The 71,779-nt window shown below is 47.8% G+C and overlaps 1 protein-coding gene across 1 annotated transcript; it reads right to left on the bottom strand.

Annotated features, from left to right (window-relative positions):
• Nucleotides 1-20,422: 20,422 nt before the first annotated feature.
• Nucleotides 20,423-68,748, bottom strand: SAMSN1 (SAM domain, SH3 domain and nuclear localization signals 1). Its single transcript, XM_036242863.1, has 8 exons — nucleotides 68,593-68,748; nucleotides 49,182-49,253; nucleotides 46,255-46,404; nucleotides 42,236-42,365; nucleotides 39,967-40,118; nucleotides 36,090-36,296; nucleotides 32,504-32,654; nucleotides 20,423-20,852 (listed from the first exon to the last, which is right to left on the bottom strand). Exons 1-8 carry the CDS (start codon nucleotides 68,647-68,649, stop codon nucleotides 20,644-20,646), a joined length of 1,128 nt encoding a protein of 375 aa, XP_036098756.1. The 5' UTR covers nucleotides 68,650-68,748; the 3' UTR covers nucleotides 20,423-20,643.
• Nucleotides 68,749-71,779: the final 3,031 nt, after the last annotated feature.

Raw genomic sequence — 71,779 nt, 5'->3', positions numbered from 1 at the left:
GCCTCTTTGTCCTACACATTCTCTCACTCTGGGAGAAGCTCCCTCCCAAGGCTCCCACAAGCAAACGTTACGTCGCTGACATCCGTTGTTTTGCTGTCACTTGAGATCAGTGCTATCTAGACGAGGGATTCTAATGTTTTCCTGCTTGAGGACCCGATGCTATTGAGGAAAGACACACCTCAGAGCATTTCCATGGGCAGGAGGAGTTGCTTTTCCCCAGTGAGCCACACCTCCAGTCAACACCGTGATGGCCGATATCCGACGTGCCCGATGCCGCCTCCACCTGTGGTGGCCTGAGCCCAATTCCCCGCGGTCTCAGTGCAGATCGGGCTCCTCCTCTTTGTGAACAGGGGTGAACATGGAGACGTCTCTTCGTCCCCCGCACCGCACACCTCTTCTGCAACACGGTGGCGTCGGAACACACCCCTCTGAGGTCTCCTCCGTGTTTGACATCAAAGATGCCATGGTAACCGGAGTCCTCCTCCTGACCACTGAACTGTCAGCATCCAGGCATTTCGTATATGATTTTAGAAGAGGAGTTATGTCTGACGCGCAGGTGGTTGATATGTAGGAACTCGTTTGTCTCGGGATTGCCCCCGGGGTGCTATGGCAGAGGATGGACGTTTGGGGAATTTGAAATGAAAGGGTTGGTGGGCATCAGCATCATCCCCAAATTCACGAGCTCATGGTCAGAACGGGAATGGCTGGTGTTGGTTTGGAGACTGTTATAACCACGGGAACATCCATGTCCAGTAGTCCTATCCAGCCTTCAACCTCGGCCCAGTCCGTCTCATTGTGTTGCACGTACGTCTGGGGTTTCCGGCCAGATGATGAGTCGGTGGAGGTCTGGGGGTGTATCTGCAGGCTCTGTGTGTCCCTGCACCTGCCATCGATCCGTTAGCACTACAACGAATCACTCAGTATGACATGACTTACTTTTTAAGTCATGACATGACTTGCTTTTTAAGTAAAAGCTCACGGAAAAATTATACAGGCTAATGATTTCCTTTCAGTCTTTGAAATGTCAATAGTTCTCCATCAACGTCCAGGATAAGGAATGTAGCAATGCATGCGTTGGTCTACTGTGGCACACTGAAATGTACTACGGTGTAATTGGTGCTTATCCGATTTTTAATCGACGACACCTCTCATAGGCCATGTTGTACACAGCGAAGGATTTGCTGCGTCACAAATAGCTCGCCTAATAAATGATTGTATCCTAAGTCTCTATCTGGTTCCTCCTACCCCACCTCTTAAAACTGTAAATCAAGAAACAGCGTATCTCAGCTTCTCACAATATGTAGGGACGTCTTCATGTTCTGAATTCAACAGCTCTCCCTTCGTTCTGCGGGTCCGGCGCCGGGTCCCAGGGCTCTGGTGCTGTTACACCGCTGGTGTTTGTCCTGCCTCCCCGCAGAGAGAGGGGACATGCGCGTGGCTCTGCATCCAAGTTTCTCACCGAGTTTTGCTCTCGTAGGAAGCGCTCAGTCACCGTTTGTCGCGATTCCGTGTCGGTCAATAGACGCGTTGCCCATCGGGAGCTCACGGTCGAATCGGCAGACGTGAGTCCGATTCGTGAAACAACCTTAACTCAAAAATGGCTGTTTTCCACGGCAGATGACTCCGCATTTTTGGTTATTCTGTTTTTCTTATATCAAACGTCATAGTTAGGTCCTTTAGATCCTGCCGGAGAGTTTAGTCTAGGCACTCGTGTAGGTGCAGAATATTCCGAGATTTAAAATGCCTTTAATTAGCCCTGGCCAGGTTGGCTCAGCAGTTGGAGCATCAGCCTGCGGACCAGAGAGTCCCGGTTCAGTTCCCACTGGGGCTCGTACCAAAAGAAGCCTTTAATTAATCTAAAACAATAAATGTGCTGGGTAAATGATTTTTTTCTTTAGCAACATTGCAATGTGCATTAAAATGTGAGGAACCTTTCCAATTGTTAAAAAAAGGTTCATTTTTTAAATCCTCACCCAAGGACATTTTCCTATTTATTTGCAGATACAGGGAGAGAGAGAAACATTGACTCGTTGCCTCCCCCATGACCTGACCAGGGCTGGGGATGAACCACAACTGAGGTACATGCCCTTGGCTGGAATCGAACCCGCGACCCTTTGGTCCACGGACCGATGCTCTAACCATTGAGCCAAACTGGCCACGGCAAAAGTAGGTTTTATTAATAGAAATTTAAGTGATGTCGGATTCATGTCTCCTAAATGGACTTATAAATACCCCTTTAATTTATATCCTTTGCCTAAGTTTGGAAGAATTTGGGGGCTTTTTTTTTCAGGGGAAAACTGTCTTTACACTTCTTAAAGCAGAGTAAATAAAACATTCATAAAGGCATTAGAAAAGGGATAGCCTGGGAAAGCCAATATAAATCAGGGTCCCTGGAGTGCTTTTTAGGATTCAGCATAAGGAAATAATTTCATTAAACTCCCTTAGTGTGAATCTGCTAGTTCAATAACTCATCCATATTTAATAAATTATTATTTCCTACAACTTGTGCGTGTTTGGACAATGGATGCTGCGTTTGGAATGTTGCGAGGGCGTGTTTGGCTTTGTGGGGAAACGGATGATTATAAATGCTTGGCAGCGTCTGAGAACATCTGGGGAAAACAATTTCTAAGCTTTAGAAAGGGCAGGAGGGATGCTAAGTGCGTATAGATTTGAAAGTACCTGGTTGGAGTGCTTCTCGAATCTTAAATCTCAGAGTCCTAGTATTGTGATTATTTTTATTATTAACACAGATACTGCACCCGAAAGAGGGTGCAGAGATCGGGCCGAGCCCCCTGTTTCAGAAACAACTCTGCAGGAGGCCTTGACGCCTCTCTTACGATGAATAAACCGAAGCCTAGATGCTTAAGAAGTTGAAGCAGATGAAGGGTGGAAACTAAGTCTGATCCCAAATCTCTCACATTCCAAAAAAAACCAAAAAACCATGATTTTAAATCACAGTGTGTCGATTTCCTGAGCTGAGGAGGTTACTTTCCCTTTCCTTGTCCACAGCACAGGTGGCTCTTTGCACACTGGCCCTGGCACTGTTCATGCGGGAGCCTCCGAGAACGGCCGTCACACGGTGACCAGCTGTGCTCCATTAAGCAGATCCAGTAAGTACTTGATCGATGTTTTCCCATAAATGCCGACATTCCGCAGCCAAATTCTAAGCACTTGCCATTATTCTAAGCACCCCAGCCACCCCCCCTTGTCCCTCCCCGTAATACCAGGCCCTGAGATTCCTAAGAATAATGTCCCCAGATTCTTAGACTCGGCCTGTGCTCCACGGTTCATATCAAACACTCACTGGGGTAATTTGAATTTCTGAGGTCTGTAAGTCCTTCAGGCAGACAGTTGACAATCTTTGAGGTTTGAGAGGCTGCTGAGAAAGGTTGCTAGTGGTCGTTCTACTGGTCATTCTTTGCTAGTGGTTGTTCTATTGGTCATTCTTTGCTAGTGGCCATTCTATTGGTCATTCTTTGCTAGCGGTCGTTCTATTGGTCATTCTTTGCTAGTGGTTGTTCTATTGGTCATTCTTTGCTAGCGGTCATTCTATTGGTCATTCTTTGCTAGTGGTTGTTCTATTGGTCATTCTTTGCTAGCGGTCATTCTATTGGTCACTCTTTGCTAGTGGTCATTCTTTGCTAGTGGTTGTTCTATTGGTCATTCTTTGCTAGCGGTCATTCTATTGGTCACTCTTTGCTAGTGGTCATTCTTTGCTAGCGGTCATTCTATTGGTCATTCTTTGCTAGCGGTCGTTCTATTGGTCATTCTTTGCTAGGGGTCATTCTATTGGTCATTCTTTGCTAGCGGTCATTCTATTGGTCATTCTTTGCTAGTGGTCGTTCTATTGGTCATTCTTTGCTAGTGGCCATTCTATTGGTCATTCTTTGCTAGCGGTCGTTCTATTGGTCATTCTTTGCTAGTGGTCATTCTATTGTTTGCTAGTGGTCATTCTATTGGTCATTCTTTGCTAGCGGTCGTTCTATTGGTCATTCTTTGCTAGGGGTCATTCTATTGGTCATTCTTTGCTAGCGGTCGTTCTATTGGTCATTCTTTGCTAGGGGTCATTCTATTGGTCATTCTTTGCTAGTGGTCATTCTATTGGTCATTCTTTGCTAGGGGTCATTCTATTGGTCATTCTTTGCTAGTGGTCATTCTATTGTTTGCTAGTGGTCGTTCTATTGGTCATTCTTTGCTAGGGGTCATTCTATTGGTCATTCTTTGCTAGTGGTCGTTCTATTGGTCATTCTTTGCTAGGGGTCATTCTATTGTTCATTCTTTGCTAGTGGTCATTCTATTGTTTGCTAGTGGTCGTTCTATTGGTCATTCTTTGCTAGGGGTCATTCTATTGGTCATTCTTTGCTAGTGGTCATTCTATTGTTTGCTAGTGGTCGTTCTATTGGTCATTCTTTGCTAGCGGTCGTTCTATTGGTCATTCTTTGCTAGTGGTCATTCTATTGTTTGCTAGCGGTCGTTCTATTGGTCATTCTTTGCTAGCGGTCATTCTATTGTTTGCTAGTGGTCATTCTATTGGTCATTCTTTGCTAGTGGTCATTCTATTGTTTGCTAGCGGTCGTTCTATTGGTCATTCTTTGCTAGGGGTCATTCTATTGGTCATTCTTTGCTAGTGGTCATTCTATTGTTTGCTAGTGGTCGTTCTATTGGTCATTCTTTGCTAGCGGTCGTTCTATTGGTCATTCTTTGCTAGCGGTCATTCTATTGGTCATTCTTTGCTAGTGGCCATTCTATTGTTTGCTAGTGGTCGTTCTATTGGTCATTCTTTGCTAGCGGTCGTTCTATTGGTCATTCTTTGCTAGCGGTCATTCTATTGGTCATTCTTTGCTAGCGGCCGTTCTATTGGTCATTCTTTGCTAGTGGCCGTTCTATTGGTCATTCTTTGCTAGTGGTCGTTCTATTGGTCATTCTTTGCTAGCGGTCGTTCTATTGGTCATTCTTTGCTAGCGGTCATTCTATTGTTCATTCTTTGCTAGTGGTCATTCTATTGTTTGCTAGTGGTCGTTCTATTGGTCATTCTTTGCTAGCGGTCGTTCTATTGGTCATTCTTTGCTAGTGGTCATTCTATTGTTTGCTAGCGGTCGTTCTATTGGTCATTCTTTGCTAGCGGTCATTCTATTGTTTGCTAGTGGTCATTCTATTGGTCATTCTTTGCTAGTGGTCATTCTATTGTTTGCTAGCGGTCGTTCTATTGATCATTCTTTGCTAGCGGTCGTTCTATTGGTCATTCTTTGCTAGGGGTCATTCTATTGGTCATTCTTTGCTAGCGGTCATTCTATTGTTTGCTAGTGGTCATTCTATTGGTCATTCTTTGCTAGTGGTCATTCTATTGTTTGCTAGCGGTCGTTCTATTGATCATTCTTTGCTAGCGGTCGTTCTATTGGTCATTCTTTGCTAGTGGTCATTCTATTGTTTGCTAGCGGTCGTTCTATTGGTCATTCTTTGCTAGCGGTCATTCTATTGTTTGCTAGTGGTCATTCTATTGGTCATTCTTTGCTAGTGGTCATTCTATTGTTTGCTAGCGGTCGTTCTATTGATCATTCTTTGCTAGCGGTCGTTCTATTGGTCATTCTTTGCTAGGGGTCATTCTATTGGTCATTCTTTGCTAGTGGTCATTCTATTGTTTGCTAGTGGTCATTCTATTGGTCATTCTTTGCTAGTGGTCATTCTATTGTTTGCTAGCGGTCGTTCTATTGATCATTCTTTGCTAGCGGTCGTTCTATTGGTCATTCTTTGCTAGGGGTCATTCTATTGGTCATTCTTTGCTAGCGGTCATTCTATTGTTTGCTAGTGGTTGTTCTATTGATCATTCTTTGCTAGTGGTCGTTCTATTGGTCATTCTTTGCTAGGGGTCATTCTATTGGTCATTCTTTGCTAGTGGTCATTCTATTGTTTGCTAGTGGTCGTTCTATTGGTCATTCTTTGCTAGTGGCCGTTCTATTGGTCATTCTTTGCTAGTGGTCGTTCTATTGGTCATTCTTTGCTAGCGGTCGTTCTATTGGTCATTCTTTGCTAGCGGTCGTTCTATTGGTCATTCTTTGCTAGGGGTCATTCTATTGTTCATTCTTTGCTAGTGGTCATTCTATTGTTTGCTAGTGGCCGTTCTATTGGTCATTCTTTGCTAGGGGTCATTCTATTGGTCATTCTTTGCTAGTGGTCATTCTATTGTTTGCTAGTGGTCGTTCTATTGGTCATTCTTTGCTAGCGGTCGTTCTATTGGTCATTCTTTGCTAGTGGTCATTCTATTGTTTGCTAGTGGTCATTCTATTGGTCATTCTTTGCTAGCGGTCATTCTATTGTTTGCTAGTGGTCATTCTATTGGTCATTCTTTGCTAGTGGTCATTCTATTGTTTGCTAGCGGTCGTTCTATTGATCATTCTTTGCTAGCGGTCGTTCTATTGGTCATTCTTTGCTAGGGGTCATTCTATTGGTCATTCTTTGCTAGCGGTCATTCTATTGTTTGCTAGTGGTCGTTCTATTGATCATTCTTTGCTAGCGGTCGTTCTATTGGTCATTCTTTGCTAGGGGTCATTCTATTGGTCATTCTTTGCTAGCGGTCATTCTATTGTTTGCTAGTGGTCGTTCTATTGGTCATTCTTTGCTAGTGGTCGTTCTATTGGTCATTCTTTGCTAGTGGTCATTCTATTGGTCATTCTTTGCTAGTGGCCGTTCTATTGGTCATTCTTTGCTAGTGGTCATTCTATTGGTCATTCTTTGCTAGTGGTCGTTCTATTGGTCATTCTTTGCTAGTGGCCATTCTATTGGTCATTCTTTGCTAGTGGTCATTCTATTGGTCATTCTTTGCTAGTGGTCATTCTATTGGTCGTTCTTTGCTAGTGGTTGTTCTATTGGTCATTCTTTGCTAGCAGTCATTCTATTGGTCCTTCTTTGCTAGTGGTCGTTCTATTGGTCGTTCTTTGCTAGTGGTCATTCTATTGGTCATTCTTTGCTAGTGGCCGTTCTATTGGTCATTCTTTGCTAGTGGTCATTCTATTGGTCATTCTTTGCTAGTGGCCATTCTATTGGTCATTTTTTGCTAGTGGTTGTTCTATTGGTCATTCTTTGCTAGTGGTTGTTCTATTGGTCATTCTTTGCTAGCAGTCATTCTATTGGTCCTTCTTTGCTAGTGGTCATTCTATTGGTCATTCTTTGCTAGTGGCTATTCTATTGGTCATTTTTTGCTAGTGGTTGTTCTATTGGTCATTCTTTGCTAGTGGTTGTTCTATTGGTCATTCTTTGCTAGCAGTCATTCTATTGGTCCTTCTTTGCTAGTGGTCATTCTATTGGTCATTCTTTGCTAGTGGTTGTTCTATTGGTCATTCTTTGCTCCCTGCCTCAGACCACCACACCCTCAGACAGAGAGTACCGGGACCGTACATAAGACGAAGAGGGCTACTGTTGCGTGGCACTTGGATGTGGCCAGGCGTCCCCGGATGACTCTCCTCCTGGGAGGACTCAGGGATTCAGGCTTTTCCAACAGTGGGCTCCACAGTCAGAGGTCATTGCGTCCATCCACATGGGCAAAAAGGTGGGAAACACAGTGAAGAGGAAGGAAAACCTCGCGAGGGGAGGGCATGAACCTCAAAAGTGATCTTACTGGCCCGGCCCCAGCTGCGGACAGACCTGGTCACACAGACCCCACAGAGTGCGAGAGGCGCTGCTATGCCCAGGAGGCTGGTGGACACAGTTTGCTGAACACACAGTGTTTCCTCTGCCTCACAGGCTATGTGACCAGGACAAGACAGGGCCGAGAAGGGCAGCATGCACCCAGCGCCGATCCTAGAATTTCACGACCCCCCAACAACGCCTTTGCTAGCAGAGGCCCATCATGGAACTTTCAGGCAGGTGATTCTCATTTTCCTAATGTGCAGCACGGTTCTCGGGAACATCCAAATGCACTGTTGTAGGGGACGTCGGAAGCCGGGGCTGGCTCTCTGGGCTCCTAGGTTGCTGGACAAGACTCTGTTCTGGCAAAGGCTCCACGCTGGTGTCATGTCTGCTGTTGCTGTTTTCAATTCTTAGTACCTCTGGGCCCGGGCTCTGCGCTTTCCGTCGGCACTGGGCCAGTGTCTGAGCGCTCTGGCCTCTCCCTCCACGGCGCTGGGCCTGCCTGACACTCCTGCCTAGTTAGAGACTAAAACTGGGCTCCGAGATGAAATGAAAATGTGGTCTTTGAGGTGCAGTAATTCTGACTGACCTTCAGAAGAAGACAGGTTGCAATAGGAAAGCGGTGTGTGTGTGTGTGTGTGCGTGTGTGACCTGGTAACCACGTAGGGATACATTGTTTAGGACAGAGAGTATTGGGACCAATTTATTTTAACTGATATTTTTTTGAGCATCGTTACATTGTTTACTGTTAGCTACGCGTGTGAAGAGTTGGTTGATATTGAAGGCATCGACATTCACTTCTCATAAATGGGCGCTTTATTGGGTAACTTTTCTTTTTTTTAATCTATAAAAATTTATTTTTCTTTATTGATTTTATTTTATTTTATTTTATCCTCACCCGAGGACATTTTTCCATTTTTTGTGCAGACAGAGTGGGAGGGAGAGAGAGGAAGAGAGAGAGAGAGAAACATCGACGTGAAAGGGACACATCGAGTGGCTGCCACCCGCACGACCAACCAGGACCGGGGACAAACTGCAACCGAGGTACATGCCCTTAGCGGGAACCGAACCTGGGTCTCTCTGTACCGCAGGCTGACGCTCCAACCGCTGAGCCAAACCGGCCAGGGATCCTTTATTGATTTTAGAGAGGGAGGAAGGGAAAGGGAGAGAGAGATAGAAACATCGATGAGAGAGAACATGGACTGGCCGCCTCCTGCACGCCCCCCACTGGGGATCAGGCCCACAACCTGGGCATGTGCCCTGACTGGGGATCGAACCGGCGACCTCTTGGTGCAGGGTCAATGCTCAGCCACTGAGCCACACTGGCCGGGCTTTTTGGGTAAGTTTTAATTAAGCAACATTTATTATACAAGCAGTTGTTTTTGAAAGCATAAGGAAACTACTGTAGTTTGCTACTCCTGTTATCTAGAATTCGAAGATGTTGAATCTTGGCTACTGTAACTCTGACTGTAATCTTGGCTACGAATGTCCTAAATATTTGGCAACTAAAATAAGAAATAAGAAACGTTTCCAATGTAATGTGTCAGATTCTGTTTCTACGGCAGACACTGAAGCACAGTTCACTTCTAGACTCACTTACTTCTAAAATGAACACTTTATTTTTAAATGTTGCTTCGACACCACTTGCCTATGCCGGCAGATCACGTGTCAAGGGGTTTATTTACTGCCACGTTTGCTGAAGGGGCCCAGGATGTCCTAACTCCTTGAGAACAGGTGTCTTTTCCACTCATCCTCATATCCCCACAGCCCAGTCGAGTGTCCAGGCACCAAGCACGTGTTCAATAAATATTCGATGAAGGAACAAAGGAATAAATGTCGTAATAAAAATACCATTTTTTTTTCTTTCAGCAACATATGTATTTCCAAGCCTTCAAGGAAATATTGACTCTCAATAACACCACAGTCGGGATGTTTTTGTTTTGCAAGAACATTTTAAACATGTGTGATGTTCTTTAGTCCCTATCAGGTGTGTTCAAAGTGGGGATAGAAGAGAGCAGACTCTTATTACGTAAAAGTTAAAACAACGGAAGGATACAAGTAGTGTATACCTAACTATCCTGTTTAGAAATTCATTATTATTATTATTTTTTTAACTTTTAAAAATTATTTTATTTATTCATTTTTGTTACAGATGTTTCTCCTTTTCCCCCCTACTGATTCCCCCTGCACCCTCCCTCCCCACCCTGTCCCCAGCTTTGTTGTCCATGTCCATTGTTCATGCACACATGCATATAAGGTCTGTGGTTTATCTCCCCCACCCCCTCTTTTGGGGATTGTCAGTCTATACCCCACTTCCAAGTCTCTGGGACTACCCCATTCCTCAGACTGTTACGTTCATTATATTCCACAAATAAGTGAGATCATATGATACTTGTCTTTCTCTGTTTGGTTTGTTTCACTTAGGATGATACTTTCCAGGTCCCTCCATGTAGTCTCAAAGGATAAGAGATTTTCTTTCTTACAGCTGCATAGTACTCCATTGTGTACATGTACCACAGCTTTTCTATCCAGTTTTCTACTGATGGACATTTGGGCTGTTTTGAGATCTTAGCTATTGTAAATAGTGCTGCTACGAACATGGAGGTACATATATTCTTTCTGATTGGTGCTTCAGGCTTCTTAGGGTATATTCCTAGAAGTGGGATCACTGGGTCAAAAGGCAGTTCAAGTTTTAACTTTTTGAGGTAACACCATACTGTTTTCCATAGTGGCTGCACCAGTCTGCATTCCCACCAGCAGTGGACTAGGGTCCCCTTTTCTCCACACCCTCACCAACACTTGTTGTTTGATGATTTGTTGATGGTGGTCATTGTGACAGGTGTGAGGTGATACCTCATTATTGTTTTAATTTGCATCTCTCTGATGATTAGTGATGTGGAGCATTTCTTCATATGTCTCTTAGCCATTTGTATGTCCTGTTTGGAGAGGTGTCTAGTTTCTCTGCTATTTTTTAATTGGGTTCTTTGTCTTCCTTTTGTTGAGCTGTATGAGCACTCTGTATATTTTGGAAATTAACCCCTTATCTGATATATCATTGGCAAGGATGCTCTCCCATACAGTGGGTTGCCTTTCCATTTTGGTGGTTGTTTCTTTTGCTGTGCAGAAGTTTTTGAATTTGATGTAGTCCATGTGTTCATTTTCTCCTTTGTTTCTGTTGCCTTAGGTGATGTATCAGTAAAAATTCTGCTGCATATGATGTCTGAAATTTTGTTGCCTACATTTTCTTCTAAGATTTTTATGGTTTCATGAGTCACATTTAAGTCTTTTATCCTAACCAAAGAAGTAAAGGACCTATTTGCAGAAAACTACAGGACATTGAAAAAAGAAATGAGGAAGATATAAAAAATTGGAAGCACATACCGTGTTCATGGATTGGAAGAATTAACATCATTAAAATGTTCATACTACCTAAAGCAATCTATAGATTGAATGCAATCCCCATCAAAATACCAATTACATACTACACAGAACTGGAACAAATACTTCAAAAGTTCTTATGGAACCAAAAAAGACCCCAAATAGCCACAGCAATCTTGGAAAAGAAGAACAAAGTAGGCAGGATCACAATACCAGATTTCAGGTTATACTACAAAGCTACTGTAATCAAAACAGCCTGGTACTGGCACAAGAACAGGCAGATAGATCAATGGAATAGAACAGAGAACCCAGAAATGGACCCAAGGCAATATGCTCAATTAATATTTGACAAAGGTGGCAAGAGCATACAGTGCAGTAAAGACAGCTTCTTTAATCAATGGTGTTGGGAAAATTGGACAGCTACATGCAAAAATATGAAACTAGACCATCAACTTACACCATACACAAGAAATTCATTATTTTATTGAAAGAGTTTTTGTCTTGTTTTTTAAAAAAAGGAGTTCCTTGAACGGTCACGCAGCATGGATACAAGTAACGAGGACCATGTACAGAGATTTCAAAGGATATGTATGTTGCTGTGCTTTGTATTAAACTTGCTGCTAACGACATCATTTTCCCAGGGTCCGCGGCGAGTGGCCATGAGTGGTGGTCTTCTCCTTTTGTTTAAAGTAGGAAATGGTTTCTTCACTCTATTGGCTTCCTGGGGCGGTTATCACAGTATCACAAAATTGGTAGCTTGAAACCACAGGAAGTATCCTTTTCTAGCTCTGGAGGTCGGAAGTCCAGAACCAATCTCTCTGGGCCTGTCTGCAGGGCTTTCTCGAGAGGCTGAGTTCCAGATGCCAGCGGGGTTCCTTGGCGTATGGACTCGTCCCCCGTGTCATCAAAGCCAGGCGGCATCTTCAGGTCTCCTCTGATGCTCTGTGCTCATTGCTGTCTCTTCTCAGCATCCTTTCTCCCTCGCACACAAGGACACGTGTGAGTACCTCGAGGGCCCGCCCAGAGGGCCCGGGTCACTCCCTCCCAAAGATCCGTCACTGAATCACATTCGGAAAGACCCCTTTCCCGCGGAGGTGACATGACGGGGTTCCCCAGGTGAGGGTCGTCTGTCTTTGGGGGCGATTGCTCAGGCGGCTACATTTGCTGTGGCCGCGTCTGCAGTCACGACTGAGTCCCGTGACTACGTGAGGTCTAGAGGTGAGCTTTTGCCTCGGCGCTCCCTGACTCGGGAATGAGGGTGCCGTCCAGGGAGTGCCCGGTGCAGAACTGGAAACTGAATGACACCCCAAAACAAACCCTCTCTGCGGAGGCTTCAGCCAGTGGGGCTCCGAGAGGGAGCTCCTAACCGCACGGCGATCCCCGCCATAAATTAGAGGGACGTTAATTGTCTTCCCCAAAGCATGGCCATTAAGCAGCTGATTGCTCCAACCTTAATTTATTTCGGCATTGCTTGCGTTTCTACCTTTTCAATGGCATTTTACTTTTTCCCCGGTGGGGATATAGACACCTCCCTGACGGCCCTTTCTGGTGTATTTCATCTGTAAGTACAACAGCAGCAGAAAGTAAACGGCGAGTAGGTCCTGCTAAGCCCTGCAGGAAGGCTTTGGGAAGAACTCAGTCGGCGGAGTCTCACTGGGAAACACACTTCCTAAAATCGGAAAGAATAAGAGTATCGATTTCCTAGTTACAAGCCGCTGCATTGTCGGCGACCTTGTAACTGACCAGGAAGGAATTTTCTATGCTGCCGTGTCCACTGTGTTGAGGTGAGACCATCCGAACCACGGTTTTATTCCTGTAACACATTTTTATTCGCGTCCTGCTACGTGCCAGGGATGGTGTGCGGAGCCCTCCCGGGTACAATCGCTTTCTTTCTCCCTGTCAATAGCTTGCACGGGGTTTTCAAGTCCCTCAAACCTTTGCAAAGTCCTGTTCTTGGTCATTTACAACTGAACCAAGGTCACAAAAGGACAGCTCCATTGGAAGTGGAAGAAAAAAGAAGAGAAAAGAAAAGAAAAGAAAAGAAAAGAAAAGAAAAGAAAAAAGAAGGAAAAACACAAGAACGCTGAGAAGCTACATAAATGCCCTCAGCACATCCCCTGTTCTGAGGGCTAATGTACTATGCGATTCATCCATCACCCTAATCGTCCTCCAACTTCTGTCAGAAAGCCGACGAAACGCTAACATCTTAAATGTTTAATATCCTAAAACACATTTCCATTAATCACGCAAATGATCTGGGCATCCACATTTTACAGTCACCTCTTCTGAGATTCCGAGGCCGAAGGGGCTGTGCGTCAGAAATCCATGTTGGCGACGGATACGGTGGAGGGAATATAACCCGGCATGGAAGAATTTTAGAAAGAACATTTTGCCAAGGAATTCCCCGTGTCTATGTTCTATCACGTGTATAAAAAATGACCAGAGTGCTATTCATGCCAGATACTTCTGCTGAGGTGGAAAGTTGTGAGAACACGCACCTCTTCCCTTCTGTTTTCTTACATAGTTGGTGGGTGGCTATTCACACGTGGTTGACCGGCTGTTTTACGCAGAAGTTACCTCGTGTCGCCGGCTAGTTTTTCGGAATTGAGTATGAAAGCGAAACAATCTAAATAAACTCCAGTCTACTTTATTTATACATAAGGAATTTAAATGAAACGTTGTACGTATCTGCTACCTATTATATTTTCTACACACTATACAGTTTAATTTTTTTTTTCAGGTGGTATACTGTGTAGCAGTCACCCACGTGGGATTTGCAACATGTTTTGCAAATATATCTGGTTTTGCTGCGCTTTCATCTGGGAATAGCTCCTGATGAGGTGCACGCAAAGACTGAAATTTTGGAAGAAAGGGATCCAAAAGAGGCCTAATTTCATACAGTCTGTCTTCATTAGATGTATTTTGCGAATTATCACCAAGAAGGAACAATGTAAGAATTTGCTTGACCCTCATTCTAATCATACTTTTAGGAAATACTGAAGTTTCAACCAAAGGGTCCGTTGACCAGTAATCTCTCCAATGTGATTTTTTTTGTTTGTTTGTTTGTCCCATCAATCAACAAACCAAGAAACGTCTTTATGCGTTAACTCGTGAGCGGTCAACAATGTGTTTCGTGTGGGCAGACGGTGTATTGTCTCAGCGACCCTCTGTGGTTCAGCCGACTGTAGGGTTGGTTGTACTGCGAGATAGACCATGTGTTTCCTGCGGTTAGTTGGCCTCACCTGCACAGTGGGAACCTCCATTTATATGCAGACCGTCACCCCAGTCCAGGAAATCTTCATTGTTTGGAAAAATGAGAAATATGTGGGGGTGCGGGGGCATGAAATGCATAAGGAATTGAAAGGGGTTAAGGCATGGGGGCTGGTAGTTTTAGGGGCAACGCTTCACCCTGAAGCTATTTGATTCCCAGTGGGGACGGAGGCCGGTAGTGAAATCGATCCAAGTGACAGAGACCAGGTAAGTGCAGTTGAAGCGGAGTCGCGGAATGGTGCTCACCTGAGCCAGGTAACTGCTGCCACGCGTGGTGATGGGCCAGGGCACGAGTCCAGTTCCCAACGGGACACAGATGGGACGGCCACATCGGGAGCATCCAAGGCTGGCTGGTTTATAAAGGAACTGAATTAACAGGCATGGACGAGGGGGAGGGCGGGGAACCACGAGGGGCTGCCCGGGCAGTGAGCACTGAGGGCCACAGAGCTGTCACTGAATCCAGACCCGACAGCCGAGAGAAAGGAGCCGTGATCACCATCTGTAGGGAAGAGAAAGTGTACGAAAGCCACCTGCAGGGGACTAGTGACCTGTGATTACTGGAGACAGCCTGCACAGGGGATCCCACAGGACGAACAAATGCCCCGACCCACTGCCCTCCTTCCGTCCAGGTGCCTGATGGGCCCCCCGTTCCCTGGTCCAACAGGAGCCCGAGGGCACAGATCCAAGATGAAGCCCACACAGGTCAGCTTCCCCCAGGGGGCCCCAGGGCTACGCGTGTGGACGGTGCATCTGGAGAGAGACCCGGGCAGTCAGAACCCAAAATTCATAGCCACCCTTGGAGTGATTCTCTTTACTCCTTCATTTTTTTTTTCTTTTACAATTTCTTCTATTTTCTTTTATGTTTATTTTCCTTCACAGTATCTCCTGATGCTGCATTCATGATCTTAGTAAGATTTTAGTAGCAATATTCCTCCCCAGGACATGAACCACCTTCGCCTCTGAGTGATCAGATATTAACAAAACAAACAGCCCGGCTGGCGTGGCTCAGTGGCTGAGCATCGACCCTGCACCGAGAGGTCACTGGTTTGATTCCCGGTCAGGGCACAAGCCCAGGTTGTGGGCTGATCCCCAGTGGGGGGCGTGTTCTCTCTCATCGATGTTTCTCTCTCTCTCCCTCTCTTTTCCTCTCTCTGACATCAATAAAGGAAAAAAAATTAAAAAACAAATGAACATACATAGCTCTCTGCCACCCAGACAGTTCATTATTTCCCTATACAGTTTTTTTTTTTTTTTTTTTCAGTATACCAGTGCACTTTTCAATGTTTCTAGTCTATATGGCTAAGGCACAGTGAAGTCTTCTAACCATATTTCCCTTGTAAAAGATTGAGCTCTTACTTCCCGAATCCAGTGGAGATACAGTTGTTGTCATCCAGAAAGACGGATTATTTCCGGAGCATCTTTACCGGTCGCTGCAGGAACGACTGCGTGATGATGTCACAAACAAACAGCTGCAGAAAACCGACAAACCACTGCATCAGTTCACGCAGCCCCGGGTCCAAGTGCTTCTGCGTCTCCTCTTGTGGAGCTCGCTACTTTTTTATGAATATGCATACTGGAGGGGAGGGGGACTTCCATCTGCTCCCCTTTACTGATTCTCTGCTATTTCTGAGCTGTGCATCATGACGGAGCTTCGGAAATAGACGACCGTTTACGTGACAGATGGATATAAAGAGGAGAAGGAGCGGATCATTGCAAACATGTATAATTTATGCCGACCGAGGATGCAGAACTGCCTTCCACCCCGCCCTGGTCTGCACATAAAGTGATTTCTGCCCACTCCCTTGGCCGCTCGCCCAAGAACTCTCCCCTGCGGAGAAATGGGGCTCTGCCCTCAGCCCCTCCGGGGGCCCCAGGAAGTCAAAAGAGATCTCTGAATTTACTAATGTCATTTTTTTTAATTCTTCCCTCATGGCTTCTTAATTGGTGACATCCGTCACGGAGACCCTGCTGCGGATCCGCGTGAGCCTTTGCATGGACAAGAAAGGGGGAGGTCGTGAGAAGTCCCTTCCCCCGGTGGCTGCCTCTGACCTTCGGTTTCCCGGCAGGTCCTCTGCCTAGATGCCCATCGGCTCAGTAGAGCTGTAAATGTCTGTTTACACTTCGCGTACATGTGTAAGCGCCTTCCTAAGGGTTCCTCTGTTGGCAACAGCACTACCAGCGGCCACCCCGAGGTCAAGACCAGGGCCCAGGGTACGGCGGGAGCAGGAACACACCCACATCTTTGATTCATTTATTCATCCATCCATATAGGCATTTATTTATTTATTCCACCATTCAGTCTTCACACATGGTTATTCCTGTTCTGGGCCAGGGATGAGGAGTCAAAGCAGATGCAACCTCTTCCTACACCATCAGGACTGAACAAAGCAATTCTCTGTGCTGACGACGCTCGTTTGTCTGCAAAGTTCTGTTACGTCAGCTTCCGGTTGCTGGGCAGAGACCAGGCCCTCAGGCCACGTGTGTCCGAAACATTTTAAAGTACTGCAAGTCGCCCTGGCCGGTGTGGCTCAGCGGTTAGAGCATCGGCCTGCGGTCCAGAGAGACCCGGGTTCAGTTCCCGCTAAGGGCATGTACCTCGGTTGCAGTTTGTCCCCGGCCCTGGTTGGGGCGTGTGGGTGGCAACCACTCGGTGTGTCTCTCTCACGTCGATGTTTCTCTCTCTCTCTTCCCCCCTCTCTCCTTCCTCCTCTATCTGAAGATAAATGCAAAAATGTCTTCGGGTGAGGATAAAAACAAATAAAATAAAATAAGTAAAAGTACCACGCATCCACCACCTTGCTGCGGCAGCAGGCGTGCGCGTGCATTTTGTGTCCACGTACCAGGTGTCGCGCACGCCCAGCACGCATTAAACATCATCTCGTTTCATCAGCTCAGTGATATGAATGACTAGGACTATAATTGTTTACACCTTGTAGAGGGGGAAATTAGCTCCAAGCACAAGTGTCCTGCCCCAAATCACACCGACCTCAAACCAGCACCTCCAATCGATGTGTTCGGGCACAACTGGGTATGATCAGATGAACTCTGTGATACGTACGGAGTGTGAGGCTTTACCTCGGTCTCCTTTCGATAGCCCCCAAAAGCTGGTCACATTATTGACAGACTGTTCTCCTTTGGCCTATATTTAGTAACGGTTCACTTTGTGCTCAACTTTTACCGAGTTTTACATGACTTCCCACTTTGGGGAGGGGTATGTGAAGTCTGCAGGCTGATGAGTCACACGATTTCCTTTGCCCACGGCTGGGGATGGGAGCGGGGGACTGGGCGAAACGGGAGGGGCACCTAAAATTTCTTCACCTCATTTTTCTCAGAACTTGTGCTCGGGACGGAAGTTTCTCAATATGAAATGTCATCAATTTGGCTCCAGTCAGGAAGTTGCGAGGTGCCTGTAACCTCAGTGAATTGAATGTTCTCTAAAACATGATGATCTCTAGCTGCCTATCATTCCCACCCCCAACACCCACCACCCCCCAAACTCTCTTCCTGCCCATCGCTGTTGACGTGTTAAAAGTTGCTTTATGTCTTAGCTAATTCCCTTGGTGGTTTCACTGACTAGAAAAACCGCTGATAAAATATTTCAGGGTAAACATATCTTTGTGTTTACACTAGCAAGAGCACGGGGGAAGGGACTAGAATGTAAAGGATCCAAGTTTCGCTTTTATCCGAAAAGTATTACAAGGATTTTATTTATTTGCCTGGAATAAACCTTCCCCGGCCACGCATACCAGCGAACAAACCTACATTTGTAAATATAGACTGTCCCCGGGATCGGAATAATCGTTGCACCCCAGAATGGTTTTGCAACCTTTCGATACTGAAGGACACAACTGATTTCAATAGAGAAGAGAGACTGGGGTGGGGAGGTTTCTAATGCAGACGATCTGATCCAAAGGGGCTTTGAGAGGCTTGTGGATGGAGAACACAGCAGAAACCATCCCAGAAAAAGAAGTAGCGTAGAAAAGTCGCCAAGGGAACCGCGCATTCAGGGAATCGCGAGCAGATCGGTCAACGAGGCATGAGAAGAAACGCAGCTCACAGAGGTGGGTGACACATGGTTGAGGAAGACCTCACGTGTCCCGGGAGAACGTTTTAATGTCCTCGAGACGACGAGGGGCCGTCGGATAATTTCCAGCTGGAAAGCACACGGTTCGCTCTGCGTGTTGGGAGGACCGTTCGGGAGGGTCTGTGCAGGGCGGACGGAGCAGGAGGTCACTTGGAGAACCGAGGTCAGCTGGACAGCGAGTGTGCTATTGCACACGGGAGTCCTGCGGTGGAGACACAGGCAGCGTCCGCGGGCACGGACAGAAAGCCGTAAACACGAGGTGGGATCCAGAGAACCTGACTGGTTATCGGGTCTCTACGAAGAGGAGCCGAGTGACATGAAGTGAGGGATGATTTTCCGCTTTGGGTAACGGGCGGGGTGTTGGCACTGTTATGGACAGGGCGGTTGGGAAGGAAAAAAAGAGACACACTGTAGACAAAACCGAGGACTTGGGTGTGCTGAGTTACAGCTTCCGAAAGTGCAAGGGACTTCGGGGTCGGGGGTGGAGGACAGACCACAGGACTTCTACACATGCATGTGTAACCAATGGACATGGGCAACAACGCTGGGGACGGGGTGGGGGGCTTGGGAGGAGGGTGTCAATGGGGGAAAAAAGGAGAAACATCTGCAACAAAAATAACTTAATAAAAACAATTATAAAAAAAAAAGTGCTATGGACCAAACTATGCCCACCCCTGAGATTTCTATATCGAGGCTCTCATCCCCAACGTAGGGTGTTTAGAGATGGGGCCTTCGGGACATAATCTTCATGAAGATGGGCCTTGGTGATGGGATTAGTGTCCTTCTAAGAAGAGTCCCCAGGAAGCTCCCTGTCTCTCTGCCCAGTGAGCGCACAGGAAGAAGGGGGTGTCTCTCAGCCAGGAAGAGGGCTCTCGGCAGCCCAGCCACGCTGGCGCCCCCACCTTGGACTTCCAGGTTCTAGAACTGTGAGCAAATCAAGCCACGCAGCCTGTGGCACTGTGTTCCGGCAGCCCACGCCGACTCGCACGCAGAGGGATTCGGAAGTCAGGTAGTGAACACATCGGGGGCTCGGGAGACAGACTGAGACGAGGTGATGAGCTTGGGAGTCATCAGTACGCGCACGACAAAAAGTGAGGACTGAAGATGAAGCCTGGTCCGGGGGGAGAGATTGTGTCAGAATGTCTACGGTGAAAACACGTTAAGGAACACTAGTCTGGAAAATAGCACGTGCACCGAGTCCTTTTGATTTTTTAAAGTCAGGGCATTTCAAAATGAAACACATTTACACTTAAGGTGAAGCAGCCGCACGACCATTACAATTGGTTTGACTGCATCAGAATGGACAATGTGTTGTCTGCACTGTATTCCAGGTAACAGTGATGAAATCAACGAACAAGGACTGAACTCCACTGTGGACGAGGATGAAATGTCTCCAACACTGACTCGCACTTTTCTGGTCCCATTTAAAAACAAGTGTGGCCCTGGCCAGTTTGGCTCAGCGGTTGGAGCGCTGGCCTGCGGTCCAGAGAGTCCCGGGTTCGGTCCCCGCTAGGGGCACGTCCCAAAATAATAATAATAATAAAAAAATAAAAGCAAGTGTAAATGCTTATATATTTATTTATTTTTTATCCTCACCCAAGGACATTTTTTTTCATTTTTTGTTCAGGTAGAGTGGGAGGGAGAGAAAGAGGAAGAGAGCGAGAGAGCGAGAGAGAGAGAGCGAGAGCGAGAGAGAGAGAGAGAGAGAGAGAGAGAAACATCGACGTGTCCATGAAAAAGACACATCGAGTGGCTGCCACCCACACGACCCAACCAGGGCCGGGGACAAACTGCAACCGAGATATGTGCCCTTAGCGGGAACCGAACCTGGGTCTCTGTGGACCACAGGCTGGCGCTCTAACCGCTGACCCACACCGGCCAGGGCCAGTGTAAATGTTTAAATTCCACTTGGACAACTGGTCACCCAGACACAGACTCCAGGACTCTCTCTTCACCAATAGACACAAATTCAAAGCTAGCAGGTAGGAGGAAAAGAGGTGGTTTATTTTTATTTTTATTTAGTTTTTGCAGAATTTATCATTTTACACTTACAAAATAAACCCCCCCCCCAAAATACCAAAGATTTAGATGAGACCCTTTCTTATACACACACGTGAAATATTAACATGTAGCATTTAAAGTAATAAATATACACAGTCTTTACAATAACTGGGAGTGTTAGACTATCAACTTTTATGTACAAGTATGGAGATGAAAACATCTTAACTTTCGGTTGTATCTGCAAATTCTTCTTGCTCTCCTGTCGGATCCCTCGGCCCGAGGAGAGGTCAGTGCGGTGCCGCCGTGTCCGTGATAGAAATCTTCTGTACCATGTCAGACAGGTTTTCAGACTCCGGATCCTCTTTGCCATTATCTGAGTTTTCGGATGAGATATAACAACCCGAGTCCCTTGGGCAGTCATCTAGCGGTGGCTTATTTAAGGAGCTGTCTGGACTTGAGGACAGGGGCACAGATTCATCGACCTGGAGAGCTGGACCTGGGAGAGAGGACAGCAGTTAGGCAGAGCCAAGCAGTTTTATTCACGTCCCCATTCATCTTTGAGCGATTGCATCTCTCCAACCTTGACTTCGTACAGTGGAGACTTCTGCAAGTAAACGATGTGTTTGTTCCTTGCAAAAAGAGGTGTTTACACTCAAATAGTCAAGCCACTGTTTTCTTAGAAGACAAAGTTTGCTGCTCCTGTACAGCTGCATGGAATTCATAAGCAAAGATCGGTATGGTCCCACATTTTACATTGATAACACGTTGCCAAAGAAAGCAGATTGTATCCACAGGGTGACGGGCGCCTTGTCCAAATACTCCTTAAAGTCACATCAGAAAAAAGTCACTTGTCGTTTAAATGTACAGCCCACATTAATGGTGATCTTTGTGAACAATTCTAGCATCATGATAATGTGGATTAATGAATGAAAGATCCCTGTGGGCAACAAGGTAGAGCAGGACTTCAGTTGCTTGGAATTTAACTCATAAAACTTAGCGTATTCAAAATAGTCACAGAGATGGCAAGTACAGCTCAGGAAATATAGCCCATGATATTGTAATAGCTGTGTACGTGGCCAGGTGGGTGCTGGAATACCAGGGGGAGCGCTTTGTAAAGGAGCCGATTGTCGGACTATGATGTGCACCCAAAACTTGTACAAAATAATACTGCATGTCAACTTTAATTAAAAGAGAAAGACTGCCCTGGCCGGTTTGGCTCAGCGGTTAGAGCGTCGGCCTGCGGTACAGAGAGACCCGGGTTCGGTTCCCGCTAAGGGCACGTACCTCGGTTGCAGTTTGTCCCCGGCCCTGGTTGGTCGTGCGGGTGGTAACCACTCGATGTGTCCCTTCACGTCGATGTTTCTCTCTCTCTCTCTCTTCCTCTCTCTCCCTCCCGCTCTGTCTGAACAAAAAATGCAAAAATGTCCTCGGGTGAGGATTAAAAAAAAAAAGAAAAAAAAAAAAAAAAAGAGAAAGACTATATTGATTTTAAAAAATACTTAGAGTATTCAGGATTTTTCTACCTGTGCATTCATCAGGAAAACAGCCCTAGAAACCAGGTTGCTTTTAGGTGGTAAACGACCACCATTTCTACGGAGTCTGCCTTATTTAGTGTGTCTCCTAGATCTTTGTGTGTAGTAATTGTTTGAAGAACAAGTACTTATGATCCTACTGGTAACTGTCATCAGGGCAGTATTCTCTATTCAACTGGCATCTTTTCAGAAACATATTAACATTAGAGATGTAACAAAAGATAGGTCTAAAGAAACTAAGTAGCCCTATGAAGTGTTACTGTTCTCGAGAATTCCTCCGTATCTGCATTCTTTTTGTTACTTTTTGTTTCTTTCCCTCCCCCGACACCAGTAAGTGGGGTCTCTCTGCATCATTAGATGGGGTTCTCAGAGAGGAGATGGGTCTTAGCCCACCAGCTCTTAGGTATATCAGCATGTTCCTTCCCCATACAGCCTCGGGACTTTCCCCACTTGGGACATTTGAAGAGCCAAACCCGGGGAACCAAGCAATACTCTTCAGGTGGGACAAGACCTCCGCCGTCAGATGCTACGTACGTCATCCCCTTCCCGTCCGAAGAAAGTCAGTCCTACCTTCAAAACCCTTGGGGGAAGGAAACGGCAATTTTCCTCAACAGGCTCTTATAATGCTAAGCAATTTATCTATAGGAAATCCACCCTTTATCTTGTCGACACATCTGGGTTCTAAATGCATTTTCTGGGCTCCAGATATCTCGCCGACTTAGTCTATGGTGCACTGCGTGTCCACTTGTATCAACCTCTGTTACACGGGAGAATTGAGCCCTGGAGCCTTATAGGTAATGAGTTAACCTCTCCCGCTTCAGTGTATCTACAATGTTATCAGTTTGTAACTGATTTGAAAAAAGAATTGAAAAAAGAATTACTGAAATTATTTTTGGTATTCTGTAGTTTCGATAAGGAACACAGGTCGAGAAGGCTGGAAACAATGATAAATATCATTTCTCTCAACGCTACTCATCTTCAGAATGAAACATAACAGCCGTGTGGCCTTTTCCTCAAAGTCTTTACTTGCAACAAAGAAGCCGTTTCCCGAATTTCCTCCAGCTTTGCCACAACTGTAACTGTGGGTCCGATGATCAGTCATTGCCATCCCGTCATGTTATAGCTGGTCCTAGGTATAAGGTGCTTTACTTTTAATATGCACCTCTTGCCCTGGCCGGTTTGGCTCAGTGGTTAGAGCATCAGCCTGCGGTCCGGAGAGACCTGGGTTTGGTTCCCGCTAAGGGCACATACCTCAGTTGCAGTTTGTCCCCGGCCCTGGTTGGGTCGTGTGGGTGGCAGCCACTCGATGTGTCCCTTCACGTCGATGTTTCTCTCTCTCCCCCTCCCACTCTATCTGAACGAAATATTGAAAAATGTCCTCGGGTGAAGATTTAAAAAAAAAAAACAACGCACCTCTTGTAAGTGTTATTTTTTAAAGTTCAGCTAGCAGAAAGCATCCTCTCTTTCTGAGTCATAACAACCATCAGGTTGGGGGAAGTCTATTTAATACTCATTCTCCTGTAGAAGGATCGGTTTCACTTTTGTTTCCGAGCCCCTGTTTGGGGTGGGAGGCAGCTCTGAAATCGGGCCTCATTTCTGAGGATGCCCCTCCCCCCATCTGTCTTTTTTTTTTTTTCTTTTGATCCTCACCCGAGGATATTTTTTTCCATTTTTTTGTACAGAGAGAGTGGGAGGGAGAGAGTGGGAGGGAGAGAGAGAGAGAGAGAGAGAGAGAGAGAGAGAAACATCGATGTGAAAGGGACACATCGAGTGGCTGCCACCCGCACGACCAACCAGGGCCAGGGACAAACTGCAACCGAAGTACATGCCCTTAGCGGGAACCGAACCCGGGTCTCTCCGGACCGCAGGCCGACACTCTAACCGCTGAGCCAAACCGGCCAGGGCCCCCCGTCTGTCTTATAGCCACTAAGAGATGAGCCCGGTCTCTGCTCCATTACCCGTGTCTCTGGAAAAGACTGGAGCTCACCCTGTGCTTTCTGCTGCATCCCATCGACCACTGTCCTTGGAGTGTGACCCTCCGAGCGCTGGCAGGACAAGGACCCATGTCCCCAGATTACACTGCGGCCTATCACCTCAACTCGAAACGGAAATGACTCATTTGCCGCCCTTCAGCCCGACATCCACACAGGACGTGGTCCCATCAAAACCGCCTCCAATGCCTTGTTCTATTTAGGCTGGTTGCTGATCGTGGGGTTCTCTTCCAGACAGAAACTTTAGGCTTAAAGTTCTCTGATGTCCAAAATGCGCCCTTTTCCTTTCAAAAAACAAGTAACTAGCGTGTGATTTTTCACTCAGAAGCCTTTATGCATCGTCTCAAAGGGCCGCAAAGTGAACACATTATGGGAAAAATCCGACCTGAACAGAGACTGTGTCATTTATTAGCACCGGCTGTAAAAACGTATTTGTGTATCTTCCCATCTGAGAAACCGTGGATGGCGTTCTCGAGATTCTAGGAATCGGTGTATTGGAAATACAGGTTATTTATTGTGGAAATTTTTTTTATCTGCAGTTTTTATGGCCCAAGGAAATGGCTTCTCAGTATGAAAGTTACGTGGTGCAGTAATTTACAGAACAGCAGTAATTTGTTAAATGATTTCGCAGCGCAATGAAAACATGCCTAGGCCTCCCCCGACGTCTCCCCCCCCCCCGCATCTCCCCCAGGCTTGCCATCATTTCGGGCAGGCGATCAGCCTGGGGGGAGACAGTCCTCACTAGGTCCTGTTAGGGAGATAAAAGCTACACAGCATTACACTTCGTGTGGTGTGGTGGTTTTCCCAGAAGAGGGGATGCAGTCACAGTGATGCACCCACATTTTCTCTCTAAGTCCTTTAGTCCCCCGCTTGTGACCACGGAACAGAGTAAAGCTAACTGACCTACCTAGAAATTGAAACGCTGCCCCTCATCAGTGCTGTCCCGTGGTCCCATCGTCTGTGCTAACCAGGCAAGGAGCGAACAAAACAGCTTGTTTTCAGGATCACACGCTTGCCACGGGATGTCCGAGCGCAGCGCTTTTAAACCAGAAACGCTTGTGACATGTTACGTTTAAAAAGCCCTATCTCCTTTATGTGTTCTATTATGAAAATTACCTAAAAACGTGGACAAATATGCATACAATTCCCAAAGGAAAGGGAGTGTTGACATTTTAGATAGATTTCCTCTATCTTCCTTGGATCGTCTGCAATGTCTTACATTCTATTTTAATAAAAATTAAACATTTAAATGGTACAGTTTTTTTTTTTTTTTGATAAAGCCACTGAAAGGTTTGCAAACATTCTAAAGGCGATACATTTTCAAATCCGAGCACATTGGGGATTACAAAATCATTTGAGAAGGGTGCCCTTTTGGTCAGCTAACAGGAGGAGGTCAGCAAACATTCCCAACTGTTCTGTACTCTATGTAATACAAATAAAGAAAACAATTATAAGAAAAAATTACTTAGATAACATTTGGTCATGAAGAACTGATTTGAATCTTAAAATATTTTATTCTTATCAATTTTTATGAAATTGAATAAAGCCTATGGGCTTTATTCATAGTCATTAACGAAGATTAAAAGTGGCTGGTGATGAAAACAAAAACAAAGAATATGATTATTCATAAAATAATAGTATTGGATTTGCGACATTTAATGACGTATAGGCGATCTCAATTATACTAAAAGTGAAAAAACAAAACAAAACAAAATGAAAAAAACTTCAGGAACTCAAACTAGATCCTGATTCTGGTAAAATGTTCTCAGACCGTAAGGAGAAAAATCTGTCCTGGTCACAGGTGAGAAGGTTAAGGGTTTCACTAACAATGTAAAGTACTAATTTTTGTTGGACTTTCCCTGGTTTCTCATCCAAATCTTCCCGGTATCGACTTGGCTACAGCGTTCGCCTGTATTTCTTGGGGTCAAGTATTATACAGTCACAGCACCCGGAGAGCTGAGGAGGGTGCAGCACAGGGGCCCAATCAACAGTTCTCAACATAAGAAGAAGGCGATGTTTAGATTCATTGGAAGGAAGAGGAACTGAAGAAGAGAAAAGAAGGACTTTTGTTGCGCTCCAGTGAAGATACCTCTCAGCTCTGAATTCTCTTTCTTTTTTTTTTATCCTCATCCAAGGACATTTTTTTCATTTTTTGCTCAGACAGAAAGGGAGGGAGAGAGAGGAAGAGAGACAGAGAGAAACATCGATGTGAAAGAGACACATCGAGTGGCTGCCACCCGCACGACCAACCAGGACCGGGGACAAACTGCAACTGAGGTCCGCGCCCTTAGTGGGAACCGAACCCGGGACTCTCTGGACCGCAGGCCGACGCTCTAACCGCTGAGCCAAACTGGCCAGGGCCGAGGATATTTATCCATTTATCCTAAGATAGAATGAGAGGGAGGGAGAGAGAGACAGAGAGAGAGAGAGACATCGATATGAGAGGCACATCCGTTGGTTGCCTCCCGCACAACCCGATCAGGGTCGGGGAACAACTGAAGCTGAGGTACGTGGCCTGGGCTGGAGTCGAACCCGCAACTCATTGGTCCAGGGCTGCGTATCTCTCAATGTATTTAAGCGGATCACTGAAGGACGTTCGCACCGGCTTCCTGTACCTCGAGCGAGGGGCGGGCAGCTGAGCCACCCGCGCCCCCCCGCGCCCCCCCGCGCCCCCCCCCCCGCGCCCCCGTGGAAGCGCAGTTAGCCGGACACGCCCCCGGGGCTGGGACCGCTGGGTGAACACGTGCGCGCACAGCCCGCTTTGAGCGCGGAGGACACCGGCTCCGGGACTTTGCAGCAGGGACACGGGTTAGCGCGCACGTGCGGGTCTGACGCCTGCACGCAAAGCCTCACCTACGTAGGGGGCTGCGGGGGGCTGCGGGGAGCTGCGGGGATGTACCCCAAAACGTCTTTTCTCCCTCAGTCAGCAAGTATTGTCTGCCAGCATCTGGCAACAACCCCTTCACGCAAGACCTGGGGACCCTGGACGGCAGGGGCGACATCAGGCCCAGCCCGCTCGGCCGGGACAGTCGTCACAAAGCCACCCCTAGGGCGCAGTCCCAGCCGGCCACGCACCGGCGCCCTGCGCGACAGGCTGCGCGTCCCCGGAGACGGGCGCCAACATCCTACGAGCTTTTCTCTGGGAACTCTCCTCCGGTACCCGAGTAAAAATGTTTCTCTTTCATTTCATTGCCTTTCGTTTCCCTTTTTGGTAATACATAAAATACGGCGTCTATTATAAATTAAGTCTGGGGGGGTCAAAAAGGAGATCTGAAGAAATTCAACCGCAGCAGGCCCAGCAGCGACGACAGAAACGGGTGTGAGATGCGTATCTGGAGACCCGGCGAGCAAGGCCCACGTGCTTCCCTGCGCCGTGTCCACGCAGGCTCGGCCTCTCTCGTTTTCCTTTTCGGCTGCACGTACGTTGGTGGAGTCTAGGTGGGCATCGTATGGCAGGTGGGCCAGAAGCACTTGTCAGGGGCTAGAGCGCGGGCGCCCTGGAAGCTCCCCGGCCAACGCTGGGCGGCAGCCTGCGCAGCTGCAAAGCCCCCCTGGCGGCCAGCGCACGTGGCAGGCTCCTGTGGGGCTGTGCCAGGTGCCCGGAGTCGTTCTGGGCAGGTAGGCAGACAGGAGGGCACAACTGGGGATCGCGGAGCAAGGGGGGCTGCTGCGACCACAGCTGTGCCAACAGCTGGGCACACGACCCGCCCTCCCCTCCTCACTGAGCACAGCAGGCAAGGCTGCGGGTACCTGGGCCCCACACACATCCCGGTCCAGTCTGCTCATTCTGCCAGCAGGATGTTTTTAAATTTGAAATTTAATTATCCCTCCGCTGAAGGGAAAACACGTCCCCCAAGGACAGCAGTGCGCATTCTCCCACGCACTTTTCAGACACATCAAAGGGTTTCCAAGTGTGGGAACAGAAGGAAGCCTTCGGGATAAAGAGAGAGGAGTTACTGTGAACAGCAGTTAACCTTCTACAGAGACATTTCTCAGCAAGGTGAAGGGGTCTTGAAGGTTGTGTTTGCGGAAACACGCACACACACACACTCTCTCTACTCTCGTGTTTTTACTTGCTGGGAATGTTTATTCTCAGTAAACAGACCATTTTAAAATTCAGAAGATAAACAGAGAAACCCAAATGCGCACAAAATAAACAGTTCCTGCTCCGTCACTCCTTCAAGAGCGGAGTCTCGCCCCAGTTCTTCTTCTTCTGACCGCGTCTGGATCCCCAGCTGGGAGCCAGCAACCTACTTCTCCTCCGCTCTGACGCAGCCCCGCAGCGAGCTCACATACCCCGGTACCGTCTGGCGGGGATCGCAGAACCCCGAAGTGGTTCTCCCCCAGGGGTGACCCTGAGATCAGCCCCCACCACTGCCAGCCCTTCCGTCTGCTGGGCAGGGAAGCACCTGTCCCTCCTGTCAAGCAGTAACCTGGAGCGTTTACTGTGGTTTACGTTGTCAAGGTCAAAGTGGGCGCAGGGCTGTCTCTTTGGGGCCTATGAGAAGAGGGAAATTGTTTGCCCTGAGTCGTAGGTGTCCGTTTTCTGTCCCCATCCCATCCCCCATCCTCGTGCTTCTCTGGGCATATTAAGACCCTCAGGGGGCTGTGGTCTTTCTACAGTATCGCAAAGTTTTCATTCTTGTCCAAAACACAGGTGCCCCCTCTGCTCAGTGTTTATACTGAGTGATCAGCAGAGCAAAACATTTCTAGTTTCTGACCCAAGAAGCAACAAAGCTCTAAACTAGGGCTGGGGTGACATTTCCAAACTGACATTATTCAGCGGTCAGGACAAGATGCACACATGACCTCCTGGCCACTTTGCATACTCTGTTCCTACACACACACACACACGCGCACACACGCTAATTCTAACCTATGACTGTGACATGCATTTATCTTAGTTTTATATAACTACATCTTCAAGGTCTTTATCATTCAAGGCACAAGAAGGTGATGCATTTAATCTCCAGCGTGGTCATGGCAGATATGATTCAGGGAGAAAAATAAGCACGTGGGAGCTGGCAGCCTGGTGCCGAATCATCAGAACTCAGCATCTTCTCGACAAAGAGAAGTCGTCCTTCTTTATTTCCTGAGCGAAACAGTTTCATCGAAGATAAATCGCCTTCAGTCAGGATAGCCCAGCATGTAATATGCATCTTTTTGACATGTATATTCTAACGTGAGACCGTGAGATTAAAATAAGAAAAACCTCCGTGTGGTGTGTTGACAACAAACACTAGTTGAATCTGCATTTTTTCCCATTTTTCATCTCCCAGAATTGGGCTCCGTGTCCGTACGTTAGTACGTTAGTGGCTATTATTAAATGATCAACTTCTAGTGACCTTCAAGGGCCATTTCCTGAAGTTGCATAAAGGAGATCATTTGTGAGATTTGTACGTTTTTATAGCAAACACCGACGTTCCCATCATGCCTCGGAGATATTGTTGTGTTTTGTTTTCAGAGCTCAGGGTACGGCAGTACGTGCTTCTAATATCCAGACTTAGGAGCCCGGGATCTACCTACGCGACCTTGAGCAACGCACACACTTACCTACTCTAGTTTTGGTTTTGCCGATTTGCAAAGGAAGAATTTGGATCGGATACAGCTTTCTTTGTTGCAGAGAAAGGAGATGGGTGACCGAGGACTTGGAAAGGGGAGTTAACCGGACGCGGTGAGAAGCCCCCGCCTGTGGCGCGGACGACCGTCCCTCTGTGGGTCCCCGCTGGAACGGTTCCACAGCTGAACGCCCCCCCACCCCGTCTCTCAGGCCCCTTCTAGTCATAAATCCTTTGCAAACGACCACAACAGCCCCTACCTTTCAGGCATCTGCCCATCCAAGGTTCCCATTCTAATTCAAACACTGACTTTTGCTTTTTTTTCCCTTTATTTGATATTAGAGAGAGAGAGAGAAAGGGAGAGAGAGAGACAGAAACATCGATGAGAGAGAACATCGACTGGCAGCCTCCTGCCAGCCCCCCACTGGGGATCAGCCCACAACCTGGGCATGTGCCCTGACCGGAACCAAACCAGTGACCTCTTGGTGCAGGGTCGACACTCAACCTCTGAGCCACACCGGCCGGGCCTAACTTCACTTTTTGAGATGGAAAACTGAACTTAAGCTGCAGAGAAAACTGGAAAAGTTGTAGAAATCCAACTTTTTCTAATATTCATTGTTCTTTCCATACTTATCGGTTCGCATGTGGGGAGGAAAAAAGGTGGGTATTTACAATCTTTTTTTTGTGTGTGGTCCATGCCCCTAGCGGGAACCAAACCCAGGACTCTCTGGTCTGCAGGCCAACGTTCAACCGCTGAACCAAACTGGCCAGGGCAAAAGGTGGATGTTTATAGCAGACTGTTATTTAGCTAGCTGTTTGGCCTCTTTGAAATGCATCTCTGAAATATTTTCTCATCTGCGAAATGGACACAATACCCACGTGGGTGGCACTCCAGAAGAAAAGCCGTCGTGTCCAAGGGTTCAACAAACACTCGGTCTTCTCCCTCCCTCTACTTCAACATAAAATCATTTTGGAGAGCATCAACAATGATACTGAGCATCATCCACTGCAAAAACTCTACAGGATCTATTTCTTTGCCTGACCTTGCTTAGGGAGGAAACGTATTTTGAAGTGACGAGATATGAAAACGAAACTAAACAAAACCCACAACCGCCTCATTGTCCTGAAAGATATTGCCGCGTCTGTTTGAGCCGGTCAGTTCGGTTCGGGCTTGGACTGTCGAGCGCCTGGCTCTGAAGGCTGATCTGTGCCCCCTTGAGCCCTGTGCTCCCCTGTGCTCCCCTGTGCTCCCCTCGCTCAACAACCTCAGAGAACGCACACCCCCACCTGGGCCTGAAGATGGCATCGGTTCTGCGGGCGCCAAGTTAGTCGCCCTGTGAAAACTTTCTCGCAAGGATGAAGATCTATGCCAACTCACGCCAGCAAGTGGAAAAATAAAGGGAGGGACAGTGTCTTAAAAAAATCCATTACTTCCTACTAGATAACAGGCCAGTATATATGAAGTGCGCTGTGCAACTCTGCCCATTTTGGGGGCATCAGAGAGAGGGTGCAGGAAAGCCCATGGAGGGACGGTCGGCAGGCCTGGGCCCCGAATGCACCTCCTCGCTGTCCACCTGGGCTGTCATCTGCAGTGTTGGGGTTACAGCCGAGCATCACGAACCCTGGGCCTGCTCTCCAGTCCGCTGGGTGCGTGAGCTTGGCCAAGGTGCAAAGTCGGGGACAGTGCCACCTAGCACGCGGAGCCCCGGGGGCATTCAAGACGGTGCCTAGTACCTGGGAGGAACCTGGCTAAAGTTTTCCTCAGAGAACATGTTCCAGAAAGTAGTTGGTGATTATCATCATCATCATCATCATCATTATTATTATTACTTTGAAAAGAGAAGATTAGATTAGATGATCTAAGTTCTTTTTCATCTTTAAACTTAGACAGCTCTCCTTTTTTTTCTTAATTTTTAAAAATGTATTGATTTTATTTATTTATTTATTTATTTTTTTTTATCCTCACCCGAGGATATTTTTCCATTTTTTGTACAGATAGAGTGGGAGGGAGAGAGAGAGAGAAACATCGACGTGAAGGGACACATCGAGTGGCTGCCACCCGCACGACCAACCAGGGCCGGGGACAAACTGCAACCGAAGTACGTGCCCTTAGCGGGAACCGAACCCGGGTCTCTCCGGACCGCAGGCCGACACTCTAACCGCTGAGCCAAACTGGCCAGGGCAAAAAATGTATTGATTTTAGATAGAGAGGAAGGGAGAGGGAGAGATAGAAGAAACATGGATGAGAGAGAACATCGACTGGCCGCCTCCTGCACGCCCCCGACTGGGGATGGGCCCACAACCTGGGCATGTGTCCTGACCGGGAATCGAACCGGCACCTCTTGGTGCAGGGTCGACGCTCAACCACTGAGCCCCACCGGCCGGACTAACCTTTTTTCCCCTAACAAATACTCCTTGCAGAGTTTGGCATGGTCTGAACTCGGCGTCCTGGGAGACTGACCCCATCTGGGGAGGAGAGTGTCAGCCTGGACAACCGGAGCAAAGCCCGTGGGTGCGCCCCCGGTCCTCAGGTCCTACGTCCACATCCCCGCAGCCTCAGCTGATACCACTGCGCGCGAATGCGTCGGGGAGCTCTGCTAAAGTTCTGAACACGCAACATGTGACTGTAGGGGAACGAGACGAACTTCCTGGTGGGGCACAGAGACCCCTTCGCTAAGCGCCAGGCTGGGGCTGGTCCACACAAGGTGCCTGTGCCATTTCTCACTGATGGCCCAGGCTGTCTCCGAATATGTGTCTCTACCTCCCCAGCTGTCAGGAGAGCAGACATGCGCCGGTGTGTAAATTAACAGCTCCCAGAATCTGAATGAGGGGCCCCGGAAAGACCTTCCGTTTTCTGAGTCCAATGAGGGGGAAAAAAAAATCCTCTTCCTAATTATACCCTTGACCTGGGTTGCTGTTTCCAAATACACAAGAAAATACTTATTTTACGGGAAAGGGCATTTTCCATAATTCTCAGCGAACTGAATCGGGGGGCTGCGATGAGTTCGGTGTTTCCCCCAGACGGGGATTCTCAGCAGGACGACGGACGGCAGGGGGCAAACTTACCGTCTTGCTCCAGCAGGTTCTCCACAGCTGCTAACAGCCGCATCCTGTCTTCCGGGCGTTGAATGTTCAGTTCCACCAGGTGACTCTCTTTTATATCCTTTAGGTCTTCTGGGGTCTCATAACCATTGAGCAGAAGCGTGGACGTGTATTCCTGTGTGGAGGAAGCACACGCGAGCTCGGATGAGTCGGACGCACAGGCTTTGTGTTTAGTTCTCTGTAGATTGACGGAAAGTGCGGATATGCTCATGGAAACCAAGGCGCTCAAGAAACGCTCGTTTGGCCCTGGCCGGTGTGGCTCAGCGGTTGGAGCGTCGGCCTGCAGTACAGAGAGACCCGGGTTCGGTTCCCGCTAAGGGCATGTACCTCGGTTGCAGTTGGTACTCGGCCCTGGTTGGTCGTGCGGGTGGCAGCCCCTCAATGTGTTCCTTTCACATCGATGTTTCTCTCTCTCTGTTCCTCTCTCTCCCTCCCGCTCTGTCTGAACAAAAAATGCAAAAATGTCCTCCGGTGAGGATAAAAAACAAACAAACAAACAAAAAAACGCTCGTTTGACTTTATCTCGCTTCCGTCGGTTTTCGACACATACACGCCCGGGCATCTAAAGGCGGATGTGGTGCGATTCTGACCTGCTGGAAGGACAGACATGGAGACATGACTGCCTTGAGCTAGGCAGTGCTGAATAAGGGGTCCTCGGCACAGTGACATCATCCCCCACCTGGCATTTCTCACTTCTCAAATCGCTAAACTGAGGAAGCTGGAGTGTCCACAAAATGCCTTTGACAGAGTGTATTAGAGTAATATTTTTCAATCTACACCTCTTTTCATAAAAATTTTTTTCTTTATTGATTTTAGGGAGAGAGGAAGGGAGAGGGAGAGATGGAAACATCGATGAGAGAGAACATCAACTGGCCGCCTCCTGCACGCCCCCCACTGGGGATCAGCCCACAACCTGGGCATGTGCCCTGACCGGGAATCGAAACGGCGACCTCCTGGTGCAGGGGCGACGCTCAACCACTGAGCCACACCAGCTGGGTAAAATCGACATCTCTTGATTGCTTGATTGCAAAAGCAACTACCCTCTTTCATTTCTTGGGGGTGGATTAAAAAATGAATTTGAAACAGATACAATTGATATTAAAAAGTGGGCTTAGGATTTGAGTCATAAACCAAAGGAATCCAAGACTTTCTGTTCAATGCAACGTTTGCCTGAAAAGTATTGTTTCCTTTTCTCAACCTGCATGTCTGATCCATCATTTGCAACAGCGTCAACGTTCAAAGGGACATCGAGCCCTGGCCACTTTGGCTCAGTGGTTAGAGCGTCGGCCTGCAGACCAGTGAGTCCAGGGTTCGGTTCCCGCTAAGGGCACGGACCTCGGTTGCAGTTCGTCCCCGGCCCCAGGTGGGGTCGTGTGGGTGGCAGCCACTCGATGTGTCTCTCTCACATCGATGTTTCTCTCTCTTCCTCCCTCGGTCCCTCCCGCTCTATCTGAAGATAAATGCAAACATGTCCTCGGGTGAGGATAAAAACAGCAAAACAAAACAAATAAACAAAGTGATGTCGAATGGTTTTCAGCTTCCTCCAAAAATCCCTCCCCTGTTGTTTCATTACTATTTCAAAATCCTTAATTTAACTATTAACATGGAGTCAGAGGAAACAGAAAAGTCGTAAGTAACCAGGAAGAGGTCCTCAGCAGCCCTTTCTGTGGGAAAATAAAAATAAAAAAAGAGTAGCAACTCTTTTAAAAAGTACCCTAGAAGGGAGGGACCCTGACTCAGATCAGAGAAAACCCCAATTCCCATTCTGACATGACCACCGCCCCGTGGGCTCGTGACTCAGCGATTTCGCTTCCTTAGTCGTAGGTGGTCTCATAGTCCTGGAACAAGCAAGCAGGGAAGGTAGGGTTCAAACTTGTATTGTCCCAGGAGCCCCTCAACGGGGGCCCCCGGAGTCACATAGGAAGAGACAGGACAGTGATTAGATAACTAACTAGACAAACAAGGAAGGAACGTTTAATTGGCTCTTGCCTTAATGAATCTGGAAAACTCTCAAAGTACTACCGTGTTGATTTTTAAAATGGATTGCAAAACACACCATTTCACAAGATAGCTATTTCGTTCATATAATGAGAAAATAATTGGGTTATGAAGACAGACAACAGTTTTCTTAGCACAATTATTGTGCCGGCTTAGTGGTCACTATTTCCCAACAAATTACTTTCCTTTTTTTCCTAATCCTCACCCCAGGACTCTTTTGCATTTATCCTCAGATAGAGCAGGAGGGAGAGAGAGAGGAAGAGAGAGAGAGAAACATCGATGTGAGAGACACATCGAGTGGCTGCCACCCACACGACCCCAACCGGGGCCGGGGACAAACCGCAACGGAGGTACGTGCCCTTTGCGGGAACCGAACCCGGGTCCCTGGTCTGCGGGCCGACGCTCTAACCATTGAGCCAAACTGGCCAGGGCACAGATTACTTTTAAAACAATTGCATTTACTTATTTTCACTCCACTTGCTTTTGATCCCTGCTCTATAGAAAATACAGCTTTGTTTTCATTCAAGTCTCTTTAATGCCATAGGAAAGGGGCAGAAGGGGGGCCGGACATGGCCCGGCATCTGGGCAGCGTCACCAGACCTGCCTGTAACTCTGCACCCCCCTGGGAACCACGGACCCATTCCCTGCAGGTGACTGGGGGAGGGGCCGGGCAAAGGGGATGATGGGCGCACAGACAGTGAGTCGGGGTGACCCGGGGACGGTGCCTGTGTTACCCTGGGAACCACGGGTTGGCCAGAGTAGGAAGGGCCATTGCAAGGGCCCAGAAGTCTGGGCGTACATAACCCCCCAAAGGGAAGGCGCTGACGCTCTCCCTCGGCTGTCTTACTCCCCCTCCTTGCATTTGCCCACGTTCCTTCCACGGCCATGTGGCCACGTGGACCCCACTTGCGGTGGACTGATGGGCTACAGCTGGGGACACACACTGGGTTACCCCGATACTGGATTAGACCGGGTCCCCACATGGTAGGAACTCTGGACACGGGTTTGATGGCAGCCCCGCGGAGAGCACAGCGGGACCCCTTCCTTGGCGGGACACGGGAAATGGGGCTTTGGAAACTCAGGGGTGTAGGCCATGGGAATAGAGCCTCATTCTTCTGCGTGAGTTTTGGAAAATCCTTTTTCCTGGGACATCACCAGAAGCCCACTCCCACCAGCAAGCAGTGGGGACGTGGATCTGTCCATGGAGGACGCCTGGATTTTCACTTTTATTCTTCACGCTCTCTTCACCGTGCCCACTGCCATGTTTTCTCTGGGCCTTTAATCTCCTAGGGACTTTGCATTTTCCCTGTACTCTCTCGACACCCATCTCTGCTGTCATTCCTGGGCACCACTGCAGTTTCGTCCAAAGGCTGTTCTATCAAGACCTGTACTCGCCTAATAGAAGGTCATAAAGGAGACATAACGGCTGTTCTTGGGAAACAGACATTCCTTCGCTGGAAGTCATGCATTTTGCAACAATTCTGTGCGAGCGTCAATCTGTTCCCCTGACTTGTTCTGCCCCGAGAGTCTCACAGGCCACAGGTGAGCCTACCTGGAGGCAAAGCCTCTCTAAGAATTCCTGCAGAGACTCGGACTGCTCCGTCCTGCTCCTCCGGTGGGTCCTTGTCTTCCTGGGGGCCGCCTCCTCTTCAGAGATGACGTCCACGTAAATGAACTTGAAGTTCCCCACCTTGTTGTTCAGCATCCCCGTCCACATCCCCATGGGCGTCTTGCAGATGATGTCTATGACGTCTCCTTTCTGAGGACAGAGAGACACGCACGTCAGGTTGCAGGGCACTCCGGAGCCACGGCAGCAGGCAGGCACGATGGGGTCGTACGCCGTGCAACAGTGAGGGCAGGGTGCTGGCAGCATCCCAGGAGGACAAATAAACCTAAGAGGACATTTCTTTTAAAAGTTTGGGGCTGCTATGTCCTCGTGGCAATGAAGAAAACGACACGCGTGGAGAGAAGGCCCTGCATGCGTTTGATGACGTGGGCTTATGTTTGGCGTCAGGTCAAGTCACCCACTTTTATTTAGAGCACAATGTGATTTGCAAAGCGCTTTAAATACATAAAGCGATTTTACGCCCCCAACACGCCTCTTAGGTACATATACGGGGTGCCATTATTACTCTAAATATTATAGAAAAAGAAACGCAAATATTAGGTAACTTCCCAAGGGCGTGCAGGAAATTCGCGGCAGAACCAGAACTCAAGACTAGGCTGTCTGGTCTCAGGAATGACGCTGTTCCCATGCACCCCGTCAAAGCACTACGTCGGATCAGCCCTCGGGCCTCCTTCCCGGGTGCTCCCATGTGGAAAAGGCAGGAAGGGAAGTCCGTGCTTCTAGCTCATGCGAAAAAGTAATCAATAAACATCCGAACTATTCCATTCTGACATCATCGACGTGTTCAGAATGGCGCACACACCGAATGCATGATACAAGTATGTGGGAACTAAGGATACACTCTGCCATTTCATTATTCTAGAGAAATGACTCTGAAATGGAGCTCCCCGACAAAGTTTGGATTGGAGAGGCAATGGGGCACTTTGGGACGGAGAAACCAACAAGGTGGTCTCACATGGGACCACCTGGCTACCAGCGGCCAGCTATCGATAAGAGCAGAAAACCCCGCAGCGGCAATTATCTGTAAAGGAAACAGATATCTGTGCAGATACAATGTCTACGTATAAGAGGCATCGTTATATAGTTACTCCCTTGAGACTTCTACCTTGTACCCCAGGATAGAAGACATGATAGTTGCTGACAGTTTTGCCATATTAGGGGCCCACCCTCGAACTAACGAAGCGTTAAGTCAGCCATGGACACTATTTTTGTCCTGCTGCTCGGGGAGTGTATATTTTAACATCTGAACACAAATTGTGTCCGTGAGGTCGGATTCAATAGGGTGAAGAGATCTGTCCGACCTTGTGAGCGGTTCGTCTAGCTCTTTCCTGCCTTCGCTCTTGGGGTACCAGGTCCTAGGTCAACGGCATCAGCTAAGCAGACCCAGAAGACGCCCAGAAGCTCCAGGAAGTTTCTAATCACGGCCGCCCTCGCCCGTGTCCTCCTGTTACCTCTCAAACGTGTACAAGTGTGCATTCCAGAGAAGGCCACCAGGCAAAGACTCGATGTCATTTCGGATGAGACCCTTTATAGAAACGTTAGTATTCAAATTTGGGTGGTCACTGTGGGGCCAGGGGTCTTCCAAGTACCACCTCAGGCAGCACCGGAGGGAGCGAGCTGCAGGACCGTGGGGAGGTGCAAAGCTCCCCGAATGAAACCTGCTCCGTGGGTTCCCTTCCTCAACCTCCTTTCTCCAAGACAGGGGCCAGGACACGACTAGAGGGCCGGCGGAGGGCAACAAGGTTTCCCATTCTCCCCGGAGAGTGGACACACAGAGGAGCTGATGCGTTCAATGTTAAATAATAGCATCGATACTTCGTAACTTGTTGCCAATATGAGTTACCACTGGCTTTGTGTTGACAGTACGAAAATTCATAAACTTGCCCGGCCGATGTGGCTCCGTGGATGAGCGTCGACCCCGCACCAAGAGGTCGCAGGTTCGATTCCCGCTCAGGGCACATGCCCAGGTTGTGGGCTGATCCCCAGTGGGGGGCGTGCAGGAGGCAGCCAGTCCATGTTCTCTCTCATCCATGTTTCCATCTTTCTCCCTCTCTCTCCTTCTCTCTCTAAAATCAATAAAGAAAAAAAAAATTAAAAAAAGATAAAAATTCATAAACTCTGTCCTTTTACCCAGATCACACTGTGTGTTCCTAGAGGGAGGACTTGAACATCTATAAACGTCGTTAGCAGCACCTTCTCCCTCTGCACGGTTGGAACAGCTCCTTCCCTTGGTGCAGCGGGATAATGGGAACGACAGACTTCCCCCTCGGGACTGTGCCCTGGTGTGTGACGGATGGAATCAATGTCCCAGGTTCCTTCATTCTGTCACCATCTGGGTGTTTCTGACTTAATCAGGTAGGAGTCTTAAAAGTAAAGCGATCAGAAACACGAGTGGGCTTTGCTGCTGCCGGCCTGGGAGGAGCAGCTGCCGTGCGGGAGGGAAGGCCAGGGCCGGCCACCTTCAGGGCCGGGGGGTCGCGGGGACATCCCGCAGGACGGCGCTCCGCCCGGGGCCAGCGAGCGTGGACGGCGGCCTGGCCCCAGGGATCCCCTCCCGGCTGACACCTCGATTTCAGCCCAGCAGACCCTCGGCCGATGAGCCGCGTCCAAAGGGTGACCTGCAGAGCAGGATGACCAACGCCACCTGCGCTGGAGGCGCCGGGCGGGTAGTTCATTGCACAGGAACAGCGCTCGGAGGGCGCGGGTCGGGAGAGGGATTCGGGCTCAGAGTAAGAGCGACAGTGCCCCGGCCAAGTCTGGTCCCCAAGGCCTTTGCTCAGCGGACTCTTCCCGCCCCCCCGCCCCCTCTCCTCTGCTTCAGTCCTCACTTCAGGGAGGACCACAGCCGCCTTCAGGAAAAGCTGGGGGACCCTGCTTCCCTGCCGGGCCGGGTTCCGCCCTGTCTGCGCCTTGTGCTGGGAGCCCGCCGCCTGGCCCTGCCCCAGTGCTCACCCGGCCCCCCGCCCCCCAGCCACCCCCCCACATGCTCACTGCTCTCCGCCCCCCGTGCTCACTGTCCCCCCTACCCCGTGCTCAACGCACCCCCGCAGTGCTCACCCGGCGCCCCGCCCCCCAGCCACCCCCCCACATGCTCACTGCTCTCCCCCCACACCGTGCTCACCGCACCCCCCAGTGCTCACCCGGCCTCCCCGCCCCCCAGCCACCCCCCCACATGCTCACTGCTCTCCGCCCCCCGTGCTCACTGCCCCCCCCACCCCGTGCTCAACGCACCCCCCCAGTGCTCACCCGGCGCCCCCCGCCCCCCAGCCACCCCCCCGTGCTCACTGCCCCCCCCAGTGCTCACCCGGCGCCCCCCGCCCCCCAGCCACCCCCCACGTGCTCACTGCTCTCCCACCCCCGTGCTCACCGCACCCCCCAGTGCTCACCCGGCCTCCCCGCTCCCCCAGCCACCCCCCCACATGCTCACCGCTCTCCGCCCCCCGTGCTCACTGCACCCTCCACCCCGTGCTCAACGCACCCCCCCAGTGCTCACCCGGCCCCCCCGCACCCCAGCCACCCCCCAACGTGCTCACCGCACCCCCCCAGTGCTCACCCGGCGCCCCTCCTCTGGCCACCCCCCCATGTGCTCACCGTTCTCCCCCCCCCGTGCTCACTGCTCCCCCCGAGTCCCCCCGTGCTCACCACCCCTTCCCGTGCTCACCGCCACCCCCATGCTCACCGCAAACCGCCCCCCACCGTGCTCACCGCCCCCCACCGCTCACCGAGCCCCCCCCCCCGCTCACCGAGCCCCCCCCCCCAGCCAGCCCCGCCCAGAGCACACGAAGCGCACGCGGGGGCGCACCTTGATTTTGAGGGAGTCGGTGTCGTAGGGGCTGGGCGTGAAGTCCGTGTGCACGCGCGCGCGGCCGCAGAAGGGCCCGGAGTAGGGGCTGTCGTCGTCCAGCCGCAAGCTGTCCCGGTTACTGGCGCCGTCGGAGCAGCTCGTTATCCCACCTGCGGAGGCCAGCAGAGGTTAGGGGTCCGGGCTGAGGGGTCATGACCTTGGGAGCTCAGCTGAGCAGGGACAACGCGGGGACGTTAGCGCCGCCCTCCTGAGGATGGTCTGCGTCCCCCACTCTGTTCCTGCCGCCCAGTCCCTCTCCACCAGCGACCGCTGTCCTCGGGCCGCTGGGACGTTTCTCCAGCCAGCCTGACCGCTCCTTCCCCAGCCACGACCCAAGGACCCTCTGCCTGTGGTCTCTGGTCTGTGACCCCGTCCGGTGCAGCTGCTGAGTACTGGGTGCTTGTTACAGAAACGGACAGAACTTAACTCCTTGGACAAGCCTGGGGATCCATTTTGTGCTTTTGACTTTGGAAACTGTACTAAACTGAACTTTTTTAAAAAAACAATCGTTTTCTTTATTGATTTTTAGAGAGAGAGAGGAAAGGAGGAGGAGAAAGAGAAACATGGATGAGAGAGAACATCGACTGGCCGCCTCCTGCACGCCCCTCACTGGGGATCAGCCCACAACCTGGGCATGTGCCCTGATCGGGAATTGAACCAGCGACCTCTTGGTGCAGGGTCGAAGCATTTATCGGGCCTTTCCACACGTAGCCCGATGACCGACAGCCTCTTTTTCTCCACCATGCGTAACAGTACTCGTGGAAACAAGGTACAGGGATGCTCCGCGGTACATAGGGACTGGTGTAAGAGGGGGGTGGATGTCGTCTAACTGCAGAAGTGAGTGTATGTAACAGTAAGCGGCCCCTCCGTGACCACCCAGGCCCTGGCTCTTCAGGGAACATTCAAGCTAATAACATTCCGCCCACATTCCGCATCAGGAGGGGAATGTCAGAACTGCAGCAGAAATGGATACAAATGACACCTGAATCTCACACGTGCAACAATGTAGCCCTCAGATGCCTCTGCAGTCACTTTTCCCGAAGTAACTGTTCTCCAGCCAATGGGAAAACAAGAATAACACTCAGGCTATTCAAAACACCTGCTCTTTGCGATCGAAATGCAAATAACAGAAGCAGTTGATTTAAAATGAAATGAAGAATAAAGGGCAAAAACCAACTTAAAAGCCCTTAAGAGATGAGAGGGATGTGAAGCAGTGGGTATATAAGAAGGTACCGTAGTTTCACCCCAATACGGCCGCGGGATTGGTGGCTGACTCTGAGTGACAGTCAGGAGAACACCAGGGTCTTTAGAAAATCCTTGTGTGCCGATTCCGTTTGTCATCTAATGGGTGACCTTCCTCCTTTTTAGCATTTACACATTACCTCACTCTGCTCGCTAGTGCTGGGTGGAACCAAAAAAATAAACGTCAGCATTGATGCCCATGTCCTGCTTCCTTCAGAATTTTTTTAAGGAAAAGAAAGAAAAGGAAAGAAAAAGTGAGAGAAGGCAGAAGTGAGGAAGGAAGGGAGGGAAAAAGGAAGGGAGGGAGGGAGGAGGAAGGAAGGAAGGAAGGAAGGAAGGAAGGAAGGAAAGAAGGAAGGAAGGAAGGAAGGAAGGAAGGAAGGAAGGAAGGGAGGGAAAAGAGAGCCCGACCGGTGTGGCTCAGTGAATTGAGCGTCGTCCCATGGACTGAGAGGTCCCGGTTCGATCCCCAGTCAGGGCACCTGCCCGGGTTGTGGGCTTGATCCCCAGTGGGGGGCGTGCAGGAGGCGGCTGATCAATGTAGCTCTCTCTCCCTTCCTCTCTCTCTAAAAAAATCAATTTAAAAAATATTTGGAAAAAAGAAAAGAAAGAGAGGAAAGGAACAAAGTGAGGGAGGGAGGAAAGAAGAGACAGAGAACAGAATTTTATTTCTCTGAATACTGTAAGTCCCTTTAAAAATACTGACTGAAGACAAAGCTGGTTCTCCAGCTTAGAGACGCAGATTTAACCCTGCAACGTGATCCTCTGGGGCACACCCCCAGAACAACACGTAAGTCTACCTAATATATTAACCACCGTTTTAAACAATAGCAACTCTTTAGATTCAACGCATGGTACATTTTCACCCTTTATCTTATCAAGCCCCGGAGCCTTGCTGCTGATTTGACCCCCGGGTCCCCGAGAAGCAAAGCTGCTGTCTGGAAGGAGCCCAGCCCAGCCCTGCGGCCCAGGGTCAGTGCCTTACTGGACGAGCTCTGCCCACTGTAGAGACTGTCCATGGAGTCGCTGGCGTGGAGGGGCAGCTTCTCTGTGTGGATCCCGACCATGGGGTCGCTGTTCCGACACGGGACGGTGTCCGCCCCATCTTCTTCATCCTGCGGGAAAACATAGCAGAGGGTGAGGCCGGGCGACTGGTTTCCGTGGAGATGTTCGCGGGGTGCATGGATTCCACTTAGGAATACGTCCGCACGAAATGGGAATCATTCATCTTAAGTTCCGTTCCTAGCAACACAGGTGGCGTGTACTCGCAGCAAGTCTTTCACCAGCACATTCCGCACGACGGGGTTCAGCGGAAATTATAAGGGTGCCTTTTGTGAACTGGGGTGAATCCATCTGTGCTCTCTCTGTCAAAGCACTTTTACTTTTTTATGTTCCCTTCATCACCCATTCACCACATTACGGGCGCTTTGCGATCGGATAGCACAAGTTGAAACTCTGCATAGATGTTTCGTGTGGACAGTTTGCACCCACTGGGGATGAATGACACATGCACACTTTGCAAATCGAAAGCAAAGCAAAGCTTCACGCATCTCGTGCGGCGCTTGCCACCCAGTCGAGGGAGAAACAAGTCTGGCCCTGGCCGGTTTGGCTCAGCGGTTAGAGCGTCGGCCTGCGGTCCAGAGAAGCAAGCGTTGCATAAACTTAGAAAGACAGGCCATCTCCAAACACATCGCATCTGCTTGCAAACCTCTCAGACGGTTTCCACCTTTAGAGAGTTCGGACACAACCTATGAATTTCTTCACGTCGTCAAAGTATAATTTAATATTCCTCCTTTCTGAACATTTTTTACTATTCCTAAAACTTCAGAATATCCGTTTGATTTACACTCTGCCTGACTGTTTTTTGTCATGTATTTATTTGTCCATTCAAGCCAAGTTTCTGGACCACCTTCTACGTCCCAGGCACGGTTTGGGGGACTAGAGAGACCACGGTAACAGGGAGCTTCTCTGGTGAGGAACATCTCAGTGTGTCAGGCTGTGTGTGTGCATGTGTTTGGGGAGGTGTGTGCACACAGAACGAACAAGGCAATGCCGGAGAGTGGGTGCTGGGGAGGGAATAAAGCCGGGTGGTGTGAGATGAGCTACCGGGACTCGGGCGGGGAACACTCTGAGCATGGAGTCTTCGGAGACCTCCTCCGTAAGTCGTACATGCTCGAGGGCTGGACTGGATGAGGAGGAGATGTAACCGATACGAAGATTGGGAGACAGTTTTCTAAGCCAAAGGAACAGCCACATAAAAGTGACTCAGAATTAACCGGGTCATGCAGGGGAGAGCACCAGAAAGGACAGTGTTGGCCACGAGCAGAGAAATAGACTAGGCGGGTCCCCAAGCGCGCTAGGGACCGCGAGGCACCGGGGACACGTGCTGCTCAGACCCGGGGAGTGACATGAATTTTACTTTTCTCTGAGCTCTTTCTGGCTCTCCCGTGGGGGGTGGGGAGAGGGGGAGAAAGGGAACCCAGGGGCAATTACTACGGTGAGCTGTGTGGGAGAGATTGGTTCTTTGGTTTAAAGCGTGAACGGTTTACATGGAGAAATTAGGGGCTTCAGATATATTTTGGAGTTAGAACCAGGGGGATATGCTGATGAATCGGTAGGAAAATGAAAAAAAAGGAAGAATTTTGAATAATTCTTAGGTTGTCTCCTTTCCTCCCGTCCGTCCATTCATCCCATCCATCTGTCCACCAGTCTGTCCGTTAGTACTGCCATTTGGAGGTGACAGGGTTTGTGCACTGGTCCTGGGAAGACCAGACAAGGAAACCATGTTCTGTGTAGCACATGGCTGGGATATATTCAGTTCCAGATATCTATTGTGCATTCAAATGATGACACGAAATAAGCAACGGTGGTGTAGGTGTAACAGGTAAGAGGTCTCGCTATAGCTACAGGTGTGACTGCGGAAAGCAAACTCGTGAGACAGCATGGGGGGGGGGAGCACCCAGGAGTAAACCCCAGGAAGGCGAACATTTAGAGGGACAGGACAGAACGCAGAGCTAACGGAAATGCTGAAAAATGAGCAAAGCCAGAAGAATGCCTGGAAACAAAGACAAGAACAGAGAATGTTTCGTGTGTAATGGGATCATCCCTTAACGGGAAATCCATCCGAAAAGGAAGGAGACAGAGAGTGGGACTAGATTCAGCAACACAGAGACCAACCCTGTGACGACTGTTTTCCCGGAGAACTGGGCGCAGAGGTCCTGTTGAGGTGGGATCCGGAGAGAGTGGACATCACACATATAGATCAATGAAGCATAATTGAGAGTCCAGAGATAACACCCCTACATTGAAGATGAACTGATTTTCAACAAGAGTGCCAAGACAGTGAACACAAGGGGAAAAGCTTGTTGTTGTTTTTTTTAACATAGGGCTGGGACAACTGGACATGCAGATTCGAAAGGATGAGGCTGGATTCCTACCACACACCATGTCGAAAAATTGGTGAATCACACACTAAAGTTTAAGAGCTACAACTATAACACTCCTAGAAGAAAATATGGGAGCAAATCTTTTAAAACTTCAGCAGTGGTTTCTGAGATACAACACTAGAAGCGTAAGCGATGGAGAAAACAGGAGATACATTGTACTACATCGAGTTGGCAACAATAAAATCCTTGGATGGAGAACATGTATGTTACTGCAAATCATGTATGTGGCACACGATGTGTGTCCAGAATTATTTTTAAAAATGCTTAAAAGCTAACAATAAAAAGACAAACCCATTTAAAAAGCGGGCAAAAGATTGCAATAAACCTCTTTTCCAAAAAAGAGACACAAATGATTAGTAAGCACAGGAAAAGAATTTCAACATCGTCAGTCTTCATGGGAGGGCAAATCGAAACCCATGGAGATTCTACTTCACGCCCGTTAGGATAGCATTAAAAAGACAGGCGCTGAGGCCTGGCCCATTTGGCTTAGTGGTTAGAGCGTTGGCCCTTGGACCAGAGTCGCAGGTTCGATTTTGGTCAAGGGCATGCACCTTGGTTTTGGTTCATCTCCAGTCCTGGTTGGGTCATGTGAAAGGTGACCAGTCGATGTGACTCTCTCACATTGATGTTTCTCTCTCTCTCTCTCTCTCTCTCTCTCTTTCTCTCCCTCCCTCCCAGTCTATCTGAAGATAATACAAAAATATCTTTGGGTGAGGATCTGAAATAAAAAGACAAGACAATGACGTGTGGGCAAGTTTGTGAAGAAACCGGACACCTGCTAGTGGGAACATGAAACGACCCAGCTGCTTTGGGAAACAGTTTGCCAGTCTCTCAAAATATCACAGTTGCCGTAGACCCACGAGAATGAAAAAATACTTCCATGCAAACACCTGCACAAAAAACATTTATGTCGCCCTGGCCGGTTTGGCTCAGCGGTTAGAGCATCGGCCTGCAGTCCGGAGAGACCCGGGTTCGGTTCCCGCTAAGGGCATGTACCTCAGTTGCAGTTTGTCCCCGGCCCTGGCTGGTCGTGCGGGTGGCAGCCACTCGATGTGTCCCTTTCACGTCGATGTTTCTCTCTCTCTCTCTCTTCCTCTCTCTCCCTCCTACTCTATCTGTGCAAAAAATGGAAAAATGTCCTCGGGTGAGGATAAAAAACAAAACAAAACAAAACAAAAACCATTTACGTCAGCATCATTTATCAGAACCACCAAGTGACCACAACCCAAACGCCCATCACCGGATGAAAAGGCACACACGATGTGACTTGTGCATGCAACGGAATAGCATTCGTCACTAAAAAGGAACACAGTGCTGATATGTGCCACCTCATAAATGACACGTTCTGCACACACTCTGTGCGCGGTCTCTGTGAACCCCCATTTCCCCCATTGAAACGGGAGCGCCAACGCCTTCTTCCACTCTGGGGCACTCCGACTGAGGAAGAGAGGGATGCTGAAGTGTTTCGTGAAGCACAATGATCTACGTGTGGAAGGACACCTTCGACATTTGGAGGAAAGTTGAATAGACAAACACAAGCGATGCAGAGCACACTTACGTTTTCCTCCGAAAGGGCCTTGATGTACTTTCTGCCCACCTTCTTCTTCATCGTCCAGGAGATGGCTCTCATTTTCTTCCCTAAACGCCCCCCGTGAGTTGCGTTTTTATCTTTCTCTTCGCTTTCATGGACGGGCTCCCCCTCGTACACCTAGTTAGAAGTGTTTAGAAAAGACGAGGTGATCAAGCAATAAAAAGTGGTCACCTGAACACTGCTCTATAACGGAAGATGATGTGACAAGAGAACCAACGTATTTTGTAAGGTAATAGGCGTCACATTGTGCGACGCGTGTAGGACATAGATTGTGTTCACATCTCACCTGTGGCGACTTCTCGCATTTCCTTCGCTCACTACAGCCGTGTTTCTCAAGACGTGGTCCCGAGACCAGCAACCTCAGCATCACTTGGGGACAATCGGTTACAACCAATCCTTCCAGCGACACTGATACATGCTCAGGGTTGGGAATAGTTGTAATCGAGTGTTGGGTGCCGGCGACCTTGCTACTTCTCTTCATGTGCTCATCCAGGTTTGCCCAAGCGTTTGCCGCCGGCGCCCCTGGGGCCCACAAATGTGCTCCGTCCTACGTCCTGGCTTCTGATCAAAGGCCATGTAACAGGAGGGACATTTTCTGATCGATCGCCCCAGTTAGGATAGCTCACACTTGTCCGTGCTCACGGCATGTTGACCCTGATGTCTTCCTCTAAACACTTCCCGGGACGTGCCGGCATTTGCTTGATGACCCCCTGAACCCCCCACTGTGGTCCGTGCTGCAGGAGACTCGACACCTTGTCTGTTGAATTGATTCTGAGTATTGAGAATACGTCCAGGGACATAGCTGACCCAGCCTGTTCTGAGTAGACAAAACTTCTCATGTGGAACTTTGGAGTGATTTTTTTGTTGTGAAATCTTGGGTTACATGTCCTTAATGTCTCGGGCTTGGACGGAAAGCGGCCTGAAGGCCCATCCAGTCTAGTGATGGCCCCCATCCCAGATACATGGGCTGCTAGTCACTCCCCGGATATAAAGATCGTGGGAAGCCCCCGCCCCCCCCCCCCCGGCAGTGATCTTGAATATTTTAACAGGAAGGTCTAACCACACAGTGAACATCATTATTAATCAATACTATGTTTTGCTTCATGTCTGACCCCAAATTGCCGATGATAAATATGAATGGACAGCCAATTTAAGCCCTCACTGCACCTTATTAACTTCTACATTCAAAGTTATAAAGACAAAGAGTCTTCGCTTAATTAAAAAATCCCTGAGTAAAATATAACTTGGAGACAGTTTAGAATTTTTGAGTTCGCCTTTCTCTTCTCTTTTCTCTACTTAAAATATCTTCAGGTAAAATTGCAAATTAAAATAAATAAGAGAGTCTATTATTTACTAATGCCTGTGATAATTTACCATTACTTACACTCCAAACACTATCACAAATATTTTTAATTTCAGATTTTTCTATCATTCTGTTCAGAAGCTTTAAGAACCTACTTCAACATATTTTTAATGTTAATATTTTTCTATGCTGTTTTCCTTCACAACCTGATTACAATTTCATTTAAAATTTTATTTATTTTATTGTTGTTTTCATCTATTTCCCTCTATCATCCATGCTGTGTGAAGTAAGGATTTCCATCTGTTATTGTCATAGTACTTTCTGAATGCCCAGTGGAAATCCTGTCATAGAATAAAGGTTTGTTAAATTAATGAATAAATAGTTGTTAAATAAATGAATGAATGCTAGATTACTGAAAAAATACACAGGCTATGTTATCAGGTTCACTAAACTTTCACAAATACTAGGTCACTGTGACTAATAAAGGGACTTGAATGAGCCTGAGAAACATTTTGGGTAACTGTACAATCAGAAACTTGGTTACAAGAATGTATCTGTGTGTGATGATGATGGAAAATGAAAGGTTTATACAATGTGTCAACTGCAAATAAAATTATGCTGGACTTCTCACTATTTACATCTCTATCTCTATCTATCTATCCTATTATATTGTATTATTTATAATTATGTAAATGTTGATAGATCATATAGTTATACACAGGTTTATCCATAAGTATATGCATACAAATATACAGATGGATAAAAGTGGATATGTATTTATATGTCTGTATAAAAGGGAATATGTTATATACACACATGCATATATAGTACTAAGAGATATGTATAAAGTAATAATAGATGTCATTTTAGGTTTTTTTTTTGTCTAGAATATCCATTATTTCAATGAACATATTTAAAAATATTATAGATAGGTGCACATAAGAATCTGAAAGGTATTTTCAGAAACTAGGTCCAATAAAGGAAAAAAATTCTTTATAAATATATTTGATAAATATAAAATAGTTCAGCAGGTGTGGCTCAGTGGTTGAGCGTCGACCCTGCGCCAAGAGGTCGCCAGTTCGATCCCCGGTCAGGGCACATGCCCAGGTTGTGGGCCCATCCCCAGTGGGGGGCGTGCAGGAGGCGTCCAGTCGATGTTCTCTCTCACCCATGTTTCTCTCTCTCTCTCCCTCTCCCTTCCTCTCTCTCTAAAGTCAATAAAGAAAAGAAAAATTTCCTGTTAAGCTCTTTAATCATCTTCTAAATTAAAGGAATTACAACTTAAATAAAACTGAACATGCACATTGTTTTACGGGGCAAATGCTCAGAAGCTCTGGCATTGTCTGTGTCACGCTGAGTTGTAACTTCTCAGATCCACGTCCTGCCTTCCCACCGTCTGCGGCTTTTCAGGTAGGTCTTCGCTCCCAGCTCGGTCCTACGCACTAAGGAACTGTTTGCTCGCTTTTCACAGAAATACAGGCAAGGCTATTCTTTCTAAACATCCTGTTGCACCGTGCCTTACCGAAGTGATATTGGCTTCATAATGTGTTGTGTTTGCGTAACAGTCACAGAAAACACCATGTATACTAACCTCGGTTGAGCCCTCCGGCTTGGATGTGGAGTTATTCCGAAAACGGTCGAAGTTCCCAAAGCTGCTGCTGCGCTGTGATGGGAAAAGGGAAAAAGAGAGAACGTTAGGATTCGTGACTTTCACCGATAAAAGTGAAAAATAGCTTATGGTTCAGTGAGCACCAATCACGCAAATACAGTATTTAACAAGTTCGCTCATGGGCACCTGAAACCTGTATAATTTTGTTAACCGGTGTCACTCCAAGAGATTCAATAAAGGGGAAAAAATTCTCTCTGGAATGGCTAACGACACTGAAGCTATAACTATTACCAACATTTTAATTTTTTAGTGGATAAAGTGTCTGCCTATGTTTTGTTATAGTGATCGACGCCTTTGAGAAAATCTATTAATTTTTAATTTTATAGTGTTATTTTTGCTCATTTGAAGGGCATCTATTATCAACCCATCGACCAATAAACAACAAAACAAACAAGAAAAGCATCTGAGTAGCTACGTGATGCTCCATAAAGATCATTTGTCAACAATATAAAAATGAGCACAGATACATTTTCCACTGCTAACTCTTGCTAATTTGAAATTCTCCACTTGATGTCAGGAAGAGAAGGCCTATGCATAGTAGATCTATTCGTAAATTGAGAACAGCATTTAGTCACGTACAGCCTGAGGTTTGAAGTAAACCAACTTTCGCCACATGTAACATTGAATTACAAGAACTCAGATTAACATCATTCACTGGTTTTGAGGAAAAACACAATATGCTCATGGAAGACTTGTTCCCTCGGTCACTTTTTGTCCCGCGAAGGTAAATGTTTATTCTCATGCAACTCATCCTAAGCAGTTCCCTGTAAACAATTTCTGATGGTCTGTACGGTAAAGGATTCTCCGAAACACATTTCCAAACGTCTTCAGAGGCGTGGAGTCCGGACACTGGCATCTCCTCACTCTGTTTGATTGTACGCGCTGTTGGAGCAGGAGGGCATTTCATGGGCTGTCCTTCAGGTGCCCACCGAGCCCAAGGATGTGTTTGATCTTAACTCCATCTCATGTCAAGCCTGTATTTTCAGAATAAGCTGGTGGAACGGAAAGGTAACCTGGCGGTGACACACGTGCACAGTGACCGATACAACTGCGCTTTCTGAGGTCACTGTCCACTTTAGTTCGAGTGGCCGTCGCCGACGCTTTATTCTTACAAGGGCCCGGAGACTCATCTCTCCCCAACAGCTGTCTTGGAAGCTCCCCAATTCCCTTCTACATGATATGAAATAGAAAGATTCTGACATGGGACCGGGGTTGGCTTGGCGGACAGTGTGACACAGAACACACAGCCCAAGGACGACGGGCAGCAGCACCTGATACGATGAACGCCTCTTGCTGACCGGCCACCCCTGCTGAGCAGACCTTCAGCTTACGGTGGGAGGAGAGAAACAGCAAGGCTGAGACGGAGACCCTCCCTGGGAACAGTCTTCCCAGGCAGAGCTGACGAACTCAGAGTGACTTCCCAGGGTCCGTCACTCCGACGTGCCCAGCGGGCATTTCCACCAGGCTGATGGCCCAGACACCGCCAGAGGGCCTTGCATGGGATACCCCACTGCTGATAAACCATCCGCACGCGGAGAGATCCGTGCCTTTTCGTGGACTTGAAAGGTTCATACGGACTAGTGGAGCCTATGCTCAGGGCAAATGTGGAGCCTCCATCCAGCCTGTTAAATATGAATGAGGGTTACGGCCTGGTGTCCACTACCGGCTAATGGGCTTGTGTTGCCCAGGGGGGCACAGAACAGCCTCGCTTCCGCATTTATCTGCACCATCTTCTGCCATTAAGTAATCGATAGTCACTCCCTTTAAAATTAATTCCCCCTCATTATATCAATAAAGAGAAGAGGGTGAGGAGTCGCGGTTAAGAAGGCGTCAGGACCGTTACTTTGGACGTGTCGCTCATGTCATTAGGAATCACTCAGCAGCTCTAAGCCCGGGGCACCTAACAGCAACCCGTGCTAATGCACCCGCAGGAAGCAAGCCTCTGTCTCTGGGATGACATTTAGAAAAGTTCATTATTCTCCGAGTCTGAAAGTTAGGGCCTTTCTGAGACGGGTTCTTAATGTACAGGTTATGGTTCATGATGGAAAGGTCCGATATGCACCATGAGGGATGGACAAGGAACACATCGATCATTTCTATTCCGGTTCAGTTTCTAATGTGGACTTGGCTTCATAGACGAGTCTTTTACAGAAGAGACGGTGTTGGCGTGCGGTACCTTTGCACGGCGTAGCTGGAAGGGATTAGATCTAGCAAATAGCAGTCCAAGAGAGCTCCCGTCAAAAAGAACTATTCTCTACGAACAGCTCCCAACAGAAGAGTAACGAATAAAAACGCAATTCAGATTTCAGGTGATTCTTTGTTTTTGTTGACATTAGATCATATTGAGTCTTTAAGTTGACGCTGCATAAATCTAATCGTTGTCCAATTGAATATATTTGTACAATGAATGGCACAACCCCGTGGAGGGTGATTTGGCAAAACTACCGTTGTATTTGCCCTTTGACCCAGGAATGCCACTTCTAGATGTCTAGATGCACTTGGATATACATTGACTTACACACTCACATTCATTGTGAAACTTTTGTATTATCAAAAAGCTGCAGCCCTGGCCCGTTTGGCTCAACGGTTAGAGTGTGGCCCACGACGGACCAGAGGGAGCCAGGTTTGGTTCCCGCTAACGGCACGTACTCGGTTGCAGTTTTTCCCCTGCCCCAGTTGGGGTCCTGTGGGTGGCAGCCACTCGATATGACTCTCTCACATCGATGTTTCTCTCTCTCTCTTCCTCCCTCTCCATCTGAAGATGAATGCAAAAGTGTCCTCAGGTGAGGATAAAAAAAAAATTCCAGATAAAACTGAAACAAATGAACCTAATTCCATATTTGAGTGGTGGTTAAGAAAGGGGCGTTATTTTAAGTGATTTAAAAAAAACAAACAGTAATTTATCCAAAGGACAAAAAAAAGACAAACTAAAATTTAACCCGTTTTTAGTAATCCCATTGTTAGGAATAATATCGCTGTCATGACATTTGGAGTGGAGATTCCCTGTTAGAGTGCTCACCGTCCTCACCTTGTCATAACATCACACAAGTGAGATTTCACAGCCCACTGGGGCCAGACAACACCGAGCCCGTATGGACTGTAGCCAAGACGGGATACTTTTATTACAGTAAGAATAATACCCGAACTATATTAAAATGCATCTACTACATCAAGATCCATAAAGTCATAATGATGCTAGGAATAGAAACCCTAGTAGTCACCTTGGAAAAGGATAGTTATATTATTAGAACTGGCAAAGGGAAAGACTGAACATTTCACCGTCCTTCTTGTATGAAATATTTCATACTAATTATATATGCAATGAAGAAAAAAATATACATTCTAGCTCATCAATTAAGAATGATGAAATTATAAAATTATCATTTTGAAAAGACCTAATGCAATAACAGGTCCAGAAAATGATTATCATTGGCCACCAAAATCACAACAAGGGAGGACTAGGGTATATACAGTGTCCCCCCAAAATGTATACACAACTTTGAGTAATTATAGAGCCAGGGTTTATCAAAATACATTTCACTCTTAAAGTAGAATCTACAGACACCTGTATTCTTCATAATAGAAGCACCTGATGCCACCAATGAAGTATTCTTTAAAAAAACCACTCACACCAAGTTTTATCCCATCACCAGATTAAATACAGAGAGAGAGACACATGGTCAACGTCACCAAGAGGATGCAGCGTGTTGTTGCAAGAGGATGCATCCTAAGAATCTGGACACTGAGAAAATCTACAGGAAAAAGAGCCCGATTTTAAAAATAATCAATAGAGAGAAATAAACGAGAGAAAGGAAAGAGCTTATTAAGAGCCTCTACGAGCGGGTTAGGTATAGACCAGGTAAACTACTGCACCTAAAACATTCAGGAAGCAGCTGAGGACATGTCTTAAATAAGTAGCTATTTGATGATTTTAAGGATGTATTCCTATTTTTTATTTGTAATTCAGCAAGTCTGGCGAGGGGCAGCCAGTGTGTGAATGTGTAGGTGTGAAGAAGCAGTTTGAGTGGCCGTTCATGACTCCCGGGCGATGGACGTATGGGGTGGATTGCACCACTGTCTAATTTTACATGGGCTTGGAAGGTTCCCTAATTAAATGTTGGGTTAGAAAAAGGAAATGCACCTGTATAATAGGCCAGAATTAATTTACGAAGAGTTACTCATGAGTGGACGTGGGGTATATGGGGAAAATGTACTTTCCTTTCAATTTTGCAGTGAAACCTAAAACTCTTCTAAAAAATAGATTTAAAATAAAATAGTTAATAATCCAGGTGCCTCCTCCTCCTCAAAAAAAAAAATGATGGTAACATACGTTTCTAAGGACAACAGTTTATAAAGATATCATTAGCATTGCTACATCGTAGTTGTTTAGAAGTACAGATTTAAAGAGAAAATAAAGTGTTGCTTTCTAAATTTGTTTGCGTACAACTAACTTTCGGATATAAATATGTTATTGGAGTACTTTCTGAAAACTGAGTTTACACAAAGGTGATCTTTTCCCATCTAGTCTACTTGGCTGCCACAAAGTAGAACTGCACCAGTCATTTGGGGTTTTTGAACACGTGTATGCGTGTGTGCGTGCATGTGTGCGTGTGCATGCGCGTGTGCATGCTGTGCATGCGTGTCTGTGTGTCTGTATGTGTCGCTACACAATGCAATGCATACTTAAAAGACCGTAAGAGAATTCATTTTTGTTTAGTCACATTTTCCCTCTAGTTTTGTAACAATTCTAATGATTACAGATACTATCAACCTGGCAGAGTTCTTAGAAATCACTAGTCCTTCTCAATGAGAAAACTGTTACAGGAACCGAGGCTGGCAAAAAAAAAAAAAAAAAAAAAAAAAAAAATCCTTTATTTCACTTCTGCGCCCCGGTGTACCTGAGGTACTCGCCACTGCGTCATCCACGACAACGTGTCCTTCCTTCCGTTTTCAAAGAAATGCTGTCTCCAAGGGGATGGCCAGTTGGCTTGACACAGTGAACGGAACGAAACAGGCTTCTCAGAACAGGGATCCCCACGCAGGGGAATGCAGACGTCTGTTTTCGGAAACGTAAGCCATCCTGTGGACCGACACCCCCACACTCTTGACCTTTACTTTTAATTCTTCATCACCCACCAACTTGGGCTTCTCCACGTAACACCTTGCCTCTGGGTGAGGGCCCGGTGGCAAGTCTCACCGTCTGTTTCCAAGGAGAAATGCGCAGGTGTGAGTCGGACATCCACAGGGTCTCGAAAATACCGGCGAACTGAAGACATCACGCAGTGAGTTCTGACATCCCCTCAGCGCTGCGCGGGGAGCCTGGTTAGGGACACGCTCGAAGAGGTGGACATTCTGTTTCCGGGTGAGCTTGGTGAACAGTCTCTGACAATCAGATGTTAGATCTCAGTAAGCCTGCCCGCCTGTAGCCAAAGACCTTTGAGGGTTTCATTATTCTGCGGAGCTGTTTCGAAGGATGGGAAACACGATTAAGTCACTTAACGTCATCTGTCAGGATTGCCTCAGTGGTTAGTGATTGCACTGTCCTGTGTGGCCCACGGAAGACGGCCGTGTGGGGCGTCGGGCTGAAGGACAGCCAGAGCTGTGATACACGGCCCCTCGACACAACATTGAACCTTGGCAAAGGCAACCTGATGCTCAGATACACCAGTGCCTCCGTATTGTGATGTCCATCTGGACTGTGAGGACGGGTTCGGCCGCTTGATCTGCCTGGTCCAGTCTCTCTTCCACCAGCTGCAGAACATCTCAAGGCGGTGCCGATTCTGACTCCACCGCGGATTTTAAGCCCGTGTCGACGTTTTCGCGCTCAGGACGTGCTTTCGGAAGCTGATGCGTCATGAGGTGTTTTCTGCACATTGAAACCGCCTCAGAGAACATCACTCCAAGGAAAGAAACTACAACTAAAATATAACACAGCACTGCTGAGCCACACCGGCCAGGGCTCAAATAAGTAGTCTCGATGTGTCTTTTTTTTTTTAATCCTCTCTCAAGGACATTTTTGCATTTATCTTCAGACAGAACGGGAGAGAGGGAGGAAGAAAGAGAGAGAAACATCGGGGACAAACTGCAACTGAGGTGTGTGCCCTTAGCGGGAACTGAACTCAGCTCTCTGGTCCGTGGGCCGACGCTCTAACCGCTGAGCCAAACCGGCCAGGGCTTGACATGTCTTAAGTATCCCTGTTTCCAGGTAAAAACATAATGTGGCAAAAGTTCAGTCACTTGATGACACTGATTCTTACAAAACCCTGTAGAATGTAAAGGCCAGGAGAGCGTTTAAAAACCTGACCCGGTCAGGCAGGACAACCCTGGAGGAATCTGCACTTTCCCGGGGCCTGTCACCAAACAACTTCCGTCGATAACACCTGAGCAGAGCCGCATTCAAGTGGATGGCACCCGACTATAGAAGCGAGGCTAAAAGCTGATTATATTTATACACAAAAATGAAGTTAATTATGCATGATAGATGTCGACCTGGAGACCTATATTCTCCCATTTACAAGCGCTGATTTGCACTGACCACTGAGCACATGAAAGGCAGGCTCTGGCGTCCTATGCCCTGGGACTATGTGATTTATAGTCAGTCTGAAGAAAGGCCCATTAACATGATCACAGGTTTGGGAAGTGAAATTAGGTGAAATCAATACAACTTCAATTTGCTTAAGCATCTTCAAAACTTATTTACTCTAAGAGGTTGTGAAGTTATTGACTGAGGGATTCTTTAGGGGTCGCTAAACCCAAACATGTTGATTGCTAAAATGATGGCAAAGTGACCCAAAGGGGACCAACCACACACTGCATCGGAAGGAGCTCTGGATTATAACTGTGCGTCTCCTAGAAACAGCTCCCGAACTCTTCAAGGGAGAGAAAGACTGTCTTCTGTGAACAGGATCATTTTATGTTGTATATTTGGTACACGAATGTTTCACGAGGGTTATCCATTGTCTGGGTGGTCTACCTCGCGAAACCACCATGGACAAGACGTTTGCAGTTCCTGCACCACAGGGATCGTTTGTTAAGACCTTCACGGAGAGGTAATTCTTAACCGTGATGGTTACAGGGGACAGTGTGTGTTTAGGGAAGAGAGGGGGTGAGGAATGAGAAATCACAGGTCACACATTTCAAGCACTTACTATCCTTACTCTAAGACAAGTTACTTCCCTGAGCAAATTTCCATTAAAAAAAATTTTTTTTGTCCTGTATTGATTTTAGAGAGAGAGGAAAGAAGAGGGAGAGAGAAATAGAAACATTGCTGAGAGAGAACATCAATTGGCCGCCTCCTGCACGCCCCCCACAGGGAATCGGGCCCACAACCTGGACATGTGTCCTGACCGGGAATCGAACCGGCGACCTCTTGGTTCAGGGTTGACGCTCAACCACTGAGCCACACTGGCCGGGCGAAATTTCCATTTATAATTTTGTGTTCTGTGTACTTTAATAAAGAGAATAATTAAAATTTCTAGTTATAAGAAATAGGTATTATCTTTCCATAAATTTAGAAATTAACTCTTTATTTTGTGCATATTACATTTTTTTTCTATTTCTAACTAAATATTAAGCAATTTTGAACTGTGGTCACATTATTATCACGATTTTACTCCTATAATTAAGCTCCAAAAAAAATAAACTCTGCATGAATAATTAACAAAAGAATATTGAATATTATGGTTAAACAAAGCAACAGTTATTTAGAAAAATAACTTTGAAGTACTAATCGCAACAGGCCTTACTATATTGACCATAATCTTCAGTGTCAGATACTCTGTTTTTGTTTTGGGGTTTGTTTGGCACATGCCCCTAGCGGGAACGGAACCCAGGACTCTGGTCCACAGGCCAGCACTCCAACTGCTGAGTCAAACCGGTCAGGGCAGATATTCTGTTTTTTAAAATAAAGACCTGATTCCACTATTGGTTCTACCTATTAATGAAATTATATATGGATTATGTATAGGATCATTAACCTAAAAGATAAACTATTGAAAATATTAAATAAATTATGTCTGGCCCGGCGGTGTGGCTCAGTGGTTGAGCGTCGACCCTGCACCAAGAGGTCGCCAGTCGATTCCCGGTCAGGGCACATGCCCAGGTTGTGGGCCTGATCCCCAGTGTGGGGCGTGCAGGAGGCGGCCAATCCATGTTCTCTCTCATCGATGTTTCTCTCTCTCTCTCCCTCTCCTTCTAAAATCAATAAAGAAAAAAGATTTTTAAAAGATTATCACAAAGAGGCCAACATTTGTAGGACCCACTGCTCGGAAATCACGGTTAAATAAAGGAATGAAAGCAAAGTACACAAAATTGAATCCATTTCGTAAACGTTCCCATCGAGTTCTCTGGAACAGAAACCCCACCTTAGTCCCTCCCGTGGTCTCAAATGTCGTCTGCACTTCCTGGGTGCGTCCTCACCTTCCTCGAGATCTCCCCGAGGGACGTGCCGTCATGCACCTGTCTCCCTGAACACAAGTAGTGACACACAACAAGCTAATCCTCAAAGCGTTGTTTGGGTCCCCTTTCCTGCCCTAAAGGCGTGGGTTCGATGCCTGGTCTGGGCCCCTGATGAAGGCGCTGCCGCCGGCTTCCAGAGCTGTCATGTTCCTGTGAGCTTCCCTCCAGCGACGCCGGCCGTTCATCCAGAGGCAGGTGTCAGCCCGGCGAGCGAGGTCACCTTCTCCTCAAAGGGAACCTTTTTAGAAATAATAGAACTGACAGCAACTTCTCTGGCGCGGGCTTTATGCCCCGCAGGTCGAGCGCTGCAGTCAGTATGGTGACGCTTATCAACATGCATCCCAGGCCGTGCCACTGCTCTGCTTGGGATGTAGGCGTCCCGTTCCTGGCAAGAGCAGACGTGCTTGCGCGGGACGGACACACGTCACGGGATCCCCCGCAGGGAGGGATGGCGGGAAGACATTGCAGTGAGTTCGTGCTGGGGTGCTGGGGAGAGACTGTGGGATCCTCTGCCTTCCTTGGTGTCTCTCACATGGATTTTCCTCCAGGACGCTTGGGTTTGGCTATTCGAATGTGTCCATTTTTTCAGGGGTGAATAGCGGTATTGAAATGTAACCGTGCCCTGGCCGGTTTGGCTCAGCGGTTAGAGCGTCTGCCTGTGGTCTGGAGAGACCCGGGTTCGGCTCCCGCTAAGGGCATGTACCTCGGTTGCAGTTTGTCCCTGGCCCTGATTGGTCGTGCGGGTGGCGGCCACTCGATGTGTCTCTGTCACATCGATGTTTCTCTCTCCCTCCCACTCTATCTGAACAAAAAATGGAAAAATGTCCTCCGGTGAGGATTAAAAAAAAAAAAAAGTAGCCGTGGTACAAATAAACTCCGTTTATGATCATTCCTAAACCAACAACATAACGTCCCAGGATTGCAGGACATTGACCTCTGAAGGAATTTTATGTTTAAAATCATAAACATTTGTTTCAGTCAGACTGGCTGCTTTAACACTGATAAATAATTATAGTGAGATAGTCATCATCTTAAAGTCATTTGAAATTTGTCGGTGGCCTAATTTAGAAAAGACGGAGACGGCTGTATCATAACTAACTAGATATACTCATCACAATTGTGAAATGTATCTGTTTCGTTATGTATTACTTTTACTTAATTCAAAAAATCCAAGTTGCCCAGCTATGACCATGTGAAGATTCCCCAAACAATGTAACCAAACACTCATACTGTCCTATCGCTTTGAATTATAAAATAGAATTCGATAGCAAGTAAATCTGCTTTGAGTTTTATTCTAAGAATTTCAATGATCAAAATCATGGAACAAACGAGTAGAAAAGAAAGTTCGTTATTTATTTTTGTCTTCATTCTATGTATATAGAGACAAGTTGGGGGCCAACGGGCATCTCACGCCAGTCCTTCTAGAAAACTAGTTCCCTGGTCAGATCGCCAAGTCCAATGTCATGCCCTCTTTTTTAAGTTTGTAGAAATAAACAACCGTGAGGGGGAATGACTCAAACTAAACCGATACGATCCCCAAACCGGCGACGCCAACCCTGGATTCGGTCTGAGAAATTCAAATGCCAGGGAAATCGTCTCTTCTGGTGGAACGACCCAAGAATTGTCTCCTCGGGAAGAACAAGTACATGGGACACGGCACCACGGCTGGAGTTGGTTGTGTTTGGTATAAAGTCGCAGTGGAGTAAACCAGGTGACGTTGAGGGCTACAGAGACGAATGTACAACAGCCCAAAGACGCTGTCTGAGGAAGAGGCAGGACGCTGAGCCCTGGGACATGGGCTGATCGGATGGTCCCCCACACAGGGCGGACTTCTCTGCCCACCCCCTTCGTCCCCCTGTAAAGACAGCCGTTCGACAACCAGCCCCCCAGCCCTGCTTCAGTCAGATGACAGTTTCTGATTATTATTTTGTTTCATTTCATTCGGATTCTGAGAAGGGTTCCTTTGTTTCACGTGGGTATTTCCCACATCTTTATCAGTGACCCATTTAAAAACCATGTCTTGAAGGAGATTTCGTCTTCGGGTGACTCATGTTACCCGGTAACCAGTCCACGCCGGCGGTACGTGTGTTGAGTCTGACTGTGTTCCGTGGCACGAAGGCTCTGATGGTCACGGCGAGCACACGGCACCTGAATGTCGGGGGGACATCAGCGTCCCTTGTTCCCAACAAAACGGCAGGGACACAGATATGAGTAAGCTCCGTCCCCCGTCCTCGGCGGTTACTCTAGCTGGCAGGACACGTGGAAACAAACCACGGTCAGAGAAACAAGACAGGTTCCCACGAGTGCTCTAGATTGTTAATCACGTAAGTACCATGAGCCGGGAAAGTTACATGTGGTCACTTAGTTCTCACACCAATCAGATGTGACGTGTTTTAACACAACCCCCTGCTTCAGACAAGCACACAAACCTCAGAAGAGGTTTAAGGAGGGGTTCAGGCGCCCTCGTTGGGACGTCTCAGAATAGGACCTCGAACCCATGTCTGAAGGTGTTCATTCATGCTCCCCGTGCCCTGCCCTCGAAGGCCACCCAGTGGAGACTTTGGGGGGCACCGCAGCGAGGTATAAAAGGCGGATAGAATTCATGAGCTGGGGACATGGGCAGAGGCATCTGGGCTGAGGGGTGCACACAGGAAGGGAGGGGTCGGAACCCCTCGAGGACGAGATGTGGCTACATGGAGAAGCCACAGGCACGGGGGTCCCCCAGCTGGACAGTCTGCAAGCCAGGAGGAGGCCTGGCCCAGCCACCGCGGCCCTCAGAGGAGGCCGGGCGCGTCAACTCCGTCCCTGACGCCACCAGTCTGCGGTGTTTTGGGACGGAAACCCCCGCAGACTCATTCCAGGCTCTTCCTCGGAGAAGACAGGGGACGGAGCCGGCTGGGGACCAGGGCTCACTGTCGGGAAGAATCGCTTCGTCCACCACCAGAGACCACGCAAAGCCTTCTTCTGTTCTGACCGATCAGTTCTCAACGGGAGACGCGCTTGATCTCCTGAGAAGCTGATTACGAATCGTCGTGTTTGTAGAAGTTCCCCTGAAACCGTGACACGGGCGAGGGAGGGAAATGGGTCCATTTGGTAAAGCTGAATTTGGACACCCGGAGATGCAGGGCACGGGCTTAATCCCATTATGTGAAGACAGAAGACAGTCCTCAGGGATAATGCAGCCATTTGTCTCCAAAGCAAGGCAAGAGAAGATGAGAGACCTGACTGTCTATTTAAATTGATTTCTAACAAATCCAGCGCCGTGGTAGTCCCAGGAATGACGTTAGAGGCTGCCGGCAGGGGACACTATCCACATTTCCAAAGGCGAGTCTATGCTGCCTTCCCGCTCTCAACACCTGTCTTCTGAGCATCCTGTCTGGCAGTGTGTTTTGTTGCTGTTTTTGTTGTTTCAAGTATAACCAATCTCTTCGACCCCCAACCTTTTGCTACTTGCTTGCAAAAATTTAAAAAGAAAAAAAAAAAAATGGGAAGGCTAAAATGAATCCGTGTTTTTTGGGAGAGATGTTTTCAAGGCTAAAATGATTGCACTTTCGAATAATTAAACGTGGTGCCGCGAGGAACTGATTAGTTCATCGCTTCTGAGTTGAGGGGCCCTAGAAGCGAAAATCAAGCCCGATAAGAAGCCGTGTTGAGAAGAGAGAAGCAGAGTCTTCTGTGGGCACGGACCTTGGGCGATGAGGCCCAGGAAGGAGGGTCTCTCTCCTTGGAACGTGGCCGCCGGCTGGGGGTCAGACCCGCGCAGGGTGGTGGCGGCCTGTCTGTCTCTTGTGCGGTTTCGAGTGCGCACAGTGTGTACCAGTGCAACCCGAATTCGCCATCTCTCAGCCCGCCCAGCGCCCACCCTGCCGCTCCCTGGTCCGAGCCTCCATCCTCTGCAACAGCCTCCTCATGGGTCTCGACTCCCCGCTTCCTCCCTCATCCCTGCACGTCCCGGAGACGAGAATGGAAGCAGACCCTTCTCCTGTCTTCTCGAAATCTTTCGAAACTAGAAAACATCCTCAGATGATCCAGAAGGCTGTCTGAGTTGAGGGTCTTTGTGACTGACTGCCCCACCCCCGCGTGCTTGGTTTCGTCATTACTCAGCCACGCCAGGGACACCCCCACCTCAAGGCTCCTGGACTTGCTCTGCCCCCTGCCTGGGATCCGCCGTCCCCCGCCAGGCCCCCCAGTCCCCTCAGGTCTCTTTACCAATGTCCCGTTTCTCCAAGTCTTCCCCGGCTGTGTCCTACCCTTCCTGTCCCTCTCAGCATCGTCATTACCTAGGACGCTATATATTTACCGTATTTATCTTGTCTATTGTGCATCATCCTGGTACATGGCATCCTGCCTGGGCAGGGATCTTGGTCTTATTCACCGCTGTGTTCCCAGCCTATGGGCTACGCCATTCTCAGCAGCACGGGGCAGGCACTTGTGGCGTTGAAGAGAGAATGAATGGGCGGATGGCTGCGTGAATGCGGTGACCTCTGGGTCTTTTGAGAAAGATTAGTAGGAAACAGAGATGGTTCCAGAGTGGGAGACTTAAAACGCGCTCGATGCTCAGGCGTATTCTGTATGAGGTGCAGCAGGATATCTGGGGGTGGGACCAGGCATCGGTCTTTCTGAAGGCTCTTCAGTGACTCCCGTGTGCGGTCGGGCGAGAACCGTCGTGTGAATGTTATTTCCGGACGTTGAAGTCACAGAGCCCCTGGGTGCCCTGTTACAATGTATATTCTGAGAAAACGGGCCTGGGGTGGGCCAGGAATCTGCATTTCTAAGCGACTCCCGGGATGGCGGTGCTGCTGGTCTATCGACCACACTGAGGAGAAGGATTTTCCCGGAGTTAACTCAGGCCGGAGGCTCGGGCACCTTCTATTATGGTCTACGCTTCCTCTTCTCCTGATGGCCTTACTTCGGTTTAGATTTGCAAACCATTTACTCTAAATATGTCTTGGGAAACAAATAGGATGAACGAACGCTGACTAAACCTCTAAATGGAGAGAACCTGGAGGGGTACATGGCTGCAGAGGGAGGGAACATAAACGTTTATTTACATCCACCATTTTTCAAACGGGAAGGTGAATTTAAAATGTGACCTATATTGCATATCGCCTGGCTTACCCGAGAGCACTTTGCTTTCCAAAGCCCAAGCATGCGACAGGATCCCCACAACTGAGGTCTGGAAGGTGTACCCCAGACGAAGGAGCCAAAAGCAGCCGCAGGGCAGAGACCCACAGGTTTGGAAGAAGAGAAACCGTCACGTTTACCCCCAAACCAATTCCTTTTCCGTAGCTGCGCTGCCCTGGGCACCACCCGTCACACCTACGGGCTGTTTTCCTTCCAGTAAGGAGCGGGGGACAGCCCTCAGCACCGTGGGCGAAACCTTGCCTACAGGGGTCGCCAGTGTCTGCACTCCTCCTGTCTTATGTGGGGTGGGGTCAGAGTGGGGTCTCCCCCCACGGTCTAGCTGGGGCAGCGGTGCAAAAAGCTCGCTCCTGCCACCACAATGTGCCACCTGGTCTGGGAGCCAGATCCGCACGGCAGCTGTGCAGTGACGACAGCTCAGAATGACTCAGCCCCTCCCGACACCGCGGGGTCGCAGGCAAGTGGAAGATGCCCCGCCCCGTCCCTGCGGGTGAGAAGTAGCAGCTGTAACACCCATGGTGCCCATTTTCTAGGTACTGCAGATTTTAAAAAACGGCTAAAAAAAAAATCTGTTTCCACAACAGTCATCATGTTAACGTGTTCCCGTAACATAACAATGGTATGTGACTCCCTCTTACTCAGAGAAACAACTCAGTCAAAATGTATCAACACAGCCCTGGCCGGTTTGGCTCAGCGGTTAGAGCGTCGGCCTGCGGACCAGAGAGTCCCGGGTTCGGTTCCCGCTAAGGGCATGTACCTCGGTTGCAGTTTGTCCCCGGCCCCAGTTGGGGTCATGTGGGTGGCAGCCACTCGATGTGTCTCTCACATCAATGTTTCTCTCTCTCCCCACCCCCCATCTCTCCCTCCTGCTCTATCTGAAGATAAATGCGCACACACACACACACACACACACACACACACACAAATAGCCCAAAGTTTAATTTGTGGCATCTGTTCCTTTTCTGTGTTTGACGTTTCTACCATATTGACCTGGAGCCAAAGTCGGCTGCTACATAACCACAAGCACAGTTTTTTTGGGTTTTGCACAGTATTAGCAGTATTGGTTCTCCGTTTAAAATAAAACTTAAACATGAAAGTTATTTTTACACCTACACATGCAAACCGTCTTATGCACGTACTTTCAGATTTGCCGCCGAGAATCATGAAAGTACTCACACTAGTGAGCATTTATACTTGGACTGGGCTACGGACAGTAGACTCGAGAACCTTGATTCAGTTCACAAACAGTAATTCAAGAGCCTACTACATGGAAGGTGCTACGCTAGGTATCAGAAGGAGGTACAGAGTTCGGCTTCCCCGAGTATCGGGTCGTGGTTTGTCGTTGCCAACCGGTGCATCGGAACATTAAGGACGTTGTTGTTATTGGTGATTTCGGTAGGGGTTGACCTCGTGTGGACACCTGGACGGTGTAAGTGGAATTCCTGCATTTAACCAGAGATGGGAATGGGGGGACCTCGACATTCTTTTCCCACGAATGGAGGCTCTTCAGAATAGGCTCTGCCTGGTTTCCTCGAACTGCAGCTGGTGGTTAAGACAGATGGAAACACCACCTACAGTCCCTACGCTTGTGACGGCGGCATCCCATTAAGAACGGAGCCCTGGACATTGACTGTGTCACCCGGTTTGATTTCTTACCCACGAGCCTTTGCTCAGGGTAACGCGTCCTCTCTGTCCTCTCCCCCGGAGGCCGAGAAGAGGGCTCCCCTCACAGAGCTGCAACCGATATTAGATCAATTAGTATCAAAGAGCTCTGAGCACAGCCACTGGTGTGCAATGAACCCACAATAAATGTAGAAAACGGAAAATAAGACATTTCAGTTGAAAAAGCATAGACAATTATATTCTATAATATGAGCATTTACAGGGTGTAATGATAGCATATGTTATCAACTATGAATCCTGGATATGCTTAAATTAAAAAGAAAAAATCATGTCAGTATTGGCCACTCATGATACGAAGGTAAAAACAAAATTGAAGAAGAAAAGTGTATTAGAGTCCCTGGCCTGTGTGTGAACCAGGGCTATTTTTGAATGACTAAATGTAGAATACTTAACACATATTTATCAAATGTCTTTCTTAATTTGGAATAAACACCACAGAGAGTCTGAGACACAAACTGAACTCCTTGGACTTTTCTAATATTCCAGGATACGTTGTGGGTTTCTTTTGTAACAATTCCCCAAGGCTTTTTAGCTTCCCTTATGAAATATCTCTGGTCTCTCCCTCTTAACCTACACTATGAATCTCTTGTAATAAATATGAATACCATTGGTCCTATTCACGAGCTATTTGAAAGAAAGAGCCCACACCAAAGGTGGAGAAACAGACAAACGAAAGATAGTAAAATGGACACATTAATGATAAAATTACAGGCGGTAAAACTGCATTTGAATGTGTGCTTTGACCTATTATTTTTGACTCGTGGACATGTGTATCATCAAGTCCTGTGAAGGTAAGAAAATAATACATTGTTTCAGATGAAGGACACTTATAGACTCTGTTGCCACATTTCCATCAATGAATGCTTGAACCCTCTCACAGCTGTAAGACGTATCTAATAACACCCATTACAAAGTCCTCCACCAAGTATTTCCTATTCGAGTGCCCAGTTTCATAACTTTTATTTGAGATAACATTAGGAATAACGGGCCTTCACCACTTGAATGAGGTCCCAGGCCACCTGAAATCAAACCCACAGGAGTGAAATCGATCCAGAGGGTTACATAGTATCCCCCTCTTCCCAGCATCAGCTCCTTTAGTATTTACAGCAGAACACGAAGGCATCTCTCCCAAACCCTCTGAGCTAGTGCAGCACAAGGGGTGCGTTTCTGAGTCAGGACAAGTTAACAATGGGCTGCTGTGGGGCTCAGCAGTGTAGACAGAGACTCCCCGTATTTCTGACAGTGTTCTTGCGGGTTCTGTTTGGTCTTTCTAGACACCGGCCTCTGTCCTGCCAGGACATGGAGGGATTTTCATCCCCATCTCCCTACTCATGCGCTAGCTACTCATGTATTTACCACACGAAGATTATCGTGACACCCTTCTGTGCCATCTCTTAAGAGTCAGACCTTTTCCCATAAAATACTGAAGAAGAAAAAAATGACCCAGTAAAATAAATGTCCCCAAGACATAATTATAATAATTCAGAAAATATTATCTCCATAGTAAAAGGAAAGGATTTAGTTAATTTGGAATGCATGAAAAAGGCACATATACACTCACAGAATGGAGTTGGCATGGTGTGTAAACACAATGGAATATTACTCAGCCATGAAAAAGAAGGAAATCTGGCCATTTTTGACGATGTGAATGGACCTAGGTGTACTATGCTAGATGAAATAAGTCAGACAAATATCATATGATTTCCTTTATATGTAATATCTAAAAACAACACAAATGAACAAGCAGAAGAAAAACACACTCATAGATACAGAGAGCAAATTGGTGGTCAATGGGGGTGGGGAGAAGGCTGAAAAAGGGTGAAGAGATTAAAAAAGCACAAATTTCCAGTAATGAAAAGAGCTTCAGTGATGTAAAGCACAGAACAGAGAATACAGTCAATACTATTATAGTAACTATACATGGTGTTGGATGTGTACTAGATTTATTGGGGTGATGGTTTTGTAAGCTATAGAAATGTCTCATCACTATGTTGTACATCTGAAACTAAGATAATATTGTACATCAACTGTCATTGGAAAATAAAATTTAAAAAGTTACATTTATTTGTTTTTATCCTCACCGGAGGACATTTTTCTATTTGTTCAGATAGAGTGGGAGGGAGGGAGAGAGAGAGAAACATCAACATGAAAGGGACACATTGAATGGTTGCCACCCACACGACCCCAACTGGGGCCAAAGACAAACTGCAACCGAGGTACGTGCCCTTAGTGGGAATCGAACCCGGATCTCTCTGAATCTCAGGCTGATGCTCTAACCCCTGAGCCAAACCAGCCAGGGCTAAAATGTTACATTTATTAAAACCATTTATCTCAAGAAAATGGGAATTCATTTACAACAAAAGTTACTGTTTCCAATGTGACTATATTCTGTGATATATTCTGTGATATTTTGTTCCCAGATGCGTATTTGATCAATATATTTTTACTCTTAGGAATAATGAAGTCAATAAGGAGAACAATACTCCATTCATATTACCATATTACCGTGCAATCAAGCAAATGATAACAGACTGAAGTATTATTTTGCAAATAGCTGAATGACATAGTAACTCACTACAAAGCACAGTCTTTGTGAGACAAACTTCAGATTGTAAATAATTGAAGGGAAACCACCACTTTGTATTAACTTTTGCAATCTTCCTAAATCTACTATTATAAACTCAACACCACTGCATTTACTCAGGTAAATGTTATGTAAAATTAATCTTAAATAGAAAGGGAAAGGATGCTTTCATAAACTGTTTTGTACTCTTTGGAAAACACCTTGAGTTTTTGTTACATTCAGTAAAAAGACAAAGCTCATGATATGTTCTCCAGCTGTATTTTGCTGTCAAGATGCTTGTCTATCTTTTCTCAGATCTTTGTGTCAGAAGGATTTATTGAAAATAATGTATTCTTAGCTTCCAGAGATTAGAAATCGTTTATTTTTTTAGTTTCTTTCAGAGAGGTTGTGTGTAACTTGAAAGGAGTTTTAAACTATTGGTGATTCTTCGATGCCACCTCCATTCAAAAGTACACAACTCCCAAATCCTTTCTCTCCGAAGGGGTACCAACCATGGAGAGACCAAGAAAAGGTGATAAATCAGTCCTTCAGAAAGGCATCTGAACTCAGCTATTGTTCATTCACAAATAGATTCAAATGTTATTTACGTAAGAAACTCAAGAAATGTACAAGTATTAGAAAAAGTCTCTCCACCAGTATTTCATGAATTAATAACTAATTTAGAGTCTGTGATAGAATCTAAGCTTTGCTGTCTCATGCCCTACTTTTTTAAGTGGCAACTATTGTCAAGACAAAAAATAGAACAACACGGTAAATAGACCAGTTTGACAAATTCACTCAGTTATGGGGTTTTGATACTTCCCAAAACACAACACAATTCTCTCTTTCGTTCCAGAAACAGAATAGGAAAATAATATGTACAATAAGATGGCCTATCTTAAGAGTGAAACATTTTTACAAAATCAAATATTTAACCAAAGTATCTATTTTAAAACCTTCCCACCCTGGCCAGTTTGGCTCAGGGGTTGGAGCATCGGCCTGCAGACCAGAGAGTCCCGGGTTCGTTCCGCTAGGGGCACGTACCAAACAAACAAAACAAAACAAAACAACCTTCTCATAATTAAATGGCTTGTGACGGCCTGAGCACTTAAGAGAGAAAAATGCATTCAGTAAATGGCTAAACAGACACTGACAACTTCATTGTCATTAAAAATGTGCAAGAAGATTTTAGAATGTCAACTTTTCAAACAGATCGCCAAGCTGATGTCCAGGAAGTTGACCATGTGAGCTCAAAGTCCGGCTGCAGAGGTAAGTGGTCAAATAGGCAGGATGCAATACATCACCACGGCGGTGATCATCAGGTATTGTTTAACATCCAGCTTTGCCATTCGAATTATTTTCCCCATTTGCGGGAGGCATTCGCCCGAGGGCTGAGTTTATTTAGGGCGGACAGGAACGCTGTGTGTGTGTGTGTTCTGTTAAGTGGCTCCGCTCCCAGCCGGTTGACTAGGTGTAAAATGGCCTTACCTTTGGCTTCTGATGTTTCTCCTTCTCGGACGCGTTGGACGGCTTTCTTTTCAGCATTTTGAATTCAGACGAGTCCCAGCAGTGCCCTGTCCGTGGTCACAGCGCAGACTGAGGGCCACCAGCCTGTCTGTCTGTGACACGCTGCAGGCAGTCGGAGCCCTGTGACCACCACTTCCTCCTTCGGTGGGGCTGTGACTTCACGTGGACCCGGGGGAGGCTCTGTGGCTTTTTTTTTTTTTTTTTTTAGTTACTCTTTGGTAACTTTTGAGCGCTCTGTGTCTTCCACACGCTGTGGGGCGTGGGGTGAATTCCCGAGTTTCACGTTGGACACGCTGGGGGGCCGGCATCGGCTTCGTGAAGATTTCAAAATAAAGCTCATTTTTTAAGTTTAGCTCACATAAAAAATAAACCTCGATGACACCGGCTGCGGGTGGAGGGAGGAACGCATCGCAGGCGGTGAACTCGAGCGGCGGGCACGCCGGTGTGAGGCACGGAGGCCACGCAGGTTGGCGGTTCTAAGTGAACGTGGTCAGAAGGTGGAACCTGGGGGACCCGACACGATGCTGATGCTGTTTAAGGCAACACCTGCATTTACAAAGGGGGGGTGTCGCCCTGGCCGGTTTGGCTCAGCGGTTGAGCGTTGGGCTGCGGACCAGAGAGTCCTGGGTTCGGTTCCCGCGAGGGGCACGTACCACAAAATAACTAACTAAATAAAAAGCAGGGAAAGGGTGGCATTCGTACACATGTAAAGGGGAACTGGAGCCCAGAGTAAGCCCTGGTTGCTGTGGAAACCAGTCAGCAGCCCTGAGCTGAGCGACGTCTGTACCAGGGTGCCGCGCGGTGGTCACTGCTGGCCCAGGCTCACCCAGGGGGTCAATGGCACCTCCAGCGAAGCATCCGGAACCCCTCTTTAACGGGGCTGGAACAGCTCACAGGGCTTTGAAAGGCTGTCCTCTGCGACCGCAGGTTTGGCATTTCTGTTAGAATGTCAGCACCCAGATACCAGGAAGTAAGAGCGAGAGCCTCGTGTTTCCGTGCCGACTGGGGACTCACCGCAGGGAGCGTGTGGGCCCTGAAGCCCCAGTTCTGTGAACTCAGGGCTGTCGTGGAAATCCACCCAGAGCTCTGTGCACAAGCCCCCGGGGGGAGAGGCGGGGAGCGTACCCCTTCCCCTGCCCAGTCCTGGTGCTCGGCGGGCCCTGCCGGTGTCTCGGCCGCTGACCCGAGTGTCTGTGCCGTGCTGTGCACAGGACCCCAAGCCTCGGGACCGGCTAAAACACTGCGTTTGTTACCCGATAGAACGAAGGGATGCCCGTGTCCGGTGACGGCGGACGTGCGCCCAGTGGTACCGAGAGCAGGGTTCTGCCCTCCGGAAGTGGCAGGCCCGTGTGTGCACAGCGATGGCACAGAGGGGAGCCCCGAAGGACCTCAGGGCTTAGAGGCCGGGGAGCCCCTAGAAGTACACCTTCCTCCAACCTTTCTGTGTGCGTGAAGGGAAGTCTGTGGCCACAACAAATATCTTCTTTCATCTCCAGAAATGAAAAGTCATGACGAAATACGTCTTCACCGAAATAGCTGTGTCCCCACTTCTTCATCGGTGAAGAGTCATTTAAGTCCAGTGGGAGGTCAGTCGACAATGCGGGGATGACAATGCCTGTTCCATGAGAGGGTTACACAAACACCGATACAAACGCACCTGCTCTATGACATCACTGCAGTAATGTTTTATGTCAAGAATTGATTGCAGATCTTAAAGAGGCATGAGATTTCAGATAGTTATGTTTGGGGTGGCTATAGGTTATGTTTCTATAGTGATAATTAAAGTACAGAGACGATAACTGGACTCTATATAGTTTTTAAAAGTATTCCATGTAAGCAGTTTTAATAAAATCCCAATGTATGATCTCTAGGTGTCTTATCAACATGAACACTACCAAGAGCATTGAAAATAGAAACCAAGCTGAAATCTCTTCCTTCAGAATTACAGATGAGAAAAGCAATTTTCCAATTTTCTCCTCAAGAGTAATGCTTTCGGGAGATGAGAAGATATATTACATTTCAGGTCCCATGGCAACCTGTATTTAAGTCCTTGGCCCTCAAAACACATCTCGGGTGACAAGGCAGGCACTGTTTGTATTCTCTAGTTTAGGGAGAGGTTGAATGTGACCCACAGAGACCTAGCAAACTCAGAAGCTTGAGGTGGGCAGGACAGGAGCAGGGTAGAGGCGGGCCTGAGCTCACCGAACTACCTGTCATGATTCAGCCACGAAGCCACACGCTCTGAGGTCATGTTCTGAAACAGGGAAATTGCACAAGAGCCGAGTCTGCATGCTGCGGCTTGACACACACCGTCAAGGTCCTACCCAGGCGGCGTGAAACAGCGCTGGACTCTGCGGCCTCTGTGCAGGTTACCACTTCTGCGTCACCCCGCGTGCGTCAGGACTTCGAAGAAATGACAGGGAAATGATAGCCACCTGGGTGTGTTTTAAGAAAACAAAGTGAGGCCTGGAACAGCTGTGTCGGCAGGGGACACACATGGATTGGTGGATGGCTAAAACCAGTCATCGAATTCCAATCGCTGGCCTCGGAAAAGCGCAGCTACGAGAACGTGCTGTCCGGCGTCTCTGGTTCCGGCCTCTTGATGACCGAGTGACATCACTCCGTCTCTGCTTCCTGCCAGCAAGCTGAATAATAACACTAGATAGCACTGTTTGGGTTTACCCGAGTCTATATGTTATTTCAGGACACGTTTGTTCAATGGGTGGAGAGTTTTCAAACCAAGTCTTTAAAAACGGGACCAGGCTCTCCACACCGCCTTGATTTTTACACCTCCTCCGGCAGACGGACTTGGTCCCAATCAATCTAATACTGCCATGCACTTATGGAGCAGCCACGACAAAAAAGCTATTTCAGTAACTAAAAATCTAAAATACGCCCTGGCCGGTTTGGCTCAGCGGTTAGAGCGTCAGCCTGCGGTCCTGAGAGACCCGGGTTTGGTTCCCGCTAAGGGCACGTACCTCGGTTGCAGTTTGTCCCCGGCCCTGGTTGGTCGTGCAGGTGGCAGCCCCTCGATGTGTCCCTTTCACATCGATGTTTCTCTCTCTCTCTCTGTTCCTCTCTCTCCCTCCCACTCTACCTGAACAAAAATGGAAAAATGTCCTCGGGTGAGGATAAAAAAATAATAATA

This window comes from Molossus molossus, unplaced genomic scaffold (genome assembly GCF_014108415.1).
Source record: "Molossus molossus isolate mMolMol1 unplaced genomic scaffold, mMolMol1.p scaffold_m16_p_5, whole genome shotgun sequence".
Taxonomy (NCBI): Eukaryota; Metazoa; Chordata; class Mammalia; order Chiroptera; family Molossidae; genus Molossus; species Molossus molossus.
This window is presented reverse-complemented; position numbering and strand designations above follow the sequence as displayed.

Excerpts from the sequence above, each read along its gene's own strand:
- SAMSN1 (XM_036242863.1), bottom strand. The coding sequence starts at position 68,649 with ATGCTGAAAAGAAAGCCGTCCAACGCGTCCGAGAAGGAGAAACATCAG. Across the intron at positions 46,405-49,181 it reads AGCCGGAGGGCTCAACCGAG|GTGTACGAGGGGGAGCCCGT; the intron begins GTTAGTATACAT and ends ACTTCTAACTAG. Across the intron at positions 42,366-46,254 it reads AGGCCCTTTCGGAGGAAAAC|GATGAAGAAGATGGGGCGGA; the intron begins GTAAGTGTGCTC and ends GTTTTCCCGCAG.